This window comes from Spea bombifrons, chromosome 6 (genome assembly GCF_027358695.1).
Source record: "Spea bombifrons isolate aSpeBom1 chromosome 6, aSpeBom1.2.pri, whole genome shotgun sequence".
Lineage (NCBI taxonomy): Eukaryota > Metazoa > Chordata > Amphibia > Anura > Pelobatidae > Spea > Spea bombifrons.
In genome coordinates, this window is record NC_071092.1 from 42,882,345 (window position 1) to 42,947,346 (window position 65,002).

General features: G+C 40.1%; 2 protein-coding genes across 2 annotated transcripts; both read left to right on the forward strand.

Moving 5' to 3' along the window:
- Positions 1–8,780: 8,780 nt before the first annotated feature.
- On the forward strand, positions 8,781–11,041 carry KLF18 (KLF transcription factor 18). Its single transcript, XM_053469914.1, has 3 exons — positions 8,781–8,938; positions 9,444–10,437; positions 10,812–11,041. Exons 1-3 carry the CDS (start codon positions 8,879–8,881, stop codon positions 10,985–10,987), a joined length of 1,230 nt encoding a protein of 409 aa, XP_053325889.1. The 5' UTR covers positions 8,781–8,878; the 3' UTR covers positions 10,988–11,041.
- A 21,492-nt stretch (positions 11,042–32,533) lies between these two features.
- DMAP1 (DNA methyltransferase 1 associated protein 1) lies at positions 32,534–60,652 on the forward strand. Its single transcript, XM_053469366.1, has 12 exons — positions 32,534–32,671; positions 33,214–33,268; positions 34,100–34,209; positions 34,389–34,480; positions 35,052–35,247; positions 37,687–37,845; positions 38,245–38,412; positions 40,185–40,370; positions 43,140–43,211; positions 52,350–52,422; positions 53,354–53,640; positions 60,063–60,652. The coding sequence occupies exons 3-12, from the start codon at positions 34,108–34,110 to the stop codon at positions 60,120–60,122; spliced, it is 1,395 nt and encodes a 464-aa protein (XP_053325341.1). The 5' UTR covers positions 32,534–32,671; positions 33,214–33,268; positions 34,100–34,107; the 3' UTR covers positions 60,123–60,652.
- The last annotated feature ends 4,350 nt before the right edge of the window (positions 60,653–65,002 follow it).

Genomic DNA, 65,002 nt, shown 5'->3' on the forward strand with positions numbered 1-65,002 from the left:
AGTTGGTTGTCCTTAAACCCATTAAAAACAATGCATTGTGAGCCCGTACATGTACGGGCTTTGTCATGAAGGGGTTAAAGTGGGTCTGTACAGTTTACCATACTATATAAACCTGACAAGTGCTGCTTTTCTAAGTGTTTACTCCGCTTTGGTGGAAGATGCCTTTGCAGGGATGCAGTGAGCAGCGAGGAAATTATATGAAAACAGGGAACGAATTAATGTAATGTAAACGTTGCTGTCTTTTCCACGGATCTCCGCCTGTCTGAAGACACCAACTATCTCCAAAATAATTGTGCTCATTCACAAAAACAAAACCCACACGTTTTAGCAAATGAACTTAATTCTTCGGCTCCCCCGTCGCAGTAACAGGTCAGTGGAACCAGTCTCGGGGTGATTCCAGAAAGTCACCGTTGATAATAACCAGAGGATTACTAAATTGGTGGTTGTTGGGACTGGTTGTATTTTCAGATCTTAAGGGGAAGAAATGGAACGCTCGATAAACCAAGGAGTTCTTAAACAATGACTTCGCATCAACCCTGGAGGTCCTTTTTATGAGGACACTAAACATCTTCTGGTCTCCTTTATACGTACTGAGTAAGCTATTCCATTTTCATAGTGTTGAATATCCAAGTGGCTACAGGGGGCATGGATGAGGCTACCACCTCATGACAACCTAACATCAAATGACCCACATAAAGGTAATAATATTATGGAGGAGGGCATCCTATAGGTGATAGACTAAAAAGTCTATTATAAAACAGTGTATGGAATGTAAAGCTGGGGAAATGTCCCCAACTCATCTTCTGCATGGACCAGGAAGGCCCGTGTCTGTAAGGCTGGAGTAAAAAAAGGTGAGAGATGATCGTCTGTGAGCTGCTTCCAATACATGAATATATACTGTACTTACTTTCTTTGAAAGATAACAAGCTGTGCCATATATATTCATATACATTTAGTCCATGTCTGCCTGGTGTTAGTAGGACCTACAGGCCTCTCTTTTGCTCTGCTGTGATCCAAAGTACGGATTCCCCATCTCAACTGCCCTTTCTATCCAACCCTTCATGTCTTGAATCAAGGTCAGTATAACTCCTGATGCAGATGACCTGGTAAATTTCAATCTACTCCTTCTACTCCTTCCACTTATACCGCCATTCTCAGGCCATTGAATAAGCACAATCAGCGTGCGTTGTGCGTGACAATGGCGGCTGTACGTCTTTTTTTTATTTTTATTCTAACAAAAGAATTGAAACCCACCATCTAATCAGTGATGTTTCTCCAAGACCACGTTTAATTGCGTGTCAAAAGTGATAAATGTTTCGGACAGCGGCCAGCAGTTTGGACTCCAAGAGACGCAGCGCATTAAAGCAGCCAATTTCACTACATCTGCTAATCTGTGTTTTCCTGTAGCAGTGAAAGTTGGAGGAAACGAGAAAAAAAAAAAAAAAAGATTGTGCTAGCGAGATTCAAAGGAAGAAAAGCCAACGGGCCCAAAGGTTTGTTTTATGTTCTTTTTTTTTTTTTTTTTTTTTGTCTTGTTCAGGAAATTTACCCCATCTCCTTTTCCCGTTTGGCTGGGCCGCTTGTTCACTCCGGATCTGGATTTGCGTAGGCAACGTTAAATATAGCAGGGGTATATAAAGAGAGCTAGAGAGTTCCGCGGACCATAACAGTGTGAAAGGCTACCAGATAACACAGAAATACTTCAACACCGTTCAGTCTAAACACAGACGAGAAACACGGCTACTTAATGGCCGTAGGGTTAATACAGAGCGTTGCGGGATTCTCATATGGAGCGGTCGCCGTCGACAACAAGATGCTTATACTATAAATTAAAAAGAAACAAGATTCTAATTGGAACTAATAGTGATTTACGTTAAAAAAAAGACCTAAGTCCATCAAGTTCAATCATTCTGCCTATTCTTTCTCATTTTAATCCAAAAAAAAGGCAAAAACCCCCTATGGATTGTGACCCCCCAGGCCATTGGCAGGGCTCAGATTGGGACCCCTCCATGACAGCACATAATTCAAAGAGGGTCCGACGGAGGGGTAAGGGGGGCAGCTGCTTCATGGGATTCTCCAATATGAATAATTCACGTTTCCGGCTTATTGCGTGTTTTACTTACACTTCCACATATTTGTCATCCTAAGATACCCGCAGAGGCCCTTAAATATCTTAAACCGACATCTTTGTGTTTAACTCAAGTTTCGCTAATCAAGTCAAAAGAATTATTCAATGATGTAAAAATTAAATTTGCAGAAATCGCCGGATTTAGTAAGTAATTAGTAAAGTAGTCATTTTTATTACCCCCACGCCATGCCCGCCAGATTGTTGGTTTACAATGGAAATGCCCCAAAATTCGACGCTTCCGCCTGTGTATGAGTTATACACGCTGCCTGTCTTCTTATTTCCAATTTTTATTTTTGTGTGTGGTGTCTACATACAAAGACACCACGTCGGACGGGAACCTCCGCTGTGGCCGAGAGGCAACCCTGCCGCAGGATACAAACTCTGTTAGGAAACCCTCGGCTCTTCCTTCCTCTGCTGTTTGAAACCTTTGCTCCAGGTTCCACCAAAGTCAAGTTTCTTAGGTGCCCTGATAAGATACCTTATCTGCTCTTTCTACAAACCATATGTACTTACAGCGGAGAAATGAGGCTTCCCCTGGATTTTACTGCCTGGAATAGGAAGGTAATCAGTCCCTGAAAACCACAAGACCAGCCGGGATCCGCGCTCTCGGGCACTCCAGCTGTTGTGGACTACAACTCTCAGCCATGGCTGACCCGGGGTGATGGGGGATGGGGCACAACCGGAATGCCAGGAGACGGAAAAAAAAAAAAAGACGTCACAGAAATAAGAACCAAAATTGGAGAAATTATGAGATAAATGTAGTAGAAAAAATGGAGCTTGATTCCATTTGTAGAAGAGACCTCCGAGGTCCTGAAACCTAATGCCACTTTGTATCTTTTCCTACATTGGGCCAATAAAAGTCATCAACTTTGACTTACGACCCATTTTCTTTTGGGTAATATAGCAGGGGGGGGTCATGCTTACAATAATACATACAAGTACAATGACCATGACTTGAGATGTAGCAGACGTGGTGCCACCAGGAAGTGGTGGTTCGTTTAGTTGGGTTTAGTAACATGTATATGTAATACGTGCCACATTTTGATTTAAACGTTGCAAATTGTTTTATAAATTGGCAAAATATTAAGACTTTTCTATATTTCTGTCAAATGCTCTATTTTCCCCCCCCAGGCGTGTTGAAGTTCTGCCATGAGAAATGGGATCCAGAAGTCACGAGGCTGCCTAATTCTAATTCTTACCGGTGTGTGATTGTGTTGTCTGGATCCTTTTAAACAACACAATATCCCTAAAAATGGTTAATTAATTGAATTCTGACACTTTCTATAAAGCATTACGTATGCGTACGCGGGGATATAGTGTGCATAGGAAGAGCTCACAGAACGGCTAGAAAGTGCTAGAGCCAAACTCATTAAGTATTCAAATATAATACAATACATTGATGAAATAAACATCTCTTAACCGTACCCGGCAGGGGGTCTGACGGAAACAAAACAAATCGCACAAGAAATGGAGGAGACAAGCAGACCACAGATGCCTAAAACCTTGTTTGGGACATAATGATTTATACATATATATAGATAGATAGATAGATAGATAGATAGATAGATAGATAGATAGATAGATAGATAGATAGATAGATAGATAGATATACCGTATATATATATATATATAAAGTGGTAACAGTCGTATGGATGACTTAGGATGTGGCCGTTCATTATCTGGCAGATAAAAAGCCAAATATCTATACATAATATCCGATTTTGGCACGATTTTCTATCTTTTTATTCACAGACCTAATATATGAGGCACGTTTAGCAGACAAGACAATTCTGTCACAAAGTGCTCTATAAAATGTCACAAAATATTGGCAGTTTTCCATAATTTTGTGATTGCGGCACCTGTATACATTATCGCACGCTGATGGATAGATGGATAGATAGATAGATGGATAGATAGATAGATGATAGATAGATAGATGGATAGATAGATAGATAGATAGATAGATAGATAGATAGATAGATAGATAGATAGATAGATAGATAGATAGATAGATAGATAGATAGATAGATAGATAGATAGATGGATAGATAGATAGATGGATAGATGGATAGATAGATGGATAGATGGATAGATAGATAGATGGATGGATGGATGGATAGATGGATAGATGGATGGATGGATAGATAGAGGACACATTGTAGTCTATAAATGTCAAAACAAGGCAATTCTGTAGCGATCTGGTTCCCAACAGTTAAGTCAATTAATTAGGACGTCATTTCATTAAACAGCCTTTCTTTCATTTACTAATCACCCTTTGGTGCCGTGTAAACAATAGGCAGCGTATTCCTGGCTGATCTCTGTACACAAGGTGCCAACTTCCACATTGTTGTGTGTTAGACGTTGTCACCTGTGCCCAGGTGTCGTCCTGCGCAGACAGCAGGAAGTTTCTGTAAATCCTTGTTGGCTTTATGGTTTCATCAGCATCCCCCCTCCCTGTTAATTGCAACATACGTGTGTTCATTATTTATCCTCTTAAAGTTATTATGGAATGAAATCAGCCAATCCACCACCATATTTATTATTATTATTATTATTAATTATTATTATATAACCTGACTGCAGATCACACCTTATTAGTCCATCCCAGACCTTAATCAGTCGTTGGTCTCGTCTAAGATTCAGGATAACTTTATGCCTATCCCATGCAGGTTTAAATTCACGTTCTTTGTTAACCTCTACCACTTCTGTTGGGCGGCTTTTCCATTTATCTACCACCCTCTCAGTAAAGTAAAAGTTCCTTGCATTTCATCTAAGCCTCTGACCCTGAAGTTTTAGATCATGGCCTCTTGTTCTTACATTTCTCCTCCTCTGAAGTAAACTTCCCTTCTTTGTTAAATCCCTTTAAATATTTAAATGTCTCTATCACCCCCTCCCCCCATTGATTTATAGCGCCACCATATTCCGCAAAGCTGTACAATGGGTAAGCAGGGCATAACAGTGCATCATATATATCCAATTGGATTTACAGAAACAAAAGGTAAGGTGGGCCCTGCTCAAAGGAGCTTACAATCTAGAAAATGTTTTAATTGTATTTATGTATTTTTGTCTTTTTTTATGATTGTAACAGATTACTGGAAACTTTAATAAACTTTTAGAAGCCAGATCACAGAAGGCTCAATAATGAGACCAATATCAGAGATAATCCCAATTAAGTCAGTAAACAAACCTTATATATTTACCTCTGGATAACAATCATGATGACAAAAGATACTTGTTACTGATTAACTTTTACTAAGCCTCCACACCTCATTAATCTGGGCCCCTGGACCCTACTGTTTGGCTGTCAGAGTGATTGCTGTCTGATGCCCAGTAAATGCTCCTGGATGGAGGGTAATTTAGTGACCCAGGCGACAGAGACCTGCCCAAACGTGGGATTTTTTTTTTGTTTGTTTGTTTGTTTTTTTGTTAATGCTTATTGGGTTGTTTTCTTTTTATTTGTGCATTTATTGATTTTGTGCATATAAAACTATGGTATAAAAGCATCAAAAAGGTTAAAAAACTTCACACCCTCTAAGAATGCGGTGGGGGGGGGGTTAACCCCTTCGCTGCCATTGAAATAAACAATAATTGTGGTTCTTGGATGGAGGGGGAAAACAGTCTATGGTTCAATTACTTCTAGGTTCTGCATTTAAAAAAAAACGAAATACTTTCTGGCACGCAGTGGGTTAACTGCCTTCAGATTTGTTAGTGATTTGGGGGCATTTATTTTTCTGAGAAAACCTAAAAAAAAGGTCATATAAAAAAATGGCAGAGACAATTAATTGCAGAAACAAAATAAGAAAAGTGTAATTGCAAACCCTCTGTGAAAATATAATTTATGTGCTGATCAGAATAATTCCCAAATATTGATTTGGGTTTATAAATCGAGATATCACGAGGTAACCAGTTGCATGCCCTGCTGTGGGCAACAGTCCTAGCCAGGTACCTTGACTCACCTGTTTAACCCTTCCAAGCCTACACTCCTACCAAGGTACATAGACTCCATGTTTAACTCTTTCCAGTCTGCACTCCTAGCCAGGTACCTTGACTCACTGTTTAACCCTTTCCAGTCTACACTCCCAGACAGGTACATAAACTCTGTTTAACTCTTTCCAATCTACACTCCTAGCCAAGTACCTTGACTCCCCGTTTAACCTTTTCCAATCTACACTTCTATCAAGGTACATTGACCATCTGTTTAACCCTTTCCAGTCTACACTCCTAGCCAGGTGCTTTAACCCTTTTCCAGGCTGCTATTAGTATTCACCCCTTTTGAAAATAATAATAACAACAACAACACAAAGTAAACCTGGAACCTCAAAATCCTCTTGGAATACAGAATCATAGAAAAAATATTTATCCTACTTAATTCGACCATCATTGAAACGTAAACTTTCCAGCAATAATGTAATTAGTGGAAAATAAGTGCTATTTGCAGAGAGAAAAAAAACATAACTTATACAGTTTGCCACCTGATCTATATTTTCCATTGCAATGACAGGGGGGCTTACAGACCAAGAATGCAAGATAAGCAGTCAAAACAAAATGATGGGGACAATATTTTCGGATCACACCACAGATGCACTGTGCATACCCTTTAATCTGCGATGGAAAGTATAGGATACAGAATTCACAGTATCCACTGAAACTTTCCACTTCCCAAACGGATACTTACAACCGATTAACCCTTCACACACCCCTGGGACTTTACAGAGCTGATCACAGGAGTGAATAAACCTATACACACAGAGAATCTATGGCAGGACATACTGTAGGTTATAGCAGAGAGGTTATGGAGGGATATTTTTGTTTTATTTGGTGGGGAGATAATAAAAAAAAAAAAATATGTGAGACAGCTCTTCTTAGAAGTAGTTGAGTAAGGAGCAGACAGGATAAGGCTTATCTTCCCTTCACAAACTGAACGGTCAAAATGAAATGGCATTCTCAGTATCAGTTGTCACGGAGCCAAATTAATTTTGACCCCAGGGGTTTGTATGGAATTTTTTTTTATTTTTTTGCTTTTTAAAGGTTACAAATAACCTTATGACAGCCAGATGTTTGTACAACGAACTCCTCCAGCACCGAAAAGGTTAATCCATGCCATACGATTTGTGTGCAGCGCCTTGTCTCCCCGCGACGGCAGGGAAGGGGTTAATTCGTAAATAGAACCATTTTTTTGTTGTTGTTGTTGTCGTTTGTTTAATTGATAATCTTGACGAGCTTGTTAACATTTGTATGGGGGATTTTGTTGTGGTAGGAAAGCCCCAGAAATTATATATTGAATTCAGAACAGCCTGGAGGGAGCTATTAACACCTTGCGTGCCAGGAGGAGTTGCAAGAGTCAGCGTTTTCAGGTCCAAAAATCGAACTCCTTTTATTAAATAAAGACGAAATGGTTGTTTGCGAATGTTCAAGAAAAATGCAACAAACGTCGGTTTTGTTATAATGTTTTAGCTCCATGCATATACCCCTTGCAGCATAAATATCGCCTTCACAAACCGTAGAGCAGCATGACTGTGTACATTGACAATAATAACCAATCCTATACGTTAAAAGCAAAAAAATGTTTATCCGATCACTAAAAGACCCCCTAAACCCATATATCCACCAGTATCCCATAACCCATAACTAGTGCATTAGTAATATACACTTAATTTAACGAAATTCGTGATTCAACAAATGGAGTTTTTAAGCGCAACTTTTAGCTTCGCAAACATTTCTCCGGCATATGGATGGTTAATTCCTGATCGAACGTACATCGAGATAGTAATGTAAGGATTCCTTCCTGCACCCCTAGATTTTTATTGTGGTCGCCAATGTGTATGCCAAACGAATTACATTAACATAGGTAATGCTGGGAAAGGGTTAACGCCCATACCTGATTACTACTTTTGGGTGATCTGGTTTGGAGAAGACATAAATTAATACATAAACATATAGACATAAAACATTCCTCCCACACTGAGAACTTGCTCTCCACCCCCTCTATCCAGACCAGGGAGCGCTAACTCCGCATTGTAGCTGTGACAAATCCAGTCTAATTGTTTGTTTTGGAATTTTTTTTTTTAAATTGCATTTTTTTAAAAAAAAAAATACTTTTAATCATGTTTCTTAATCCATACAGATCTATAATGCACTCCTTGATGAGATCACCATTAAAACAAAATGAAACAATTGTCTCAAAATATTGCCAGATTTATAAAAAAAACTATCCGCATTTGGTTTAAGGAATTTTATTTTATGCACATATACTCTCTAAAATTCGGGGAAAAAATAATAGCTATCGAATTTTTAATGAATTTATTTAAAAAAAAATACCCATAGGAGCTTTTTCTTTAAATTACTGCTTTTCTTATTTGCTGTAACAGAAAACACATCTTTTTTTATTTTTTTCATTCATGGATATACACACAAGGTCACGACAACGTGTATTAAGTAGCTATCCCCTGTTTACCCAGGTAGGCACTAGCTTTACATGTAAAACATTACATGTGTGTGCTAACAGCAACCAGCTTGACATGTAAGCCTGGGGCTGTGGGCGTGGCTTCAATAAAATACTGCTCACTGTGTGTACAAATCAACAGCCAATCAACAGCAGGTAACTTTCAGCCAATCAAATCAAGGCAGGGACCTTAACAAGGCTGCCAGAAGCCGACTTTCAGATTAGTTGTCTGAGAAAGTTTGTGGAGTTCTCATCTGCTTGGCTTTAACTCTCTGATCTCCTGCAAGCCTGGTGGCTTCTGTGCCAGGATGAGTGTGGCTTTTGAAAATCTACAGTCACTGGAAGACAAGCAGCTTGGGATGGTTTCGGTAAGTTTCATTTATTTCCAACTCAAGATTTGGGGGAAGAAAAAAAAAAAAACTAAAAAAACTTATTTTGCTGAAATTTGGAACTTTAATGTTTTTTTTTCCCTCCCTTTATTTATTTTTTTAAAATTTATTTGTAGATTTATCCTGAATTGAATCAGCTGTGGTTACATTTTGTCTTGACTGATTCCCAAGTTGTACTCGCACTGTAGAAAAGTTATAGAAGTAAAGTAAGAAAAACAAAAAGTCCCAGAGAGGATTTAGAGCTATTTGAACAGCAGACATTCTGTTTATTATATGCTTCAATCCATGACTATTGGTCTGAAGGAGAGTAACTAGTTTAACTGGTTCCTCCATAAGGCATATTCTCCCAGTGAGTTGTTTGGTTGCAATTAGACAGCTTTGGAAGGGATCACTTGGTGCCTCTGCTCGGATGCTTGTCTGTTTGGGGATTTCAGGAGTCCTCGGATCTAATAACTAATTTTCTTTTCTCTTGGTGGTTCTGCAGGAGATGACTATGGAGGACCTGAGACCTCTGCCTGATATGGGATATCCCATGACTGAGGCTTGTATCAAGAAGGAGGATGATGATCTGGGTAAATTTGTGGACTTGGACTTTATTTTGGCTCATACCACCAGCTCTCAGAATGGGGGTGCTTCAACCCAGGGCACCGCTTATCCTCTGCCTGAGACTCCTGAGAGTTGTAGTACCACTTACGACAGCGATGGATCCTACACTGCCAACCATAAATACGGAGGGGGGAACTTTGCTGGAAGCCCCCACCACAGCTATGTGGCAGAGCTGCTCACACCTGATGTTCCTTGTCTGGATATGTCTCCTGAATATGGACTTAAAACTGCCATGCACAACAGAAAGTACACTGAGCTTAGAGTATCTAGCATGGATGCCCCAGTTCACCTTTCAGTGGATCACCTGCAACACCTAGGACACAAGATCAAGAAGGAGCACCCTGAGCAGTCCTGCATGCTAAGCACACCATCTCCCACTTCTCCAAACTGCATGACTCCCGTGTTGGACCAGAAGATGGGTATGGTGCATGTGCAAATGCAAGGACATGCCTTCCCTCAGCATAGGTTGAGCCCTCCAGTACCCACTGAGGACATGCCACTCAATGACTGCCATATGATGACTGACATGCACTGCCTCTCAATCATGCCTATGGGCCAACACTACCAGATTGCATCCCCATACCCACCTCACTTTCCCAACCAGCCCCATGCACAGTTTCATGGACAGTTTGGGGTGTACAGAGACCCCATGAAGGTTCACCAAGCAATGCATGGGATGATTGTCACACCACCCTCTTCCCCTTTGTTAGAGTACTACCCTCCCATGAATCCGTCAGAAGACTGCAAACCAAAAAGGGGTCGTAGGTCTTGGGCCAGGAAGAGAACAGCCACTCACAACTGCGAGTACCCTGGATGTGGCAAGACCTACACAAAAAGCTCACACCTCAAAGCTCACATGCGCACCCATACAGGTAAGACAATCTCTAGTGTTCAGTACATTAAATGGGATCGAACGGTTAGGAATGGAACCCCGAGGATTAATTTAGTGCCTCATGGGTTGAGTAAAAGTAGATAAAAAAAAAAAAAAAAAAAAACTACTAAATTGAGTTAGAAGACGATGCTATTCTGTCCATGCCTGGTTCACAGGTGCAATATCGGATCAACTGTAATAGACAAACTAGTTATGTATAAGAGAAGAGTTTATATGCAACTTTAACCTGTTGATATGATTATGTATTGGTGGAAATACATGTTACAAACTGAATACACCTATTAGAATAGGTTAGAGTTCTTGTTTTGTGTTAATCCATATAATTTATATATATTTTTTTTCTATTCCCTCCAGGTGAAAAGCCATACCACTGTAACTGGGAAGGCTGCGGATGGAAATTCGCAAGGTCTGATGAACTCACTCGTCACTTTCGCAAACACACTGGCCATAGGCCTTTCCAGTGCCACCTGTGTGAGCGGGCGTTCTCCAGGTCTGATCATCTGGCCCTTCACATGAAGAGACACATGTAAAAGAAATGGCAACAAGAGACATGAAGGACAACTGTACATATCTACACACACTAATATATTGGAAAAAAACTAGAGACTATTTATAGAGATGTTAATATTTTTTTTCTTATGGGAAATCTGTAAATAGAGTCTGTAAATTTTTAGTATTTAAGAAAAATAACACTTGACAAGTCAGGTTTATCTGCCACAAAAACAAATGTTATTTAAAAAGAGCTATGCTACATATACCCAGGGAATTTGTATTCTCTGCATTTGTACAACATTTGTAAATTTTAGCTTCTTGCATTTTTGTAAGGTGAATTGAAGTTGCTGGATAATCTGGAAGGTTACAGCTTTTTAATACACTCTAAAGTGCTTAATTTTTATTTTTTTTTGTTTTATTTCCCCAGTGCTCTTATAATAAGTGCAATTTACTGTCCATTCAGTGCATGTCACGCTTTCTTGCTGAGAAATGGCGACGCCTAGTGGATATTTCGTGCACTGCAATGTAAAGCATTTAAAGTGGCCATTTTGCAAGTTTTTTTTTTTTATTTTATACACAAATTTGTATTTTCTTTTATCTGCCAGGATTATACTTTTTTCCCTTTGGAAGGGACATTATGCTAGGTACTTTTGCAAATGCCATGTTCAACAAAATGTAAATATTTGTAAATAAAATATTATTTGTGAAACTTCTTGTGTTTTTGTCATTTCAAATTCTGATCATCTTGTAACATTTTGTGTGCTAGGGGTTCATATAGCACCTTCTGGGTGCAATTCACTTAGTTTGACTACAAATGTTACTGTAGTAGATGGTTAGAAACCAATGAATTAAACTCTTGACACTTAAGAACCCACAATATATTCCCCAGTCTGCAAGAGCTTCAAACCAACGAGTGACCCCTATACATTTTTCCGAGCGTCTATTTACTAAAATGTCGCCGGGGGGGATTTTTTTTTTTTTTTTTTTTTTTTCTTATACGCCACCTATGCGAGGGGTAAAATTGTTTGCCAAAATGAGAATGATAGAGGCTTTTACTTTTTTAAATGTGTATCAACTAATTGCATAGAAAATGTAACAAAATATTTCAACATAAATCGGGGGAACAAATGAACCCGTACATTCTAATAGCAGACTGAATGTTCAGAAGATAGTGTGTGTGTGTGTGTGTGTATATATATATATAATTTACGTTGCAAAAGGTCCCCAGTATGTTAGCCAAACAATATAAAAATCCCAAATACAGGACAAACAAAAATGTCACACAATGGAATATACATTTCTTGTGAATGAGTGGCTGATGTTCTCAATAACGTGTAATAAAAGTGGTCTTATCACCGTAGCAACCAAGGAAATCATGAAAACAAGACTGTATTGAATGGTAACGTGTCACCTTTACTGCTACGATATCATCTAGACTGAACCACAGTTTGATTTACTAGACGTTCCCAAAACTCATTCTTTTAATGTATTTTATTTTACTTTACTGAGAGGGTGGTAGACAAGTGGAACAGTTTCCCAGCAGAAGTGGTAGAGGCTAATAAACATTTTATTTTTAGATATGTAATTTCAATTTTAACATATAAATAAATACATATACAATAAATAACATAATAAAAACCAGTCTGTGGTGGTCAATTTCTGATAACGCCTATCCTTCCCCAAATTTTTTTGGATGTCCGTGACATCTAGTTAATCATTTTATTTATTTATTTTTTTATTTTTTTATAACCTTGTCGGCCACCTTTTTTTTTACAGTAATGTTAATTTTTGGATAATATTTTGAGATACTACAAATAACACATTTTGCAAAACTGTAACCAAAGCATATTCTATACATTCATACTATATACTTTCCCTCTCTGTTTTATTTAGCCTTCATTATATGTTAAATCTCAAGAAATATTGGCACGGGCATAAATATGTAAATAAAATACAGTATGAGGATTATATTTACTATTCAACTTTATTGTGAGCAAAAAAAAAAAAGCAAACATCTTCACTAACAGGGTGGTAGGATGTGGAACAACCTTCCAGCAGAAGTGGTAGAGGCTAATACAGCGAGGGGATATAAACATGCATTGGATCGATATACAGCTGTCCTGAACATAAGACAGATAAGGTTTCAGGTTTTGCCAAAACTAGATGTTTCTATGTAAAATAAAGATGTTTTATAAGAGGCAATGGTTATCCATGGGTTTAAAAATATATATATTTTTTTTTTCGATGAATTTATGTCTGAAAAATTATTACAAAAAGAGCTTTTGAAAAGGGCATTTGAGATGTCATTTTTTGTTTCCGCAGCATGTTCCCAACGCGTTTTCCTGCATATTTGCAGCCACATCGAATAACCGCTTGTGATTGAAGTTATCGCTACGGACAGATACACAATGGATCTTTCTTGAGAGGAATTTAGCTTCTGCCAAAAAGATGTTCCTCTCTATCTGTCGGCTTTATTTATTGCTAGCTTGGCAAGTCCTGCAGCTTTTTCCTCTAAGGGAAGGGAGTGACATGAAGAGTAAAATAAAAAAAATGTAAAAAAAAAAATGCAATAACAAACATTCATAAAAAACAAACTAATCCTATGAGTCAGGGTAATTAGTCCGTTTAAGAAGGCTGTTTTTCCACCTGATGCATATTGATGTGTGTTTTTACTTTAAATGGACATCCGGATCCTGAAATCTCAGGTAGGTGGAACCAAAAAAAAAAAAAAAAAAATCATCAATCTTCGGTACGTACAATTAAACTTAATTATCATTTAACCCCTTGGATAGCAGAGGGGTGTGCATGAAGGGTTAGGCAAACAAATGGTTAATAAAATGCAGACCGTATATGTATATATGTATATATTAAATGTTACTTTGCTAAATCCTGCACATTTTTGTGCATCTGTTCCTTATACAACATGATTAAGGATAATGATTATCTCCAAGTTATGGAAAAGGAAAAAAAAATATATATATTATTATTATTATTATTATTATTATTAATAATAATAATACAAATTCAAATAATGCACTATGGCATATGTTAACATTATTTAAGAATACAATTTTTTTTTGCAAAAAGCCCAAAATAAATAAATAAATAAATAAATACATTTGCTGCGTTAAGTGTGAAGTTGCGTGTGATGGTACTCATGAGAAGACAGCGATGTTCTACAATAGTTACCCCTGCACAAAGAATAGAAAATAGAATTTGATGGCAGATAAGATCCATCCGGCCCATCTAGTTTGCGTGTTTGTTCTGCTGTGAAGACCCGAAGCCTTATTCGGCCCCTGTGTTTTGTGGAACTAGGCTCGGAAGCCACCATGTCCCCTTCTACTCCAGCTGCTAAGACATTCAGCCCCTTTATAACCCCTTTCCCCGTTTCGGAAGTTCCTGTTTTTTAACTCATCACTTTCAACAGGAAAGCTAAATTTTGCTACAATCGTAATTTCCGCGTTTTGGGTAAAACCGGTCCGGTATGGTGCATGCGGAATCCCACTGAGATATTACATCTAAATTATAAGGGAGTGGCGCATTTGAGGACAGTGTTCCCCCGGCTGCTCCACCTAACTCCAGTGTCTCAATTAAAGGCTTTTTATTTGCTGCAAAGAAAGCCTCATAAACACATTGCACAGATCTTCTAAAATTGTCACTTCCTGCCTTAAATCACACGCTAAATACCAGCACTCTTGTAAAAGTGCGTTATGTGCAATAATAATCATCTTACGCTGCACGCTTTATGTCATACTAGTCACCTATTAGCGGGGACCCTGCAGGGCAAACCTCCAGGCATCGGCACAGTAGGGGCAGATTAACTAAAAGAGATGGGCTCATGATCACAATTTACAGCTGAAGTGTGACATTTATACGCAGAAGCTCAGGTTGGGCTGTGTGGAGGCAGATAGAAAACACATCGTCTCTTTCTCATATGGAATTGTGTGAAAATCAGGTACATCGCGGGAAAACTGATATTTATTGTAGTATGAATGATCTGGGCAGTCGCTTTAGCAATAGGAAGAAAGGTGGTTCTAAAAATATTAGAGCAAGAAGACAATCTGAAACTAGAGGGTCGGAAGCTTAGATATAATGCAAGGAAGTTTTAGTGAGGGAGTTTAAACATACATGGTATATATATATATATATATATATATATATATATATATATATATATATATATATATATATATATATATATATATATATATATATATATATATATATATATATATATATATATAAAGCCCAATCTCCAGCTTTCTCAATGGAACCAACTAGCAGCGGATCCTGTTGAGTGATGGAGCACACAAGGCACTCTTACTGCTCTGAATCTATACATTATTCAGCTAGTTAGTCAACAAAATGTAGCACTATAGAAATAGCTGAATAGTCTGATCACCCGTTATCAGCTTACTGATGGTATGGTCCATGCTCTAGATTTCCATTATTCCATGAATTGTACACCCCTTCCGCTAACATCTAACCATTCCATTGAGGATACGATGTTTGTGCTAAGCTCTCAGGTAGTTAAGGTGAGTGTAGGAATCCCACATTATTCTGGACTGGTCTGCAGCGTTACGTGTCTCTATTTCTAGGGGCCAAATATGTGGACACCAACTTGACCCATATTCTGAAGACATGACAATGTATTCCCATTCCCAGACTCTCTTCTAAAACTGGACATAAAGGGACTATTAATCAAAGTGCGAGCACCGAGAGGACGCATGTGAGATTGTTTATATATAGCTGTATGTTTATGCGTCTGCTCTTTGTTTGTGCATGCACAATGTGTATCTCTTGCTTCCATGGCACAATGGGCTGTCACGTATCCGGTGGCACTAGAAAAGCTTGCTTTGTGGGGGAGTGCTGACGCAACCACAATCCAGGCCGAGTAATTAACGGCAGTAGCACCGGATTATGAAGAAGATCACAAGCTAGATTCAACTTGTCCTGCACAGACCAGTCCCAATTTCATAACCCAGCTGTCAGTTTGCCGTCTCTCCCAAATCCATCCTGAATTAGAGCACAATCTCTGCAGCGATGGGGCCGGCTGTTAAATAGAATGTTACGTCTGAATGAACCTCCAGATCACCGCTAAAATTATATGTATATATATATATATATATATGTATAATGTAGTAGCCTTAAAAGAAATAGATATTAGGGCAGACATACTGGACTGAAAGACTTTTAAAGCCCACTGTTCCTCGGAATGTTTGCGATATAGCAGAGGTGGACCTTGAATCCCTATCATATTGTAATGCAGGAAACACGTGTTCTTCTAGTGGGGGTTTCTCCATTAAATGGAGAGCTGTGTTTGTACGCCCCTCGCTTCACTACTCACTTTGAATGGCTATAAAGTTTCTTTTAGCAAAAATGGATGAGCTGGCCCTGTATAGTGTATAATTCAATAGAGTCTTCCTATAGCAGGAGCTCACTGGAGGTGGATCATCATAATGGATAGTAAACTGAAGCAGATGACCCACAGCGTTCCAGTTGATTGCACTATTCCATTGGTAACTATGGTGATAAGACCTCACTGGCAATCTTGCACAAGAATCAATTTTTCAACATAACCCCCCATGGTCTGATTCAGTATGGTACTCAGTCATAACATACATAACCAATAACTGATAACAATACATATATAAATACTCCCAAACAATCTATACAGTTCAGATATTGTTTATATAAATTATTTGTAGAATACATTGCCAAAGCCGGTTTTTCTGGCAAAGCAAAAAACACGACAAGCCTGGCTTATTGTTCTTGATATAGAATCATAAAAGAGGAAATCAATATTCTTCTACCAACTAAACGCACATTTCCGCTCTGAAGTACTTCAAAGCGAGATCACAGACAATAACTGCCATCCTTTGTAAATGTGACATCTTAAATACACTTCTTAAATGTGTAAAACGGCAGATGAGGTCAGACATGAAAACACTGTTTATGATGTAATAAACAAGGGAACAGAGTTATTGAATCTTATTATAATTCGCGAGAATGATCATTTTGTTACAAGTATCAGTGAATCAGACTCCTGTTCTTTGAAGAAAAAAATAAATAAAACCTTTACACTTTCTGATGTGTAGATTTATTAGAGAGAGACCGCTAAGTATTTGAAATGAAAAACAATAATTACTTATTTGATGATCATAATCCATGAACACTAACATCTTTGAAAATGCTCAGCAGTGAACCGATTTATAAATGTATCGGTTTGTCTTAGTCTGTCAATTCTTGTCTTGTCATAGCCCTTGAATGTATGTATTGTATTAAGCTGCGTAAACTGTTGGCGCTATATAAATAAAAGATAATAATAATAATAATAATTTATACCCCAGCAATATGGCACCATGTAAAGACTTTGGGCCGGTTACAAAGACGTGAGAAAGAGGTCAGAAAGAGGTGTGAGATATTTAATTTGGGGACATTCAGTATAATTTGTCCATTATCCTCAGCTCTGAGACTTTCTATGATAGAATACAGTACTGCGCTCTATCCACCCATACATTTACAATACACTTCTCACTTGATTGCGGCTACATATTACGTACACTTTGAGCTTTTGGATCCTAAGGAGAATTCTTCCAAGATATCCAGGTATTAAACGCACCACCTTATGCAACGCTAGCATAGCAGGCTACCAAAGCTCGCAAAGAGCTCATAAAGAGAACAAGACAAGGCTGCCCACTGCTATCTCTTCACTTTTACATCATTCTGTTTAAATAATGTCCAACCCGGAGCTAAAAGCAAGTAACAGACTACAAACTACAAACTTGGTTAAAAGCTATATTCCCCCATACTAGTAAAACATTTTACAGTGTTCTCCATTCATTTCGTAATACTTCTCAATTTCAGAAGTCAAAATTCCGAGCACAGACTACAAAATATCATGTTGCCCTGCAATCATCTGCTGAAATAACACTGGATAATTCACTCTCGTCCTTCTGTATCTCCTCATTGGCAAGATAATTATTTTGAAAAAAAACCCCTGAATTTTAAGACAAATGAGATCTCTTGCATTAGGACCAAAGCTCACGAAACATTTTAAGTGAAGGTTAGTGCATTAACACTTGTGGCCACTAGGTGGTGCCACAAATCCCTTCTGATAGAAGCTGTTTTTTATATGTTTTGAATAAATCCAAATTATTATTTATTGATTGATATAGAGCCATCATATTCCCGCAGTGCTGCATAATGGGTTAACAGGACACAAGTAGTACATAACATAACATTTTTGACTTATGAAAACAAAAGGTAAGGAGGGTCCTAGGTTTACAACCTTGAGAATGGCAGGTTAATATGCATATATATGTACAGTATTTATGTGCTTGGGCTATATTATTCTGTTAACAGTGTATATAACCTGTGTTTTAGTGAATGTTTTGTGTGTGTTTGTATAATGTATGTTTTAGTATTTGATCAATCATATGATGCATTTGCAGCATGTACGGTATCAGGGCCGGCCCTATAATGGAGCCGACTGGGGCAATTGCCCCAGGCGGCACTTTTGAAGGGGCGGCACTTTGCCGCCCCAAGCGTCGGGGGGGGCGGCATTTTAAACTTCGCCCCAGGCGGCATTAAGTCTTGGGCCGGCCCTGTACGGTATATAGAAGTCAGATGGAAGGAGTAGAGGTAGGCAAATACTTTTGCATGTTTTCTAAAACTGGTGCAAAATCGCATTTTATATCTAGCAGAGATATTGGTTTCAACCCAAACTTTCTTTGGCCGGTTATACCACATGGCATTGCCGAAACAACATGCGCATCACTTTAGGAAACAGTCTTTCCATGTGTTGTGACATCAGAAGATATTTGTTAGTATATAAATATTAATTCCTGCATTTTTTCTAACGTCGGAAGTATTAGCATGAAAATGAGTGAGATTATCAGTTATTGACTGGAACAAAATGTAACTTTTTTGCCCAGCTATGGGACGGAGGACCCAAACCCATAAGGGTTCAGCGCTGCGGAAGCGGCCGGCGCTTTATAAATAAATGTAATGTAATAAGGTGAAACCTGTTTTACTCAGCTCAGCTCCAGCTCAAGCAATGGGTTGAGCGTGAATGAACCCAGTTTGAGTCCAGCACTACTCAACCAACTCTGGATTTCACATGGACAGAGATACATTAGTCTAACAGCCTTACTGAAGACCCACTCTGTTAGGGGCATTTGAGGACTAACTTGGCGCAATAACACATTTCTGTTCTATAATGCAAAGCAATCACATCACGAACGGCAGGCACTTTCCCATATTTCGGCTCTCAAGGTTTTTGTCATTCACACCCTGCTCATTACACACAGCGAGTTCCAGCTGTGTGCACCAAGTTGTGGTTTTATAAGCCTCCTATTAATACCACTTATCGGCTGTTAAACAGTGACTGTGTTTGCGTTTGTTCTCTGCTAGAGCTGATGTGTAAGAGACTTGGACCCGTCCCAGTACCTTTCTTGCGACTGTGGATGTTTAAGTATCTGGACCTTAACACCCACATTCCTCTGTTTACTGGGAACATGTACTGCGTTAATATTATTGGCGTTCTGAAGAACGCATTAATTACCAGCACCCCTGGTGGAGAAAGGGGGACCCATGGACCAAATTACATCTTGTTATCTATTGTGTGTATTTCTACAAATAACTACCTACAGAATTAATGTTCTTTTAAATATAAATGCAACATTTATCATTAAACCTAAAGGATGTAATATGTATGTGAAAGATCATACTAAACAGATTATAGGGATCTAAAAAATCCCTTACAATGTATATAAACAGAAAGTCCATCACGTACTACCTTGGGGCAGTCAGCTTTTGGGCCCAGTTAACAGTCACTATATTATGGAGGCGATAGTAAAGATACTTAAGTATTTATAGGATTCTTAAGTCTAATTACAATTAGGGATGAGCTGAACACTTTTGAGACATTGAAGTTGACCCCTGCAGTCTCTGTATGGCCCTTTACACCTTATAGTTTAATTTGACACTGTAAATATATATATATATATATATATATATATATATACATACACACACACACACAATATATAGGCATATATATATATATATATATATACACACACACACAGAATACATATATATTCACTTCATAGGGATAATGGGTAATTTTCCTTAATAGGTTATGAGGATTTACCAATGACAATACAATTTTTTTTTATTTCCTGCTGGAAACTTCCAGCATTTTGATCACAATCATTCTACAGCCAGTCACACATCCAGAACTATGCCAGATCGGTGTCATGGAATAATTAGCAACCTCGGAGCCATGACCTTTTGTCCCATTCACTCAGGGTTTCCTGCCACCTGCAGTCCTGGTGACTAAGGGCTACATCCGATGAACAGTGGGTCGCAACTCTTTCCAGAGCCAGCCGTGACGACATACCGTTAATTTAGCTTTCCTAGTAGGTCCATATAGTTTTTGCCGCCTGCGCAGACACTCAGCAATGCTGCCTGATGTGAGGAGGAACGCAAACGAGCAATATTTCTAAGTGAAACAATGCTCGGCTGGCTTTACTGATCCCTGAAAAGAAGCGGCCATCTGGCAAATGGGGATAATGCTAGGTGGGCCACTGGTCCATGGCATGTGGCCAGCAAGTGCTGCAGCGTGTGGCCAGCAGGTCGTGAGCATAACAAATGGAACGTGCCGTCAGTCGCTGTTTCGACATTAGGTGGCGGCTGTCCTTAAAGTGCCAGGTCTGTCTCTTCATCGCCAGACCAACCCTGCTAAAAAGAATAGGGATTGTTTTAAACTTTTCAATACCTTTATGTTCCCAACATTTGAAAAGTAATATTATGGACATTTTACATAGAGGTCACCGCTCTTACCCATAAGCAGGCATGTTTAGTATTGTGCAGCCAACAGAAAATTAATTCTAGAGTGTACTTGTGTAAAAAGGCAAACATCGTAACATGAAGACACCACTTAAAAAAAACCATGTACCACTACAGCAAATACTAATAAAACAAATACAGGGAAGTAAGCATTATATAAATATTAATATATCTGGATGATTTGTATCGTTATTACACACAGAAGTAAGGATATCCTGTTGCATATATTGGGGGAAAACATTTAACTTTAAGAACAAGCAGATATTTCAATCCTGGGACATTGGGTCGAACTAGGAACTACCTCTGGAAATACTAGACAGTTACTGATGATTACACCTAAGTACGGGATGGAGAAGAAATCACCGACCAGAAAAGCATTTAAAATTAGCTTTAAAGTTGGATAAACCTCTAATTTTTTAGGGAAACGATTAACCTGTCTGCCATTGGCGACAAACTGGAGGTTGGCTGTGTTGGATGTAGCCTTTAATTCGAAGACTTTTATATGGTCCTCATCCTGTTATTAGTTTTATGGCGTTATTCACTGAAACGTAGGAGAAGTAGCACAGGAGCAATTAATCACTTAGTCAATCCAAAGACTTTGGCACTGCCAACACTCTGATGTTTATAGTAGATATATTTTAATCTGTACAATTTAGGATTAGTTCCACACTTATCTCCCAATATTTGATGTACTAACTTTGACAATATTTGTTTAAGACTTGCTTTGCCAAAGAGATCTCCACCTATTTCTGAAAAAGGTTGTTCTGTGAAAGTTCAGGTTTAGGATTACAATACATCCCCGGCGGGCTGTGCCACTCGCAGTAAGGGTGAGAGATAGATTATAAAGAAGTGTGATGGTTACAGCCCCGATGGCTTCGTGCTTAAACCTAAAGCCAGAGACATCACCTGAACTTTGGCAAGTTTGAAGCCATCCACTCATTGGCAGACATATAACTCAAGTATTAAAGGCCACAATACCAGGAAGGAAAACTTGTACAAGAACAGACAAAACATGTCTAAACTGTATATATTAATGTAAATATATTATTATTGAGCTATTCATTCAGTCTTTCACTCATGTCCCTTGGAAGTTGTAGTAGATGACTATTCTAACCGGGCAAATCATATTGTGATGTATTTGCCCAGTTTGTTAGCAGCTGGAGATAGTCTCTGTTGCTCACACTTCTTTTCCATCATGACTGTGCCTCAAAGTAAGATCCGTAAAGACGCGGTTTGATGAGTTTGGCGTGGAGGAACTCGAGTGGCCGCACAAAGCTCTGACCTAAACGCCATTGAACACCTTTGGGATGAATTAGAATGACGATTGCGAGCCAGACCTCCAACATATGCTTTTTGGCTGAATGGGTACCAATTACCACAGACACACTGCAAGATCTTGTGGGAAGCTACTCTTGAAGACTGGAGTTCCGGGTTGGCCACAAACAGGCCCTACCAATGCCATGGTTTTGGAATGGGGTGTCCAACAAGTTGATTTCTAACGCACGCTCTGGGTATCAACCTAATTGGCAGCAGAATAATAGATATTGCTATTACCCAATCGAAAGTACTAATTTTATCGACCTCAGAAAGAAGAAGGGCTGAACCTGCCGGAATTTTAACCTGTGACCCTATGGTTTGAACAGGCTCTGCATTCAGAGCGTTTACCAACTGGCTTTTATATAGATGTGATACATATAGTTTATATGCAGAGAATATATGTATATAAGCGATGTGTAAATTGTTGACGCTATATAAATAAAAGGTAATAATAATAATAATAATGTACATACCTTACAAACATATACAAGCAAAAAGAACACGTACTCTGTCTCTTGTCAGATAATATTTAACAGAATTTACTCAGTTTCAAAAATAGCTGCATAGTATGTTATTCTTCCCATACAATAATGCAAATACCGCTATGTACAATATATACCATACCAATATATAGAATCCAGTATCATTTTTTTCTTTGAGAATTTACAGTCATTTTTTTTAACGTGTCCACAGTTCTATTACGTATAAACATGTAACATTCTCTATAATACTGAATCAACAGTGAAATGTCATGGAACAAGATATCCCAAACGGTATCCAGATCAACCAGGAAGGAACCGCCAAATGCAGCTTCGTCATGCACACATAGGAACATTTTCATCTACGAGCGCAGTAAAGAGTTAGGCTGCCTGTGTATAAGCCTCAGTTTACCGGCGTGATAAGATTCGGTAGCAATGGAATCTCTGCTATCATTACAAAGTGATTGCTACCACCTCACCCTCTGCAAACGTTTGTTTTACACACCTGAGTCCACTCACATTGCGTGCAATAATCATTTCCAAACTCTCCGCTCTTACCTCTCGGTATTACGCATTCATTAGTCACTTACTGGGATGAAGCCATCACTGATGGTCCTGTGTGCGCCAGCGCATGTTAAAATGTATCTGTCACTACATTGTGGAGTTTAAAGGTGCTGTTCCACTTCCTTTCTAATATGCTGAGCCTATAAACCTTAGCGTATTTGTAATTGTGTTTTATAAACACAGAGGCTGTCAGCAATCTTGCAGAGCCTCCATTTGTGTCAAATGACCATTCATTTATAACGGCAAAAAAGAAGAATGATGTAAAAACTTGACGATTATTCATGGACATTTGCCAGCACTAAAAATTACATTTCTAATACTGCGTTTACTTATCTATTTAAAGGTGTATACAGATAAAAACAATATGTACGGATTAGAATCCCACTTTATCTGTATACATTTTGGAACAGCCTTCTTAACTGCCAGTTGTCGGGATTATATGATAATCCCCCCCTCATTAAATTATTCCTCCATATTTGCTACATTGCTGTCCCTCTTTTGGTGGTGGCTAACCTGTTGTAAATGTTAGATGAGAAACAAAATAACTCTCAGACCTAAGATTATTAATATGTTTGTTCCTCCAGATTTTAGGGTTTGTATATTTTTTAGGTAAAATAGTCCCTTACTTTTAAACCAAAGGAGTCACATTTCTGCGGGTAATAATTGAATAGAACGGAATGTTTCTTTACTGTATACATTGTGCAAAGTTTAAAGTGTTTTTTTCCACCATTGCAACCGATGGCATATTCCTATAATTGGACCTCTGCATTGGTCATCATGGTTATAAAACTGTTTTTTTTTTTTAATATTGCACCAGAACTAATGGCAATACATAACCCACGATGTGTATGAATTAGATATTATACAGAAGGTTCAGGCAAGGTATGACATGAACACCGGCCATAAGCTAAACAGAAAGGTTTAAAACTTTAAGATTAGATTAAAGTTCTGTAAATATTAGGGATTTAGATCTTTTACATTTTGTTTATCTCCTGCATTATTGCCTTAATATTCAATTTAATTCTTTGCTTTTGAGTTTTCTGTTTTAGAGATTATTGTCTTTTTATTAATATTTTTGTTAGTAACTTTACTAACACAAACTATCAATTCTATCTTGATTTTTTTATATTCTTTTGGTTACATACATTTTTATTATTTTGCACATACAAATATTATTTTGTATTTCATTCCATTTAATATAATAATAATAATCAGAATAATATAATGATACCTGTTTTTTCCATTGTGTTGTATGATGGAGCTACCTACTTGACGCTACACCATATCTTTAGTGCGCAGTCAACTAAAACAACACAGAATAGAAATGGGTAGAATTCCAATGGAATCTTCACTGGAGGATCATAGAAAACCAGTAAAGTTTTTAATGAAATGTCCTGCTATGAATACATAAAGATGGAGAATTAACAAAGTAAATTTAGAGTAGATATAAACCATTGTTATATGAAGCTGCTTCCAGTACCTGTCTTCCTATTTATTCCCCGTATAATCCATTCATTCATCCCAATATTTACCGTTGGATCAATGTGCGTCCTTCTGTAAAGTATTCGTCTGTTTTATCTTTATTATTTGTCTTTAATGCAGAATTCTCCAGCTTAAATCCCCATTATACTAACCGAAAGGTCAGGGGAGATGCCTAAGGTTACAATCATCAGTCTTCTATTCATGAGCCGAGGACACTTCCCAGGCTGGTACCCCAAACAAGGATAACGCTACTCCTTTATCAAACATGTAAAAGATGCCAAGAAAAACAATGATAAAGAAAACAAGCACATGTGCAGGTTATGTAAGTTTGAGTTGTGAGTGTGGGAGATCGGGATTTTTGTATAAAATTGGCTCAGCATTCTCTTGCTTTTCTACTAATATACTCAACATGGGTGGATTAAAACATAATTATCTACTTCAGATTTTTAGTTTATGTATTTAGTATATACTGGCTACAGAAGTTCTTAGTTTAAAAACACTAAAATCAAATTTTTCGTTTTGTTTTTGGTCTATTTGTTTTCGGACAAGGAATTTCGTTCCCTGTACTTTCTATTTGGATGAAATTCCGGGGGGCTTTTTCCATTACAAAATGAAATTAGTTGTCACTCTCATTCAGAAAATGAGTGGCAAGAAAATGCTAACGCTACTGAATCGAAAAAAAAAAAAAATAATTTAAATAATTTTACTAAACCACACAAGCCAATTTCATCTCTATGCATTAAAGTAACTGAGGCTGGAAAGATTACTGGTTATTCAAAGGAATTAAATCTTACTTGTTTTGGGGGTACAATATTATTTTCAATGAACATCTTTCTGGAGTGTGGGAATGGGGTCATGTTTTGTTCACCTGGGACACACCGCAGGCGGCAAATAGAGAAAAGCTCTCTATTAAAACGAGTGACACTCAGTATCATTTATCAATGATCAGGTCAGTAACATGATCTTTCATTGTATTCACTCAATGGAACTTCTTTACTATAAGTTCAGGCAATGCACACAGTTTCTCTATACGACTAATACACGATCCAGTTCTTCACGCTCACATTACACTGATATTCTGGTGTGAAAGGTTATTCCATGAAAACGCAATGGAGAAAAAGATTCTGGCAAAAGAAAGTATTTTGGATACAATATTTACCATTTTAAGTGCTGGAGAAGATCTATGTATAATAAAGAATTCTTACAATGATATGATATAGGAGTTAACTGTAAGCTAGACCCATATGCTAGCTTTGGGGCTAAAGCCCACAGCAAGCATTAACGGAATAATACGGACTCTTAATGAGGATCACCCACCAACATTTTTAATGCTAGTACCAGATAAAACATATATTGTGTTTCGTTTTGGAGTTTTTGCATAGTATAATGTTTCAGGCAGTTTTATGTTGGCCATTTGCTGTTCTCTGAGCCAATCTAAAAGTCAAACACTTCGTATCATACTGCATTGTGGTAAATAATAGAATGGCTCAGTCTCAATTACCCAGTCACACTGACTAATGAAAGTCTATGGAGGAAAGAATGTCATTGTACAAGCAGTATCTGCATTACCATAAACAACCTGCTTAGTGCGATGGACCAGAAAAGGTAATCCAAAATATATCACTGACAACAAAGGCGGCCTCCTGGTCTGCATATAAAAGTCGTTTATTGGAACAGGTTAGAAAGTTTACATCCTGACTAGTGATTTTTGTCCAGTTACTTGGTGGGCACTAGGGGCTGTGGACCAACGCAGAACGCACATTGTAATGAAAATATTGCATAATCCTATACAGAAAATCTTTTTTTTTATGAATGCAGGCATGTTTCTTGACTGCATATAATCCATCCATTATTAAGCATAGCCTATTACGCAGTTGAGAGATGAGATATATCAAATTGTAATAAATGCTTCCATAATTACATGTTACCAGTCATAGTAATTTGTTATATTGGGTACAAGTCTGCGTAAGCTTTTGATTCCAGGAAAGTATAAAGTAGATCTTGTAAAGGACCTAATATTCCAATTCTTACAACCACCAGATGAACTTCCCAGGGTTGGCTTTTGGGGATGTGGCTTCATCCTGGTGGCAGGGTTACTTCCATGTAGGCGCAGGGCTAGCCCCAGCTAGGCATTAATAGGCAGTAAGTAGGCAGCGAGCAGACACTGTGTAAGAAATGGGTGAGACCATGCATTGCTCCTCTTCCCAGTAATTGAAGAAACTGACCAAGAGAACGTAGGTAAAACCCAACAAGTTCACGGGTATGCAGATAACCCTGTTTATAGTAGATAGTCATAAGAGCTATTTCCACAAATACTCTAAGGGGTAGGTAAGCTATCACAATACAACAGTAGTTTTGGAATTCAGGAGCAATGGTACATTCTCTGAATCACATTGCCCATGACTCCCATCATTGCACACCTTACAAACTAATTTAGTAGTTACACTGTCAAGTTCCTAATGTGGAAAACCAGGGGGTCTCCCTACTTCCTCACGCAATGACCTACAAGGTACATTATGACACCTACAACCCATACTGTTGTGCCAGTCAATATACATTACTGTACAAATATTTTAGGCAGGAAGAAACAATACTGTAAAGCAAGACTGTGGTCAAAAGTAGACATGTTAATAGTTTGTTTTTATCATTTAATAAAGTGGAAAGTGAGTGAACAGAAGAAAAATCTAAACCAAATCAATATGTGGTGTTGCACCCTTTCCCTTAAAACAGCATCAATTCTTCTAGGTACGCTTACAAAATTCAGGAGTTTTGTAGGTATATAGTGCATGATTAGTAATTATACCCAACAGGTGATAATGATCATCAATTTAATATACAGGTTGAGACACAATCATTAACTGGAACAGAAACAGCTGTGTGGGAGGAATAAAACTGGGTGAGGAAAAGCCAAACTCCCTAACAAAGTCAGGTTGCTGAAGACAGTTTAATGTCAAAAGTCAAAAATCATGGTAAGACTGAGCACAGCAACAAGGCACGAGGTAGTTATACTGCATCAGCAAGGCCTCTCCCAGGCAGAAACTTCAATGCAGACAGGCGCTTCTAGATGCTCTATCCAAGATCTCTGGAAGAAGCACAAAGAAACGGGCAATGTCGATTACCGTAGACACAGTGGTCAGCCAAGGAAATGTAGTGCAGTAAAAGAAACACACATGGTGCTTACTTCCCTTTGAAATCAGAAGATGTCCAGCAGCGCCATCAGCTCAACAGTGGCAAAAACAGTGGGACCCTGGTCCACCCATCAACTGTCCGGAGGAGTTGTGCCAGAAGTGGTCTTGTGACCAAGAAACAAGGCCAAGTTTGCATGTATCTCTTAAACCCATTGCGCTACGTTTGTCTCTTTGGAAATCACCCTCTGTACTTACAATATAATAAAATACTTCTCCAAAAAAAAAGAAACAAGGCCAAGTGACAAAAATGGCAGCAGGTGCTCTGAACGGATGAGTCTGATTGTTCACTGAAGGGCTGGAGAGCGGTACACGATTCATTGTTTGCAGGTAACAGTGACGTGTGGTAGAAGTTCCTTGCGGGTTTGGGGCTGTATTTCTGCAGATGGAGTTGGTGATTTGGTCAGAATTGTCTCCTCAATGCTGAGAATTACAGGCCCATACTTATCCATCATGCAATTCCATCAGGGAGACATCTGAATGGCCCCAAATATATTATTCTACAGCATGGCAATCATCCCAAACATATAGCCAAAGTCATTAAGAGCTATCTTTAGCCTAAAGAAGAACAAGGAGTCCTGAAGGTGATGGTATGACCCCACAGATCTGAACATCATCGAGTTACATGAGGAGAGAGAAGCTCTGAAAGCATTTATTTCACACCTGTCTAAAACTGAACAGCTTGTGAGGAAAACTATTTGACCGAATTTTGGGGTATATCACCAAGCCAGGGATTTTAGCCTAGGCTGAACCTTTGATTCACTGATATTAGCCCCTTGAAATCATTTGGCGAGTGTTTTGTATAATGAATACAGACGCTGTATTGTATTGTAAAGGTTAGAAGCCGTCACATCGACAAACAAAATTTCATGAAGGCAACATACACATCATGTTGAAACCTGAGTGACAATGTTGAGATAAATAACATATGGATAAAACAAGATGTCACTTGAACTAACTCGCTACTGCTTATAACCCAGAGCTATTTGCTTCAATATATGGAACTCAACTGGCAGATATATTTTTGGAAAACGTTCTGTCTACTTGCCAAGTGACCCAATTACAAAACCTCGTTATGAAGATTCCAGATTGTACAGCAGATTCAAAACAAATATTTAGGAGTGTTTGCCCTATACTCTTAGCCACATGTACGTCCTAAAGAATTCCCATTGGTTATTATTACTTTTTAAGCGGAAAGTAAATGTTTTGCCGATTACTTACTTTCCAAAACTGATCTGTTGCAACTCCTCCCTTCCGTTGAAGTTACTTTCACAGTTACTATATTAATGTCCCCCTTTAAAGAAAACATAATGCGTATGCATACACATAAACCACAAGTGTTTTTGTGTGGCTATTGCAGATTTAACCGGGGTAGGAGGTTCCCATGACATCGCAAACTGGATGAACTATGTAAACAAATTTAAATATCTACACAAATCAGAGAATTTATGGGAATGGAGTGTAAAGCAGATTAATAGTATTTGGCATATATGAAGGTATTGCAATGATTTACAAAACATCACAATAATGCACAATATGTGCTTAAAATGAGTATATGCAAATAAAGCATGTTCTGCTGTAGAACACACGTAGATGTCTCCACAAAAAATAAACACATACTTCATTATCGGATTACCGATGGATCCACATGCCAGCTTCTTCCTTGATGCCTACTAATTATAGCCATCAACATTTGCTTGAAGAAAATTTAAAAGGACCAAACAGTTATCATAAGAATTAAACTGCATATGACCGCGGGCCGCTTTAATCAGATTATACCCCCTGTTGCTGTGCTGTACACACTAAATGGGGTGTAATGCCATAATTCAACCAAAACAATTAAGGAATAAAGGTACACATTTCAACCAGAATTTTACGATTTTCACACCTATGCCTCAGGAATCTTTTTTTGTTTTAAACTGCGAGGGAACCTTCGGTCACTAAACGATCAGTAGTATTCTCCCCTTCTGAAGTGGATGCGGAACAGCAGTCCCACCACAGAAAGAGGTTTCAGGAGCAGGACAGGTCAGATACCAGAATAGGTAGTCCAGATAGAGCCAGACAAAATCAGTGTAGCTTAAGCAGGCCAAAGTCATAGACGGTAGGTCAATCGGGCAAAAATGGTTAGGGTGGCACAAGCTACAAGGATACAGGGGGTCAAGGACCAGGACATAGGAAACAAACAACCGAGTTACATAAGAGTTAAATGATGTGGCTCCTTTACAGCTTTACAGTGTATCGCTCATTCACGCAGGTAATGTTTATTACAAATGGAGAGATGCCAGTCACCAAGAGACTGCTGCCTGCCGTCTAGGAACCCCCTTGACAGACCGTCTACTACTAGGAAGCAGAGGTTCTCCGCAAACTGGCTGCAAAGGTAGGTACTGATAGATGCGTAGTTGGCCTGGGTCAAGCTGGCGAACTGCATTTCCATGACATAGTTGGTACCCAAATGGTTAATTAACGTGATTTTCTCATAAAATGTTCTCTTTAAAATGCATAGGTTGTGAGGTTGTGTAATTCTAAACCCCACGGATAAACTCGGAAGCTTAAAGAACAGGAGGGGGGGGATCCTGATCACAGACACACATTCAAGCAAACTCGATAGAAGCATTTCCCTACTATGTGTCAGGGATTCCAAACACATTTGATCTTCAGTTATTTAAGTGTTTTCAGTGTCCTGGCTTTACTGTCTTTAAATTTATGAGCAAACTGAATTCTTGTGTCGTGGACGGAATGTGATTCGTATACAAATACGCTTTCTACCTCTTTCTTTGCCAACCTAAGGATTAACACAGATCAGAACCCTACAGTTCAGATCTGAACACAGAAGCAGTATCATCCGTATTGCTCTCACAAGAGCGACAGTGGCTGGATGTCAATTATTTGGCATTTTTCAATGGCACACGATGCCAAAATCATGGTTTAGCCACTGCCCAGAGCGGCTACGGGGTTATATCTGGGAAATCGTACAGGAGGTTGTCAATACCAGTCCCAGCATGCTTTGGCACATTGAGCAGGAGATTGCTGGCTGTTTTATGTTGGCACTGGTCCCTTGATCTTGCCTAGAAGGTATTATTAACATTATTGCACATAATATAATAATAATAATCAAGCTGTACAAAAAAAACAAGTCAGCTGGACCACACTCCGGTCTGTACCAGACTGGCTGACATAACACAGATAGGATTAAACATAATTTTTTGATACCTCAAAGCCTCAACGGGCTACCTCTAGCCATAAACTTTAGGTCTATGACACAGGTTTAAATTGGAAAAAAGAAAAAGCAATAATACTGGCAAATTAGATAAATTATATACCTATATAACTATCATACCTTCCAAACCTGTTTGATGAGAAACCCTGTTTGTTTCCTTTGCTAACAGCTGTTGATTGGCAACATGGCATGATGCCACATAAACATGTTACAGCGTTATAACTCGGCTGCCGTCAGGGGAGATCCTCTGATCTTCCTAACCATCCCATGATCACCACTGGGAAAAAAAACCAGACATTATTGGTAATACTGCCATTGCGATTCAGGATCTAGACGTCTTTTAGCTGCTATTGATCCCTGTGCGTCAACTTTAGTAAACCATATACTTTTGTAGAATCAATTACGGTATATAAAGTATACTATGATTTCAATGTGATCTCCCTTTATTATTAAAACATTTGAATTTGTTACATTAAAAAAGAAAATGACGCCCCCTTGTGTATGAAGTGTGGATCAGATATAGAGGGTTCAACGTGTGACCTAATAGCCCACGAGTCATAGCTGCAACTAAGAGGTAGGACGTCAACAAATCAGGTAAACTAACAAAAAATTTACGAAACCCCCTTCAGCATGAGATAAAGTATCTGTATTAACAGCCGAGAGTATAACCTTATATCAATAAGAAATTAGCACGTATCCTAGTGGGAGCAGCAAAGGAAAAGGATCCACTACTAGAATATGGACCTTTTTATAATGCAGCACTGATGATGATCGGTGAGTGTTTGAGGTTCTTTCAAACAGGTTTTCTGGAGAAAACGTTCAGCAGTTAACGCTGGAGGACGTAGTACTACGTCCTATTGCTTTAAGAAACAGTGGGGCGAAATCCCTGCTGGTGCATGGGAGATCAGCATGTCCACCAAACTTTACTTTGCTTAGCAAGGAATCTCTTATTCCTCTCACCGTAGAGTGTGACCCTGTTAAAATATAAAAACATAGAATAAAATTCCAAACAAATATCTCGGTGCGCACTCATAGCACTGCACTCAGGGGAGAGCTGGCAGCTTTTTGCCCAAGTGCCCCCCAATGTGCATACACTCACTCACCTGGAGCCTGTCCCAGGTGTGAGTGGTCTTGACACTGTTGCAGGGTTAGGTAGCGTTACTTTATGTGACCCCCATTGTGTTTTCTCCCCTGTACCATAATGGACCTGACCCCCAGTTTGCACTAAGGGGGCAGAACTGCACGACACAGCCTGTGCGGAGAACACTACACCCGAGTCACAGTTCTGCAAGGCACGGTACAGCAAAGTACAGTCTATTGTGAAGTCTCCTCGTCATTATATTATAAGGGTAACGGGTTCCATAGCCATTGCACAGCTCAGAAACCCCTACCTTCCCCGCCGAGCCGGCTACTCAGTTGCCATGGAACCAGCCGCCACCCGGATATCCCTTGGTGCACTGGAGAAAAGCTTCCGCTTTTGGAACGCTAGTATCGCGCGTACCGGAAGTGTGTCGGCGGATGTTTACAGTGCCGGACCGTACGGTGTAAGAGCGGCTGGATGTTTTGGGAAACGAATCTCCGAGGGAGTCTTAGCGAGTTAACCCTTCACAGTGCTCGGCTGAGGTGAGTGCTAGCGGGTACCGGGGGGTTGTTCATATGGGCCGGAAATTGCGAGGAGACTGGAGGCCATTGAGATGCCGTCTCTTCACGGCGATGGATGGAAGGGGGTCTCCTATGACAAAACATCCAGGTAGCGTAGAAACGTAGAGTTTATCACCCAAATGTATGAATGAAAACAGCAAAAGCAAGAAGATGGGTATTAGAAGACTAATGACGTAGTGAGACAGTAAAGGCTTTTCTTAGTTTGTGGCAGGGGGTAGGAGATGACAGGGTGATGTGGAGAGAAGGTGAGAGGGTTACAAATACTTGAGGTAGAGTGATTGAATGACATCATATTTTACATATAGAGAGTGCCGGCAGGTTCTATGACGCTGCTATAGTAGCCGAGAATCCAAAATTAAAAAAAAACAACCAATATACAAACTTAATAGTAATGGAAAACACTCAAGACAAACTGGTAGAGAAGGGGAAGAGGGCCCTGCCCCCGTGAGCGCGCGCTCTTTTTACGTAGATGTCAAATAATTCCTTCACTATTTATTTTGCAGGCAACAAACCAGAGTAAGAATACTATATCGGCGTAACCCGGAGCACACAGCTGAGGTAAGCATATTAATCTGTATTTTTAGTAATTACATAGGGATTGTTGAAGACGACGAAGACAACAAGTTGAATTTTCTCATATATATATATATATATATATATATATATATATTATATATTCAATTATGTGTATATAAAGTTATTCAGATCATGCTCTAAATTGTTCTTACATGTATTGGCAACTTGTAGCTAGGCGAGATGTAAATATAAAACGAAGATCTTTTTGTTACTGTGATATAAAAATTCATCATTCATCATTTATCATTAATCATTTATATCTACGGCAAAGAATTTACCGGCCAGTAAAGTACAATAGGATACAATTTGACCAATTGAAAAAAAGATGTATCGTTTCAACCATTCCACAAACCCGTATTAGTTGGTTCAGAAGAAGGCAAAAAATAAAACCCCATGGAGACAGTAATGTCACCTAAAAGGGGAAAAAATCCCTCTTGACTCCGAGGCAGTTGGAAGCACCCTGGATCAACATTACCTTTTTATTTTTACACCTGATAAACCTGTGTGCAAATGTTTTTTTAATATATTAATCGAATTGACCAGAACAACTTCACATGGCAGTCTATTCCATAGTTTAACTGCCCTAACAGTAAAGAAACCTTCTCTGTGCTTAAGACGAAAGCTCCTTTCTTCCAATCTTAAGATATGTCAACAATTTAACACCTGGGATGTATTTTCTTTTAACACAATGAGGGAATTTAAGAATGGACGCAATAGTTATAAGGCTATCCTGAACATAAGTGGGCAGAAAGAGTGGCTTGGTTGGAGCCAAATATCACATGTTTGCTGACAAATTCTAATTTTGATTTACAGGCGTAGCCATGACTACCGGAGCAGATGTTCGTGATATTTTGGAGCTGGGGGGAGGTGATTCGGAGAGCACTGGAATCATCAGTAAAAAAGACATCATAAATGCAGATAAGGTGAAGTTCCTGGAATTGTCATCATTTGTTACCGTATTTGATCAACCACTCAAGTATCCGTTATTGAAATATTACAATGCCACCTAGTATACTGTTTCTTTTTTGTCTCTAGTAGTATAAGGTATGATGGAAAGTATTAGTTATCACCATTACTTTAAACAAACTTGTTTACCTTGCAGAAAAAATCTAAGAAATCATCCGAAACTCTGACTTTTAAAAGACCAGAAGGGATGCATCGAGAAGTGTACGCTCTCCTCTACTCAGACAAAAAGTAAGCGGAGATCACTGTGGCAGGCGGTAAAATTTCTTTGTTCCTTGCATACCAACAACTGAGAAATTGATTCTGATATTTACGGGGTCATGTAATATCATGCGTGACCCCACCGTACTAGCATTGAAGACAGCCTGAGGCCTCACAAGATAAGTGAGTTGTGTGTATCTAAGTATTTTAGGGTGTGTTAGTGTGTGTGACGGCATGTCTTTGTCAGAACTATACTATTTCCCTGTGTCCAGCGAGTTTTTAACATTTCCCTATTGGTCGTTCTCACCGGAGCTGCAAGACTGGATATTTAAATTATTGACAAAGTATGCTTTCTTTTTGTGTTCTTTTTAATGGGTGTAGGTCTTAGAATTTATTTGGTAGTCTTCATGCATCTATATATATATATATAGGGACAGTGTTATTTTGTTTATATTGTCTGATTGTATGGGGCTTTCACATGAATAGTATAGCTGTGTTTGGAAACTTTAATATAACAATTCAGGTGCAGTACATGCAGGATATCTCTGACTTTTCACCTACTGGTCTGTGTTCAGCGTACGTTCTTTGTGTCTTTCTGCAGAGATGCTCCCCCTCTACTGCCAAGCGACACGACCCAAGGTTACCGCACAGTGAAGGCAAAGCTGGGCTGTAAGAAAGTGCGTCCCTGGAAGTGGATGCCTTTCACTAACCCTGCTAGAAAGGACGGTGCCATATTCTATCACTGGCGGCGGGCATCGGAGGAGGGAAAAGATTATCCATTTGCCAGGTTTAACAAGGTAATTTTAGTCCATCCTAATTCTCTGTTATAATTTTTACCTTGGAATGGATTAACACAATTAAGTCTGAGACCTGTCACTCCAGTGTAATTTTCTGTTATGGGGAATACATGCTTAAACTTTTGATAATTTATTATGTTTCATGAGGCATGATTTCTGTGTTTCTCCAACAATACAATGACATCTAGTATATAATGCACAGGCAGTGTTTAAAAGATACTAGAAAAAAAAGCTGTGTGTTTTAGTTTTTGTACATAACCTTTATATGGGTATCTATCAGCTAAGGTCGTGACTATTTTTGTTACCCCCCTCGAATAGAAGGCTGGTCCTGGACAGAAAGATCTTAATGGGTGAAAGTAATCGTGAAGATCTTGTGACAAGATGGTTGTTTTCATTTTCTTACAGATACATTTCACAGCGATTTGTTCTACTGTTTATGCACATATACAAAACTAAAAAAAATTACAGATCCATTCTCGTAGTTGCTCCTGGTACATGCTATAATTTACACGGCACCTGATTGAGTACATGGGGGTATGAAAGCCATAAAATCTTTATATTTCTACATTTGATCATTGGAAATAGTTTTCGTGATCCACAAAAGAACATTGCATCGTGTATATCCAGACAGTTAATCAGATTTATGGTTTTAGTCTTGTCAAGTTGCAGGTAGTATACTTCTTGATCAGTGGTAGGGGGACTTTATGCCCAGGTTGGATGAGAAAAGAAATGGTGGGATACGGTGGTCTCATGCTTGGTGGGTCAAACAAAAATATACTGTATGCAAATCCGTTTAATAGGGACATACCCACCATCATATCCATTACGTCATATTCCTATACATTTATTATTCATAAGGCGCCAGCAAATTCCATAAAGCTGTTACAATAGACGGCAGTGAAAATAGTGAACGTAAAGTAAAAACCCATTTAATTATGCTGGTAAAGAAGGAGAAGATGGCCCTGCTCGTGTGAACTTTCAATCTGTTTGGTGGTTGAGGGGAAAGTGGGACAGTAGGAGAGGACTGTGGATGAGGGTGAGCTGACTGTAGCGAGGGCGATATGGAGAACTCTGTGTTGAAGTTGCAGGTGGGTAAGGTGGGTGGCTTCTGTAGGTTCCTACTTGAGGGTATTTGGGGGGGGGGGTTGTAAGCTCAACACAACTTCTGCTGCCTGTGACCACGTGATATACTCAACACAAGTCAGATTTAGAATTAACAAGACCCCCTATGTACCCAACCAGAAACTACTCCAATTAATTCCAGTGGGAACTCTTCCTTGCCGCTGATCATTGGCGATACAAAGGGACCACAGAGGGCAAAGAAAATCTAGATTATTACTTTATTTACTTTATGTCCCTTTAAAAAAAAATGTTTTCATCCAGCGGTTAAGCCGATGCATTTAGTACTCCGGCTGCCTTCCACTCACAAACTTTCTGACAGGTGCTATCCATAGTCAGCCAAATATCTGAAACCCCCCACTAGCTACCCTCCCTTCTTCCAGGATTCTAATCTTGCACCCCCTCCAGGGGATGAAATGAAACATATCCACACATGTGACAGTTCAGGGCTCCGAGGAGTCTTGCTGCAGTTCTTAAGCTGTGAGTGGAACAAACACAGATGCTTGCACTGAATATGTATGTTCTGTGGGCTCACGGGGGGTGGGAGATGTTTGCTGTGAGAGGTATAGTTTTTACTTCCTAATCAATTAATTTTTTTTTCTTTCAATGGTAGCGACTGAGAATCAGGCAAGGTCACAGAGTCTGTGTACATCACACAGAGACATAGCTGTTTGATGAGATTTGCCATCTGAAAACATTCTTTAACCATTAATGAAATAACCTTCTATCCTTAACACGCGTTAAGGACAACTTGCTATTCTTATATGAGGATGCGATGCTTTGACTATAATGGGTAAAAGTCCCGTGTACATTGAAGAATCAACTATAGCGCCGTATGCAGTAAAGTAGTTTAGTGGTGAAGAGCTGATTCTGTTTCATTAAGTTTCAACGAACCCCCCTAATCAGCCGATCGGGAGGCGGCCATTGTAGTCAGCCGTGTGATATTTTGGGTGATTTTCCCCGCTCAAATACCACCCTGAACTGATTTTTAATGGCACTGCGCATGAAGTCTGTTCCACTATAGGCTTTCATTAGTCAGGGTGTCTTGCTCGATGATTAGGACTGAACCATTCTATTGTTTATCACAAGGCAGTGTGATATCACAGGGAGTCCGGATGTATGTCTAGTATAATGAGCTAAGTTTAACAGACCTGGAATTAGGCAGCTGTCTGAATATATTATATATTATCTACAAACTATAACTATCTTAAAACAAAAAAAAAAAACAATACACTAATTTCGATTACAGAACATATGTAATTCTGCCTTCAAAGTTCTTTTTTTTCTTTTTTCACCATTCTCTTACCCTTTCACTAATAGACAGTACAGGTCCCGGTATATTCAGAACAGGAGTATCAAATGTACTTACATGACGACGGTTGGACTAAAGCTGAGACAGACCATCTATTTGACCTTTGTCGGCGTTTTGACCTTCGCTTCATTGTCATCCATGATCGGTATGATCACCAACAGTTCAAGGTCAGACATTCAACATCAAGTTATTCACTCTTAAAAGTATACTATGTATTAAAAAGGTAATGCATTGTAACAGTTTATTTACAGACACAAAAAATGTCCTATTATACACAAGAGATGCAAGATCTACAATGTAAACAAAGTAAAAATCATGCAAAAGTGGGAAAAACCAAAATGTTTTGTTTAACAAATTTGTAACAAGGCTTAATTGAACAACAAAGGATTTTGTTACCCTGTTGTGTGTGTCTGTGTATATATATATATATATATATATATATATATATATATATATATATCTCCTACTAAATATATTAGGGCATTGTCAAGTGATTGGACACAAATTACATGTTCAGCAGGGCTTTATTGCCCAAGTTGCTCAATGAGGTTTGTTTTATTTTACAGAAAAGATCGGCAGAAGATCTGAAAGACCGTTACTATAGCATATATGCCAAGCTGGCAAATATTCGAGCTACTCCAGGGACTGATCTTAAAATACCTGTGTTTGATGCTGGACACGAGAGGAGGAGGAAGGAGCAGCTGGAGAGATTATACAGCAGGACACCTGAACAGGTGTGTTCTATGCCTATGTTAAAATTTGTCTTTACCGAGATAATTATTCACTAAGCCCTGATTTGTTTTTAGGATCTGTGTCAGGTGTTTAAAAGTGTGGTAAATTCTTGAAACTTTGGAGAATACACACACACGCACACACACTTTACTGTGTTGAGTCGCAAATAACGTCATAGATAACCTGTCTCAGGAGCTGTGCTTTTAATGCTCAATTGAAATACTTGGGAGGTTGAGATGTGCCAAGTGGCCCTGCGCTATTAGGTATTTGTAATAAATACCTAATTTGGTGTTTATCAGATTTCCCCCATTACAAGTTGGGCTGACACAGAGTTTAATGAATAAACAACTGTGTATCTTTTAGCCACTTGCAGTACTAGGTATGAAAAGGAGAATGATGGAGAAACATTATGCTAAATAAAGGTAACCGTTAAGTGGATTTTGTGCATAGAAGAAGTTTACTTTGAGTGTAGAGTAGAAACTTCACGTCCTGCAGGAAATTATAAATTCTATAAAAATCATTGCTACGACTAAGAAAGTTCTCTGATGACTAAAAGAACTTGAAACGCATCGTAGTCCTGTGTCACATACCCCTTGTGTTATAGAATTCTGTTTCTGATCTCAGTAATTATCTGACCAGTGGCTAAAGTGTCAACATGTAAATAAATCCTTACAATGTGCGAACCAAAAGACATTCCAGCTCGCGTTATCTGCAAAGCTTAATATCATTTGGCTATTCTTACCACCGACAAACTGGTGAATAACTCTTTCACGGTGTAGGAAGAAGATAGATTGGAACGCTTCTTGTTTTCACAAATCTGATAGAACGAGAGAACCCCGGATACTGAAAGATTCCCAAGCTTTCTGTTCCTTTTTAAGTAGATGTTATAAGTGTTTTCCACTTGCTCACCGTGCCTTATGACCCCGCTTCTACGATTCCACTTAGAAAACTGAAGTTCAAAGTTATGTGAACTCTCCTAGGTTTGAAGTTTTTTTTCACTGCTTTTCTTACTGGTGCCGTTCCTGATCTCACGCTGTAAAGCAAGAAGGAGTATACAGATCAGGAAGGTGATCTCACTATTCTATACCCATCATACCTCACGGTCTTCTTTAAAGGCTACGTGTTATGCCCCCAGAGCTCCTTTACCTCTGTGAAATTGGTTCCTAAGCTGGTTTTCACACCGGGGGCCTAACCACGTTTAGCCAAATATTCCGCCTCCTATTCAGACCACTTTCTCACTTAATATACGGCCTGGGCACTAATTCATTATATGTAATATAACGGGACAGTTGTTGGTATACGCATACATGCCATACAGCTGCTGAATTTTTTTCTTTTGTTTAATAGGCTGCCTTTTTTATCAAAGGAAATTTTGTCGCAAGCTACCAATTACCATCTTCTATAGACCCCCCCACTGATTCCATTATTAAATTTAATTGTATCTGTCCGATTTGATGACGTCATTGCTGTGCAATAAATGTCGTTGTTTTTTGTTTGTTTTTTTACGATAAATTTACATTAAAGTCGAATAACCTGCGGCACTAACCGTTTGGTTAAAGTTCCTTTTAATGTTTAGTAATATTAAAGGAATGGAGTTGGAACCAAGAAACTTATTAGAGTTTCAGAATGTGAAAGCTCCCATACAAAAATGAGACGCTGAATTTGTAGGGAAGGGGGTAAGAATAAAGTGCTGTTTCGTGTCCACTAGATGGAAGCATTAGCATGCTCTGGCCATCCAGTTTGTTTCTCTGGATAATTCTCTTTCCGCCTGCAGGTGTCAGAAGAGGAGTATCTCATCCAGGAACTGCGGAAAATCGAGAGCAGAAAGAAGGAACGGGAAAAGAAAGCCCAGGACCTGCAGAAACTCATCACCGCGGCCGATACCACCACGGAGCTCCGCCGAGCAGAACGTAAAGCCACCAAAAAGAAGTTGCCGCAGAAAAAGGAAACGGAGAAACCTGTAAGTGCAACCCTCGAGATAAAGTTACGCATACGGCTTCTGGGAGTTTACACACAATGCCGTTGTATACTTCATGAGCACGTCGAAAATGTTAGTAGCCAGTTTCTGAATAAAAGACCCACGATTTCATGAGTATCCACAGGGACAGTGTAAGCTCTAGACAGTATCGTTACTAAAGTCCTTGTGTGATATTTCTTTCTACTATCGGGGTCACAACCCAAAAAAAAATTTTACTAAGAATCTGACACAATTTGACAAAATATAAGGGAAACAATGCTGGGCATTCTGAAATTATCAGGATTTCACAAATGTACAATTCAAAGCAATTTGTAAAGGAGAATCTTCACATTCAAGATAAAACTGTAACTGAACCCAGGACTAAAACATATTTCACGTGTCTTAATATTATCTTTATCTAAATATTCATGTAAAAGGTATTGTCAGGGTATTTCATGAAAATGTCCCTGTATTACCCATGATCCCTCAGTGAAGACGACTGCATAGGAATCCTGCTATCCGCTTAAGGAGAAAGCTGCCCGTTGTCCCCTATTTTCTATCCAAAATAACAAAATTCACAAGATTTATCTAATACTAGCATCTGCAATCACAAACATCCTTAGGACAGCGCTGCTTTATAAAACACGATGGCTCCTAAGTACAGGACAATAGAAAAATTAAAATGGTGATGAAATTAGAAAACAATATGAATAATATGGTGTAAAAATTAGGTTTATGAAAAATAATCAGTTCCTTTTAAATCGTATTTAAGACTTTTTAAGTCTTCTTTGTGAAATTGTAAACCGATATATTCGGATAACAAGAAAATAAAAATCCTTTTCTTTTCAAGTGACAACCATGGTGTTTGTAGGAGAAAATGTAAATTGTGTTTGTGCCCCTGCCATCTAACCACGTTTTAATTGTATTTGTTTGTTTTTTGCAATTAACTAGCGTTAACACCTCCTAGGTATATAGATACGCTTTCATGCTGATGGGTCCTGCGTAAAACCAATGACAGGTGTCAGCCCACCCTTGTGTCGGCTGCATGCAAAGTTACCTTCTCATCGGTCTGTTTACGCTCAGGGGGTCATCGGGAAACCTTGAATCAATAGCAAGGACGCTGCGTCTCCCCAGAGCTGCTTTTCTTGGTGTTTAATAGTCGTGATCAAACAGCCATCGAGCTGAGTAACAATAGGCTGCTTAGAGACAGAACTTTGCGAGACGTTTCCCGAGTTATAGGACATCAAGCTGTCCTAGGAAAGCACGAAATATGAATATAGCGCTACTCGGATATTTACTGTTGTAATGGGACTCGACTCCTCAGAAGAACAAGCATTGGGGTTGCAAAGAAATGTAGAGATAAAACCAACCCCCAATATATGCAGATCGTACCCTTAACAAGAGAATCGGGGATCTGAACGTTTTCTAGGTAATAGAATGCAAAAGGCAAAACAGTGTAGCCATCAAACCCTTTTTTTCTCTTTTCTATTATATTTTTTCCTATTTTTATCTATATTTTAAGCTTCCTGCTGTCTCATTTACACGCAGTCTCTTATTCTACCCTATTATCATGATGCTATTAAGCAAGAGCATCCAACACATTCAGAAACTTTATTTCATGATCTGTCATGCCTACAACCGTCTCTCCCTTTCTCCTCTCTTATACATAACGTGTTTACATCGTTACTTGTGTGTAATTAGTGATGATTGTTCATGTGCTTTTCACGGCATAATCCGCACAATCATCCTATACGTTTTCACAAAATCATTTCACCCTTTTGTTCCTAAAATTAGCGCTTCTCGCAGCGATCCGTAGTTCTCGCTCCGGCTGGAAGGGTGGCGTTTTGCCAATTAAGACGTACCTTTTCCCCATACTGCTTTAAAGGCATGTTCATAACACGCTACGCCATTGCAGTAATATATAATGTCATGACATGCTGATTTCCACGGGAACATGGGATTATGATTTGCCGGAGAATGCGATACTCCAAGTGATGTTTGACAACCTTGGTTCATTACAGCGTGTAAAGCCGTGCGAGAGTGATACTTTGTCATGAGTGCAATAGAGTCGGAGTGTCACCTAGTACTGTTTCAAGGTAGGGAGTTGAAACTTGTTGAGGAATCGGAGATATATATATATATTTTTAATTTCCCAATAATGACACTTGTTACTGTCAAGATTTGTTCTCCACGCCAATCCAAGACGTGTGCGTTACTTGGCATAGAAAAATCATCGCCAACCTGCAAATTGTGATTACTCCAGACTTAAAACTCTGATGTTTTTATGCGGGGCTTGTGTTCGGATTAAATAAATTAGGCTCCATGGACTCGTATTGAGATTTAAGTCCCCCCCCCCATCACTCAGGAGAGCCTCCAATTTGGCCCAGGGCTGTAAGGGACCGGTCACGATGGAAGTTCATCAGCGAACAAACACATTGACGTTTCAAAACGTGATACAAGGGTAATATTTAGTGTGTTTTACCACTGCCCGATTGGACTTTGTCTGATAAGTTTGTAATTAGCCTATTTTGTGTGTTCCTGATCAATCTGTTGGTTACCAGTTTTAAGTCAAAAGATTAAGGGCTATTATTATTATTATTATTATAACATTGTAGAATGTGATGGCATAAATTGTTGGCCTATTGTGAAAGCTCACATGTTTCGTTTTTATCTCACTCTCAAACAATTGAAATTCCTTTGGTGTCCTTTTTTTTTTTTTTTACTTTTGGTTTATTAACTGTGTTGTTTTTTGTTTTGTTATATATTTTCCAGGCCGTACCAGAGACCGCTGGGATACGGTTTCCCGATTTCAAGTCTGCGGGTGTAACGCTGCGCAGTCAAAGGGTAAGTCGTGTTCATGGCATGCTTTTTGAATTTTTGTGCCCATCCTAATGCTCTGGTTTGCGATGGCGAGGTTTCGAGATCTCCCAGTCTGTTTTCTTTCCCATGTAACAACAAAGCAGTTCACAACAGGCACCCTTTTTTATATCTGTAACTCATTATTGGAGTAGCGTTGTGGCATTTTTATGTCGATGCAGAGCCTCTTGCTCTAGTGAGTTATTATACAATGACATAGATTCTCTGTTGGATTACAGCTCCCACCATGCTCAGCCAGTGTTGGTGTCCCATGTCATGGACTTCTCTGTTGCTTCTGGGGATGGTGGTTGTCACGTCATCCAGTGAACTAGAACCTCTTTACCTGCTGGGTTACATTAACAGCTCATTTAACAGCTGAGAGTTTTTCATGTCGGGATTAACCCTTACATTTGCCGTTCAAATGGATAAATGGTCAGAAGTAACCAGGTGTCAGCCAGAAGGGGAAAGCTTCTCGGATTGCAGCGTTAGAGATCCGTGCATAGCTGGTAAGCAGGGCACTGATCACTGATAATTCCTGGTCTCAGTCCTGTGGAAATACATAAATGACTTGGCCCCGCTGCTTGGACGCAGAAATTTAAAGGGACCGTTACTCTATCATGTGCATTAAAGTGCATTTGTTGGCTGGGGTGTCTCTTTAAGTCTCTTCGCTGTACGACAGCTAACAGAACGGCAGAACTGAGGCCTGGTGTAATGAAGTAGGTAGAACAGGAGAATAGTTAGATCTAGTTCAGTAGCTCAAAATTACATCCATTCACAAGAATACGAGATGATTTGTATCTTTCTGACAAAGACAGGCATAGTTGGTGAATTCTGGGAAGGTGAAAGTATTTTTAAGAGAGACGGTGTTAGACCGGTAGTTGTTAATTTATTTATTTTTGGACTGACATTGCCTAATTAATGCTGAACACCGCTAGATGCGTGCGAGATAATGGGTGCCGCTTGGCCATATCCTCCTGCTTTCTGTGAGTAAAGAGTCTGGTAATGAGGGGATCTGAGTTTGATACAATGTTGGTGTCCTGATGTTAGCAATTTAGGGACTGTTTGGGATTTACTGATAATTCTTACTTGTGCAGTCATCAGGGATTGCATGAGTAGAGCCCCTTCGCCTTCGCATCACGTTATTCCACAAAGGAACAGTTTTGATCTTGAAAGATGACAGTTTCATCGACTAACTGAGGGAGGGATGATCTTAGTTATTGATTTATGTGCTGAAATCTAGTGTTTTATAGAAGCTATAAACATTAGTACCTGGTATGAACCTTGGTTAATATTTCTCACTAACCCTAATTGTAGCGTTAAGGTCTTTCAGTTTTTTTTGTGTTTGGCATTCTGCATTAAAGGGCAAAAAACTACAAAGCCCACCATTCCCAACCAGAGAGTTTTAAGAACCCTTGACATTTAATTGTTGTGCCTGTAAAATCCACCATGTGTGACCTTACCGCGTTTGAGCGCCTCTGCGTTGCCGCCTCCCTTCCTGCTCATGGCGTCTCCCTTCTTTATGGCTTCCTTCTGTCAGCCTTGTACCCCGCTCCTCCCTCTTTTATGGGCAAATGGGAGTCTTCTCTGAGTATGGTCTTCTCGGTGGCTCAGTGGGAGAAGATGTGTGTCCTTGCACACCGTTGCTCCATCAGCAATAGGGACCAGGAAATGTCCTATAAGCTCCTTGCACAGTGGTACCGCTCTCCTGCTTCCACTGCACGCTATAATCCTGCTGTGTCTGACGCGTGTTGGAGGTGCGGCTTTTCCCCTTGTTCTATCCTTCACCTTTGGTGGGACTGTCCTAACATACGCCCTTTCTGGACGACTGTGCACTCGTATTTGAGCTCCCTTTCGGACGATAATATCCCCTTTACCCCAGAGTTTTTGCTCCTCCATCACATGCCTTACCCGATTTCTTGGTATAAAGCCTCTGTGATTCGCCACTTAGTGACTGCAGCGAAAGCCCTGATCCCCTTACACTGGGGTGATCCTGCCCCCCCCACGATACGGGAGTGGTTTCAGCGCGTTGAGAGGGCGCGGACCCTTGACGAGCTGATGTGTTCCGCCTCGGATGCGACAGCTAAGCACCTGCGCACCTGGTTCTATTGGATGCGGCTCCTTTCTGATTCTCCGGTCAGCTCCTTATTTGAAGAGCCTCCTGTGTGACCGTCGCACATTCGTACTGGGCCTTCCCACCCCCCCCACCCCCGTTTATTTTTTTTTTTTTTTTTTTTTTTTCCCTCCCTTTCCTCCTCCATCCTTCCACGTCCCTCCTCCCTCCTTCCGCATTCCTCATACCCCCCCTCCTTCCTCCTTACTCCTCCCCCTTTCCCCCTCCTTTTGGGAGTTCCTGCACCTGGCCGTGTTCTGTATTCTCCTATGTGATCTGCTGGTATACCTTGTCCTATTTGTTTCGTGGGGATGTCGCCTCATCACGTTCCCTGTCGGTTTTCACTAGTGTGCTCCTAAAACTTGTTTTTCTGTCGTCGCGCGTTCTATGCTGTGCTGATGTACTGCTGCTACCTGCCTACTGCGTAGGTTGGGACGCCGTGACTCTGCTCGTATGGAATGCTGTGGCTGTGCCTCGCATTCTTGTTGATTTCCCGAGTTATTGTGCTACTGTATGCCGACTGCTGTAACCTCTTGACTGCGGTATTGGTGCCTGTGTTCCCTAATTTCCCTTCCCCGATTTTTCCTTTCTGTATCCCTGCAACCTTGAAAACTTGAAAATTTCAATAAATATTGATTTACCCTAAAATCCACCATGTGTATACGGTAACTAGATTAGATTATTTTTAAAATAGGCACCTTTATTTACATGATGATTTTAATGAAAGTCAGATACCAAGTAAGCTATATGGAGAAAAGTATTGGGACACCTGATCATTACACCATTTTTTATAACATTGCATTCTAAATACAGACATTAATATGTAGTTGGGCCCCCATTTGCAACTAATAACAGCTTTCACTCTCCTGGGAAGGATATCCCCTTCACCATGCCAACAATGCTCTGCTTCCAACACGGTTGGACGAGTCTGATGTGGAGGAACTTGATCGGCCGCACAGAGCCCTGACCTTAACCCCATCGAACGCCTTTGGAATAAACTGGAACAGAGATTGCGTGCCGGGTGTCTCGCCCAACATCAGTGCCCGACGACTGGGTCAGAGCATCTCCAAAACTGCAGCTCTTGTTCCCAGTCTGCAGTGGTCAGTACCCATCAAAAGTGGTGCAAGGAAGGAAAAGCGGTGAATCAGAGACATGATCATGGGTGGCCAAGGCTCATTGATGCACGTGCTGAGGGGGCGAAGGCCGGCCTGTATGTTCACATCCAACAGACGAGCTGCTGTAGCTCAAATTGATAAAAAAGGTTACTGCTGGTTTTGATAGAGAGGGGTCAGAACACGCAGAGCATCGCAGTTTGTTGCGTATGTGACCTCGTAGCCGCAGTTCAGTCAGGGAGCCCGCACTGACCCCTGTCCATTGCCAAGAGGCACCTACAATGGGCACGTGAGCATAAGAACTGGACCACGGAGCAATGGAAGAAGGTGGCCGGTCTGATGAATCACGCTTTCTTTTACATCACGTGGATGGCCGGGTGCGTCACTTTCCTGGAGAACACGCGGCACCCGGATGTACTACGGGAAGAAGCCGGTGGAGGCAGTGTGATGCTTTGTGCGATGTTCTTCTGGGAAACCTTGGGTCCTGCCATTCATGTGGATGTTACTTTGATACGTACCACCTACCCAAACGTTGTTGCAGACCATGTACACCCTTTCATGGACACGGTATTCCCTGATGGCCTCTTTCAGCAGGATAATGCTCCCTGCCACAAAGCAAAAATGGTTCAGGAATGGTTTGAGGAACACGATGAGTTCAAGGTGTTGACTTGGCCTCCGAATTCCCCGGATCCGTGCTGGACAAACAAGTCCGATCCGTGGAGTCCTCATCTCGCAACTTACAGGACTAGAAGGAGCTGCTGCTAACGTCTTGGTGTCAGATACAACAGCGCACCTTCAGAGGACTAGCAGAGTCCATGCCTCGAAGGTCAGGGCTGTTTTAGCAATATTAGGCAGGTGGTCGTAATGTTATGGCTGATCGGTGTATATAAATGGTATTTTGATACACTTTTTCCTTTTTGTTTGCGTTACTGTCCGTTCTCCTCATGCTCTTAACAAAGTAACTATTCTCCCCTTTACTAATCAATACTGCGTTCTGTTTACTTTGTTAGCAGACACAATTTTCCTTTTTAAACCACAACATATCTCTGATATTTTTAGCATGATAGATGCAATTACTTGGTGAGATAAGTAATCTTTTTTTTTCTTTCTTTCTTTATTGATTGCACTGTGGGCATCTGTGAGAGATAAACTGATATAAATCTTTGTTCGCTTATTAATGCCCAAACGTGGTGGCGGTAACATTCCGATAGAATACAAATTGTTAGTATTTGCAGGTCCTGAACAAACCTTAGGGTTGAGCAACCTTACCTGCCTTATGGTGTCCAGAGGGGGCTTTAAATTGCTTGAGAGTCTCATTTGGGTTAAAATGCAAAGCAGTCCCACTGAGTCAGCTCCTTGGCAAGCAATAAAAATGAGATAACTCACCAATCTTGGGGTACTTGGACATAGTGGCCGGCTAAGCTATATAGTGCCATATAGTGTGATGGATCCCTAATATTTATGCCCCAGATAGGGGGATCTGGTGTGCTGGGGAAGGAGTGTATGTTCTCCACTTGCGCAGCTCACAGCATCACACGAGAGAAGCAGAAGAGGAGACAGGGAAAGGCTCTACGGACTGCAGGAGAGATCAGACACTTTCTTTCCTGCCCCCCCGGCATGAATATCCGTTATATGGGGGGGGGCCATATTTCGTATAAGGGATACTCAACCTGTATTACTTTTGGTGGAGATGAGGCTTCACAAATATCCCAGCTTAGGGCCCACAAAAAATCTCCTGATCTTCTCCCACCAAAGGCTTAACATTCTTTGTACTTCGGGTTAACCTTAAACTTACTCTTTAATTATATGTAATCCGATGTGTGTGTAAAATGTCACTTTTGGGGAAACCTAGAAAGTGATGGCAGATGAGAACCATTCCGCCCAACAAAAATGGGCAAAATGTTGCTAATTTTGTTCCTGGACAAAGGACGTCGCCCTATTAGGCAGTCCGCAGTAGATTTATGTTTAAGTGGTCGTTGGTGAACACCACAACCCAAAAACCAGCGGATGCTACCCTTTCTGGGCTCGCGTTAAATACACCCAACATCGCCAGCAACTTTTTATCTTATTCAACTAATTATTTCCGCGCACCTCTGTTGTTAATATCAATGTTGAGGAATCCATCCCCCCCCTCTTAATTAAGCAACGTCTTCGCGTGTTCCAATGTCTCCCATGTGTGCGCAGTTCATGCAGTTTAAGGAGTTGTTTATTGCAAGGCCAGGGGAACCGTAGTCCCTAAATCAAAAGAGACGTCTGTGTAATTATGCGTGTGAGTTAGACTCCCCTAGAGGACTGTGGGGAAAAGATGGCAAGGGTTGGATGCCGTCCAAAATATATTAACCTTAAAAAAAAAATCAAGTACAAGGGGGGGGGGAAATGCCAGCTAATCAATTTCTGTAGCAAAAGTTACGGTTTACCAGCTCCATGGCAAGGAACGTCCCTAAAAATATAGCGAAAGTACAGGTGATGGAATTATTATAGTTGGCGGAGCTGTCTTTGGTCAATTAAGAAGCCCACAGAGACTTGTCAGGATATCTTCTGCCAGAGGATCACCAGCCAAGAAGAGACGCGTATAACGGCTTCCTAGAGACAAGACGCGGTCGTAGACGGCTACAGTGACGCCTGTGTAAAATGCTTACGCTCTTATTTTTTGGAGGAGCCGTGTCTGAAGATCACACGTTACTACTCATCAAACTATACGCCAAGGCCAAAAAAAAAAGCACATGACACAAGGAGATTAATCGAACGGAACGCATAAAGACGGCTCTTTAATAAAAATCTTGCTGAAACAAATTTGGCTAAAACCCCGTTCATTTTGTAGAGTACAAATATACATATTTCAGATTGCTTTGGGGGGAGGGGGTTATTCGGCACAAATATGCACAAAATTAAAGTAAAGGTTTGGGCATTTTTGGTCCATTTTGAAAGTAAGGAATTTTCACTTATTTTAGTCCTTTTAGTTTGCGTAGCAGGGCCTGTCCGTAAATCTCAGGACGGGTATGACAAGCGCAGGCGAGGTTATCTCTAAAATACCTGGGAACGTCACATTCAAAGTAATGCTCACCAGTTATTGAGTGCGGCTTTTTAATATCTGTTCAGAAATTATTTGTGTACGCAACCCAATAAAGTAATCTTTTTACTAAACATTTTGGAAAATGTGGATGTGTGGATGTTTTATTTCTAAATTACTATTTTTTTTCACTCGAAATTACATATAAATATATATATAATGTGTGTGTGTGTGATTTCAAGTGAAAAAAATAGTAATTTAAAAATATAACATCCAAAGACTAGTGGGTATATCCCTAGTTTGAACATTCCATCTCACGTGCCATTGGGAGTGATACAGGAGTGATGGGAGTGATACAGGAGTGATGGGAGTGATACAGGAGTGATGGGAGTGATAAATGGCCTCTGTAAGCCTATGAAGAGATTCCATAAAAAATCAGCCCTTTCCAGCTACAATAATCATTTAGAACATTAACCCTGTCTGCTGTATTTCGCATCCATTTCATGTTATTTTAATGTGCAACATTTGACCCCAAACTTTTGAATGGTAGCATAAATAAACCACACGATTTCTTACGTGTACATAGTTTGTTGCTTTTAAATTTAGGTAATAAAAGTGTTTTTTTTTTATATTGTTGATTTTGGTGCAGAGGTGCGGTGTTTTCGCGGCATTCTCTAGGCTTGGGGGTCTCGGTTGATGTTACAGGACCCGAGGAGTTAATCATTCCCTCCTACCACCACCCCGCTGGCCACCTCGGTCCGCCGTCCTGTAACGACACTTCTAAATGTGTTTAGCTAACGGAGCTTACCTAACAGATTATGAGCGCTCTGTGAGTAATAGACTCCTCATTTACTTTTAATACATTTTGCATGGAGAGCAATCAACCTTCATCACTCTTTAAGATGAATCGCCATCCCCGGCTAAATTTTAAAGATATTAGTCCGACAGCAGCCACATAAATCATAACATTTTTCTTAATGATGGTAAAATTAAAATATACTCTGCTTCCCGGGACCCAATGAAGTCTTTCCGCGCGGAAGAGAGGGCAGTGTGCAAAAAAAGAAGAAAAATTAGTGGAAAGATTAATTGATTATATTTACGGGGCAGAGAGCGAAACCCACTAGAAACGTGATTAGGGTGTTTTTTTTCCACTTCTTTGAGAATAATCTGTGTTTTACGTCGAAGTATCCACTTGATCTACACATAGCTGGTTCTCCAGAGTATCGCTGTTGACATAAATATGATTGCTAAGGACCAAATCAATTGAAATCATATCCGAGCCCCCGGGGGTATTATTCTGGTGGCTGTAATTCTCGCTGGATTACCTGTTACCTCCACGTGGGGAGGAATGACAAGGGGTGGGGGCAATTGCCGTCTTGGGACGCTCTGCCTTTACAACGTTGTTTGTTTTGTTGCAGTTCCTTACATAGCCACCAGGGTGACCGCATTACTTTGCCTTTCTACCCCAACTAGATCCTTTCTGTGATCCTTTCATGCACTGTGTGTGTGTGTGTATTGCCTACCAAAAATGTTTGTAGCCGCTTGGCTGTCCCAGGATGAATGTTGCCAGCATTTCACATGTTTTTTAGCGGGATTTTCTTTATACGAAGGCTCCCTCAGACCTCCACGAGGATTTGGTGCTTTCTGGCGGTAACGGAGCCAACCGTATTTTTTATTTTTATTTTTTTTTGTATAGTTTTAGAGTCGGGGTTTTACAGGCGCGTCTCTCGTGTAGATTTAAACCTTTGCGATACTCGGTGCTCTACATTCTCCACCTTGTAGCACGAGTTCCGCTTCCTATTGAACGCCTCAAGTGAAATATAAACCCACGAGTATTAAAAATAAAAAAAGAATCCCCATGACCTACCGCCCGGTTAGTGGCCGCTTACGTTCCTCGCACGGGCTCCTGATAATTATTCGCACGGAGTTAGTCCGCTGAATTTCGTTTTAAATCAAAAGGCCAGTAAGTCGCTGCGAAAAGGCGAGGAAGCTGAATCCGCGGCTCGGTCGACCGCCGTCTTGTGATGATGTGAAAATTTAAGCTGCGCCGTTACCTGTGATCTTTGCGATGAAATTCAATAGGTAACAAGTCCCCGTTAAACGATGCTGGGGTTTTTTTTCTTCTCTCTTATTCTTTCTAAAGTCTTATTTTTTTTTTTTTTAATGAGTACTCGTAATTCGCTTCGCCCCACTTTCCTCGCCTGGCTCCTGCTGCTTTCTGCTCTGCCGGCTAACTCCTTGGTCCTTTCTTTTGTGGGTTTTCGGCCACACTTCTGTGCGCCGACTTACTTCTCGGCTCTTTGTTATATCGCCCGCTAAATGAATCCCTACTGCTCTGGGGCTCCTCCGGTTAAAAAGAAGAAGGAGAGAAAAAAAAAAACAATAGAAGCGAAGAACATTTTGGCCCAGAAGGATTTAAAAACCTAGCTAAATAGGAACAAGAAATCAAACGGGGCATTTCACGTTACATGCTATAGCTTAAACCTTTTCATCTTCCTCCCTCCGCAGGAAGTTGTTTTATGAAAACAGAAAAGGTGAACTTTATCCTTCTCCTCTTTGTTAGTCGTTTGGTTACAGCGGAGAGCTGCAAAACCGAATGGATTGCAGCATCTTTTCAATGAGATCGGCACAAACCCTTCCCGATAAAATACGAGCCCCTGGCGTCGGCAACTTTTTTTTTTTTTTTTTTTTTTTTTTCTCTTTTCTCCTTTTTTCCCCCCCATCTCTTTTTTTCCTTTTTATATTTCTCCATTATTTTTTTTTTACTCTACGGTTCCCCTTTCTGTACAATGTAACAAAAAAAAATAGAGATCTGTCTACCTTTTGAACTGTGAATCTGTGAGCGAAGGCTAACCGAGAGCTGTGTGGCTCTCTTTTTACCTTTGTGTTTGCAGATGAAACTGCCGAGCTCAGTTGGACAGAAGAAGATTAAAGCCCTGGATCAGATGCTAACGGAACTGGGAGTAGGTGAGTATGGAAAAAAAAAAAAAAAGGGGGCACCTGAAGTGGGGAAGGGGGACGAGAAGGAGGAAAATGCACACAGAGAGCTCTTTTGTAGTCCCGACGGGCTCTATATTTTTTATTCTTCCACTAATACAGAGGATTTTGAGATAACGGTTGTATGTAGAGATTTTAAAATAACATCTTTGTGTTTAAAAAAAAAAAAAAAAAAAAAACGGTTCTTGAACGCATATAAAAGATGCATAGGGCTTTTTTAACCTAATTCAGGCAGGAAAAGCTAATGTTTAAAGGAGTATTTATGAATAAAAGAACTACCGTGCAATACGCCTGCGTTGCCCTTTTTGGTTGATTAAATTGGTATTTTTTGGAGAAAATATGCACTATTTTTGGCCTTTTTTGTGCTCCATCCATCCTAATTGAGTCCTTGAGTAAACAGGACAGCTGGGCGAAGGTCGTTCAGGTTCTTCTGCTTAGTCCCTTCTAATTAATTATTGCCCAGCTGTTAGAAACGGTATCGCACATCGAGGGTGCGAATGAAATGAAGTATTTCTGGTGCTTTCTCATAAACCTTTCTCTTATAACCTGCGGAGAAAGTGACTGATGTCTCGCCGGTTCTGTTCTCGCCACGCTGAGGTTAATATTCGTGTTTGTCCGAGGGATGATTCACTAATCATTTACTGATAACCATCTGATAATCCTCCACCAGACAGATTTGCCAAAGAAGCCATATGCACTGGAGGATCATGGGAGTTGTAGTTCATCCACAGCAGCAGTTTCACACCTTCTGATTTCTATATAAAACAAACCTCTCAAGCTTTTTAAGAGTAGCTTAAGACTTTAGTTTAAATACGGTCCGCTATCTGTGAGTTCCGTTAGAAATCAGAGGTAATTAGGCACGTCTAATCCACGATTCCTTCTCGTTCTTTCCCTCCCATAGATTTGAACCCGATGCCGACAGAAGAGATTGTACAGATGTTTAACGAGCTGAGGAGTGATCTGGTGCTGTTGTACGAGCTGAAGCAGGCTTTCTCCAACTGCGAATACGAACTTCAAATGCTGCGCCATCGCTTTGAAGCGCTGTCCAAAACCGGTAGCACCGGCACGGCCGCCAGTGTGGACGGGTCTGTGGGCGACAGCCAGACCGTCCTCGGTACGGAAGAGATTAAAACAGAAGCAAAAGATCCCATCATAGACGTCGTTGGAGCTCCATTGACGCCTAATTCGGTGAGTCGATGAGTGATCGGTTTAAGAAACAATACACAGAAGAAGAAGAAAAACCTAGTAACCAAATTGTGGTTTTTTTTTTTTTATTTTATTGTTTTATAAGGAAAATTGTAGTTCATTGTACAAATATTGCTACTTACAGTTACATTGTAGAGAAATGAAGGTGTTTTGGAAATATAGGATAAAGAGAGAGCCATGCTCAGCTATTTTCACCCGATCAGTAAAAATAAAAAAAAATGATATTTACATCATGGAGAAACTCCGCAGGAAACCTTCCGTGACATCAGTCAGACAAGAGCGTCAAATGACTGCGTATGTACAAATGTATGTACAGAGCGTAAAGGCAAAAAGATGTTTAGGCCACAAATGATATAATATGATTTCTAATTGAAACCCCATACTTTGTTACTAGGAAGGGAAGCGGGGATATCAGAAACATTGAATTCATTAGTTATAAATTCATTGACTATTCCCATTTAAAAAAAAAAAAACACAAACCTGTACATTGTTTTTGTTTCCTTATTTTTGGTCACTGCGGTTATTTTATTTATTTATTATATTAGCATACATTGAAATAGTACAGACCCCTTGTAGTGATTCCAAAGACCGTGTTCTGCCTTTGGTCACCTGCAACCTTAGCACAGGAACCTCTAACTCATAGACCACACGTTATACCCCGGTAACACATTGTGATACCCCGGTAACACATTGTGATACCCCGGTAACACATTGTGATACCCCGGTAACACATTGTGATACCCCGGTAACACATTGTGATACCCCGGTAACACATTGTGATACCCCGGTAACACATTGTGATACCCCGGTAACACATTGTGATACCCCGGTAACACATTGTGATACCCCGGTAACACGTTATATCCCGGTCATCTGACCTCCCTGCCAATAATGCCATTTAAAAAAATAATCCGCAGCTTGCTAGCATCTGACTGAGCCGCTTCCCGTATTTAGATACGCGATACCCGTACGTCTACTCTGGTGTAGAAGCTCGATGATGTTCTTCTTACTTTAAAAAGAAACGCAGAATGTGCTGCGATTTAGCCGGAGATTGAAAGCACCTTATCTGTCAGCCGCAGAGGGACAGGCGTTAATCTGGACTTGTGGGGTTGGTCATCGTTGGCTTGGCTTTAAGGAGCCCCTTGAAAGAAAAGGAAAAAATATTCACTGCATTTTTTTTCCATACAATTCTTACAAAAATGGGTTTAGTTACGCCGGGATAACTACAAATGAACTTACTACAAGATCCTTGTTCCCCGCTCTTGACGCGAGAACCTGGTATTTCTGTTGTGCAAGTCTGGGGAAGGAGTTTTATTTTAGTACGGGGCGAATGGGCGCTCACCCCGTATTGACCGTGGCAAAGGTTTACGCCGGAAACGTTTGTCCCGTGACTCCGGCGACCCGTCACGCACCATGTGATCGATGCAAGGATTTCTCTGTAGCAGAGCTGAATCCATTTGCATGTTAATTCCTGAAGCCTTGTACATCATCGCTTTATTTCTGCAAAATATCGATGACAACCGATGACATCATTTTGTAATTTATTTCCCACTGTAATCTGTTTAATCTTTAAAATCTCCCTGATCGGGGGGAATCATTATTATTTTCCGGTCCCTTTTAAAGTTTGATGTTGTGCTTCGAGCCTCTGTAACGAGGACCTTGATCATAGAGAGGGTAAAATTGGGAAACCGCCACTTACAGTGGAGTCCGAATTAGCTTGTGGATGGGTTTTAAATGGTTGATAAGAACTTGCGGAATGAATAACGCCATCGTAGGTGCGCTGTTATTATTATTATTTATCCCAGACTGCCCCAGCGTGTAAAAACATCACACGAGTTTCCATTACAACAAGAATAGCTCCGTGGTGGGTATGTTCTATCTGCCCAATGTTAAAATATCAAGGCCCCTGCACTGTTGGACCTTTTGGCTGAGGCACAGGGGCTCATAGTGATTTAATACAGAAGAATTGGGGGGCATGCAGGCTGCACCCCAAGCCCTCAAAGGCTAATGCTTCGGCTTCACGCAGGTTCTATATGTTGCCCTTTGCCAACATTGTGCCAATACCACCCCTACTGGGAGGCCCATCTTCGAAACAATGATATTTAAGTATATTTTCCCAGATCTGGTCACTGTGGATAGCCCGTGACTCCGGTTGTCTTCCCTGTGATTAGGTTTGGGAGATATAACCTAAGCGATGCGGGGAATCAGGAGTGCGATACAGGCGTGAAGCAGCGCGGCGCTCTCATGGTTAACATGACCTGGTCTTTGACATATTTCAAAGAAGTATAATCAAGTTAATTTACTGCAAGGCAAATTCATTACCTAAAGGAGGACCCATGTTAAATACAGCGCTGACCTTTACCGGCTGATTACACAAAGACGACACAATTAGATTAGTTCAAGACAAAAGGTCAGGCGCATTCACACTGTGACCATTTTACACTACCTTGGAAGAGAAATCGCACACATGGCCGGAGGGACGCTGGCATCTCGCTCTCCGCTTGTCCTTTTTTTCCTTCTACCGCTGCTTGGGGTTCTTCTGAAGCCAAACAGGCCGGCATTAGTTTGGGGGCTTCACATGCGCTCGTAGCAAGTTGGATTTTTTTACCGATATAATGTTAAGTCTGCGCCGCCATGGACTTTTGTTCTTTTGTGTGACTTTTTCACGTCTGTGACTCCCGTTGCATTATAGTTACTGTTCTTGAGGTTGTATTCACTAAGCTGTGTGTTTCTGGGCTGTTACGGCAAATCGAAACCAACTCTCTGACTTCACCGTTCATTATAAAAAGGTAAACAGCAGCGAGCTCCCGCAAGAAGGGCCAAGCCGGCCCTATGTAATACCTTAGATAAATCAATGGGATCTCTTCCAAGGAGTCTCCCCGCATAGGGCAGGGCAAGGGTACCAAACTCCGGGCCTCGAGGGCCATAACAATTCTGCATATGCCGGCATGAGCGGCTCAAACAAAGTCATAGGAATAGATTGGACCTCTTTAGCTAAATCCAGGCCTGGCTTTGGACTCCCGGGCCGCATCGTGGCTGATGTAGGGCCAACTCGACACTTCTTGGCGAAGATACTTGCCAGGATGGGCCCTTGAAAGCGCGCAGTGAAGTCGATGAGCCCAAATGGTTGCCGATAAACTTGTGATTTTTGTAAGCAAAACAATTAGTCTGTGGTGGCTATCTGTGTAATGATTAACTGGCCCTGAATAGTGAATGGCATTGATTCTTGATACACTCGCACCATTGTTTGAGTCCGTTCTTCTTTGAGCCCACCGCTGGGAGCCTTTGTGCACTCTACATAATGGTAAATTTTGGTTGAAATTTTAATAGAAGCTGATTTAACGGGTCACACTGAGACTTTCTGGCTCATTAGCGGTTTCCTATCCCCAGTTATGGATGCCTGTGGCTCCTGTCTTTGTGCCATTTATTCTATGGATCCCATTGCCTTTTAACTCAATAACCTAATCTCTCCTTTGTTACACGGGGTGTTATTTGGGGGTAAAATGTAAAATATGTACCTGTTGCCACCGCCTCAGCTCCAACTAAATTCCCCTGAGCCCGAGTGACCCCATGAGGGAGACTTAAGGTCTTGCAGAGACGAAGCCCAACTTGGAGCAAATTAGTTCCATGCCGAAGTTCGGCCAGCTACTCCAGAATAGAACGGCTTTTGATTCCCTAAACTCATACTGCAGTCATCCATCTCTAATGAGTTGGCTGTCCCAGAATGCCTCACACCACAGGCCTTTGTTCCGTTCTCAGAAGTCAGCCCACTAATGGGCAAAAGAAAGAGACCTCCAGTCTATGAAGTCTGAGGCTCCGAGTCAGAATTAGATGACTTTTAAGCTTTCTTCGGCTGCACTCCCGCTGACTCCCTGCTTTCTGAGCTGATTTGAAACCTACAAGTTACATTGTTAACATCAAATGGGGGGAAAAATCTTTCTTTTCCGAAAGGAGTAAGATTGTATGAATAAAGAGACAAAATGTGTGTATAGATATAATCATTTTACCGTGATTTTGTGTGTGTATAATATATATATATATATATATATATATATATATATATATATATAAAAGAAAAATATATATATATATATATATAAAAGAAAAATATATATATATATATATAACAGACAGTACAAGGGCCTTGTTTAATAATAAAAATAAAAAAAAAATCACATTTAATGTTTATAATATTTTTTTACGTTGAACATTGTTGAATGATTCTCGCTATGACATAGGCCCAACTCCTCCAATCTCCTGGCAGGTGACGGGTTAAAAAGTCATGTAAACGTCTTGCCGGGGGGGCTCTCGCGAAGTCGCAGGCCCCGGCGATATATAAATTTGATCATCTGACACATTTGAAAAATGAACCATATCCTTTAATGTCTTCCGTCTTATGAATATTAGCCAACACTTGAGTCTCGTTCATGCTGTGACGCGCGATTCCTTTGTTTTAGCCGCTTAATGAGTGGAAGGCAATGAAGAATGGCCGTTTATACACATAATTAAAGACAGTGATCCATTACGTTCTCCTCCCGGCTCCTGCCTGTTAGCCGCCTTCCTTTGTATGAGAAAACGGTTCCTGTTTAGGAATTTAAATGTCAATGACAGCTGTCAGTGTAGTCTGCGCTGCGCATGGCTCGCCTGCTGATGCCCAAAGGGTTAATCGAATAATACCAATTCCCAGCTACGAGGTTTTATTTCCGCGCGATGCTGGGAATATATTTGTCATGTAAATAAGTGCTGGAAGTTTGAGAGGAAAGGCCGCCCCGGTAAGCTGTTTGAATCTTTTCCGTTTGCTGGTGATGATTCTCTGCGGCGGGGGGGCTGCCCGGCTTCTGTAACGAAAAGATTTTAGGGAGCGTAGACGAGGTGCAGTTAACGTCATTGCGGCGGGAGGAAGGACATGCTTTACCGGCTGTGCTTTCTTGTAACGGGGGGGCTGCAGAGACCGCGTTCGGCTTTCATGAGGACGCTCTGCCGAGAGACCGACCGTCCCAGTGGCCGTAATTGCCGTCTTATAAAGAAACGCGTTCTCTTCTGAGTTTTGAGATGAGACCACAATCAAGCATTTGGAGTATTATTACGAAAGCATTTATATTGTAATAAACCTACAAAACCGCCATCATCTCTTACCTTTACAGTGTGTGTTGGAATATATGCACAAAGTTTGGGGTCACTCATGAAAACAAAGACATTTCTAGCTGTAACATAATTGCAAGAAGGGTTTCTAACGATCAATTAGCCTTTTAAATGTAAACTTTGATTAGCGAACACAACCTGCCATTGGAACACAGGAGTGATAAAGGAGTGATGGGAGTGATAAAGGGCCTCTGTACGCCTATGAAGAGATTCCACTAAAAATCATGTGTTTTCAGCTACAATAGTCACTTATTTAGTCAAAATTAACACTGATTTTCTGATCCATTTCATGTCATTTTAATGGACAAAATTAGCATTTTTTTCAAAAAGAACATTTGTAAGTGACCCCAAACTATTATACGTTAGTGTGTGTATATGTTGAGTATCCACCATAAAAGCTATATAGAAACAAGCCGAGGGGGTGCGCTGCCGCTTGCCTCTAGCAGGGATGGTGTTGGGGAATGATGACCTTCTCCCACGTGTCTGCCGGTGGCAGCTGCATCACCTCTGCACGTCAGACACTCTGATCAGCAGACTTAATTAATGAAAGGGGTTATTGCTATTGTAATAAAAATATTAATTGAGCAGCAAACGTGAATCCCGAATACTTTATAAGTAAACTTCTTTGATTAGTTGAGTAAACAGAATTCCAGGTATAAACAGAAAAGTTTTGAAGGTTCGCCCGTTCGCATGCAAATGCCGTCATCTTATTATGCAAATGAGACCCATGCGATCCACCAGAAGGAAATTAATGCCGCGCTGCTTGTCGCTAAAAAGCTTTAAAGAAAACCCTTGCTGTTTCAGAGGTTTTAAGCAGGGATTTGTAACCAGTATGTCTAAATATATACTGCTCTTTAAGGTGGGGTTGGGGGGCAGGTGCCATTTGATGTACTTTGTTACCAGGGTAAAAAAAGAACATTATAACAATAACTAGTTTGATATCTAAACGCTGTAATGGGATAAAAATGTATGGAAAATGTTGCATGTCACAACATAAAGTGAAGCCACGGGAATTATATATGCAGACCTTTTATTTTTTTGTCCTATACCATGGAATTCTTTATTCTTGCTTAAGAAAGGTGTAGTTCAAACAATTTATTTTTAGAATATTGTTACATTTTTTGGCCCTTTTGCCGATGAACATAATGCGCTTTTGATATTATTTTGGATGTAGCAAACATTTCCGCCGACTCCTCTTGATTTCTGTGATCATTTGTATAAATCCATAACATTTTCTTTTTACCTTATTTCGCTCTCTACAGAGGAAACGCAGGGAATCGGCTTCCAGTTCCTCGTCCGTGAAGAAGATGAAGAAGCCTTGAGTTTCTCCAGTGTCTGCGAGATTGTGAGAAAAGTTGGATCGGCTTCACAGACAATCCAGTTGTTGGATTCAAACCAGAAAGGCCTGGGGTTGTTTGTGACATTCTAGATGATGTGTTCTAGATTTGTGTTTTGTTTCTGGTTTTTTTTTGTTTTTGTTTTTTTTTTATTATATATAATTGTGCTTTGACATTAAGGTTACTGTGAAAATACAAAAAAAAAACATTATTTGTGGTGTGGCTCCTGTGACGGACTGATGAATATCCTACATACCTACATACAGAACCAAAGGCCGTTTTGGACTTTCTTCTGAAGGACGCTGTGTTTTTCTACATAAAACATCATATTGAGGATCAGAGGAATAATATTCTGAAATCCAAAATCAATCTAGTAATACGGTTTGTCGTTCTATGGGCTTCTCGTCGGTATTGAGCTCCAGTGAGAGCCCCTGAATAAGCAATGCCATCATCTGTAAAGTGTTTTGTGATCTCACTGGTTAAAGTGAAATATTTTTATAAATCATCTTAACCTATTTATCGCTTTCTGAGATAGGTGTAAGGTCCACAAGGAATTCTGGTCAGATTATCTAAAGTAACCAAGCAGTTGTGAGGAATGAGGTTGACGGCTGATGTTCAGGGCTACCCTTCGTGAATGTTTGCAGAAGACGCGTGAATGAAAGCGACTGTTCACTGTGTAGCTGGTGGTATAGGCTGCTTGTAGAGGTTTTAGATGACAAATGCACATTTCTGGGTAAAATATGGAATAGCAGGAAATGCACAGAAGTGACAAACACACCAACTCCATAGAAGACACAGAGCTTTGTAGATCCTCGGCGTCGCAGTACTGTATGAACAGAAGGACGTCGATACGGTGGAGCTTCTACCGACCTGAGACAGCTGGCCAAAAAAAAGTAAATAGCAGAGCCTCTGGCTGCTGAACCAACAAGGAGACAGCAGAGACCATCTTTATCTGCATGTTCGTGAAGGAGCTTAATGTCTATTTCTAAAACTACACTGTTGTACAGGGTGATTTTTTTTTCTTCCTTTAATAAGTTATTGGAAAAAGAAATCCCTGCTACAAATTATAGCCATATTTTATTGTGTAGTTTTATTATTTGAAAGATAATTGTTTAGTTGATAAATCTCATAATGGAAATTCATTGGATACTATTTTTAAAAAAAAAATATCTAAATATTGGGGATTCCATCACAATAAATAGCCATAAACTGCTTTGCCGGCCATTACGTCAAACTGCCCAAGTTTAGTGAGCCCTAATTATTCACGGCTATAATGCTTACCAAGGAGCTGAATCAGTGGGACTGCAGTTTAACTCACTGAGACTCTCAAGCAATTTAAAGCCTTTTCTGGACACCATTAATGAGGCTCCCGTGTGGAAGGTGAGATGCTTAACCACTCAGAACCTGCATCAGGGACAAGCACTCTGAATAAGCAGAGACATGTTTGTGAGTGCCCGCTCCCCTACATATTACACCATCTAAAACTCCCTTTATCTGGAGGCTGCCATTTGTACCATGTGATATTTTGGGCGACTTTCCTGCCCAAAACACCACACTGCGCTGATTCTTTGACACTTCTAATGGTCACCATAGGTAACAATCCTAGGTTTAGTTGAAGAACCCGATTTTTTTCCTCCATCAGAAAGAGTTAATACCCCCATGGATATGAGTTAGTTTCCCTCCTCATAAATAGGATGAGAAAGCATCTCAAAGTAAACAGCTGTGATGAGATTGCTGTTGAAATGATTTACATGCATGCACACACACAGCATTCATACACTCTCCAGCTCATTAGCACTCAATCTTACAGGCATAACTGGTCATCAATACATTGTGACACCTCCTATGATTTATGCACCTGACCTGGCTGCTAAAGGTCAGCGGACATGTTGCTTTTTTTGTTACTTAATTACATCTCAACATGAAGCATGAAAACTAATCCGACCTTTTGATCCATAATGAGCAAACATCTCTGATTCCTGAAGGAATGACAGAATTTACACAGTATGTAGACCAGGTTACATGGAAGGGTAATCAGTACTGGGATGTGCATTTCAGGAAGGGGAGGTTTGTGAAACACTTTTAAAGTGTAAATTTATACCATCGAGTGCAATATTTTTTTAACCTAATCATGCTAGTTAAAGAGAAACTTCAGCCATCAGAAGCTCACCCTTTATAATGCAGAGCGGCGTGGACAACTCAACCAAGAACAGGCAGCAACTTAATAGCCACCCCACTGGGTAGCATCTAACATTTTCCTCACTTGGGCAAGAGAAAAAAAATCTCCATCAACGTATCAGTCTGACAGCGCTACGGAGTTTGATGGCGCTATATAAAACAATAAATAATAATAATCCCACTCCAGGTGTATGTTTCAGCGTTCATGAGCCTCATTACTGGGGTATAAATGGTATCCCTATAGCCACAAATCAGCAAGCACTTTTATACTTGAGGTGAACCCCAAGAGATCCCCGAAGGGAGAAAGTGAATGCAAAGAAGTATGAGAATGAGTTAAATCTGAATTTACTGGGTGCCGATAATTCACATAAAGAAGCCAGTTATATGGGAAACAAACATCTTACATATGCCTAATAATTATTATACAATTAATTAGCAGCATACATCATTAGTAACAGCATCGAGGGATTCATGTATGCACAAAGAAGCATTTGGCGGGGCGATAGGACCCCTTCTGCACTGCAGGGGATTCAGGGGCCCGTGTTACACAAGCCATGCAACTAACGGCACAAAAACCTGTCTCTTTGGTAAGTATGGTAAGTATAGTTTAGCTTCTATAATTACGAGTCCCAGTTCCCATATTTTTACAAACATGACACCTCTGCGCAGAAATCAAATTATTGATGGCATTGTTGTGTTGAATCAGATGGGTTTTGCGGAGGAAATATTCTGTTATTGGCGTAAGAATCCTTGTAATTGCCAGACATTCCGTGGCTGTATCTTCTAACTTGTAGCCAGTTCTGTTCTTCACTTTATCAGTAGCTGCCCACAGCGGCCGCCGCTTCTGCTCCGACACAATCAATACCGTGTACAAATGGCCGTGCAGAATGTCACTCGGCCTGGATTATATTTCCACACACTTCACCTGCTTGACAAAGTAAAAGACGCGGCTTTTGTTCCCCCGCTGAAATCCAGAAACACTCCACAACACACGTCAGGCCTGTCGTGTTTTCTCCTTGACATGTCTACCGGCTTGTTAACAATTTGAAAGGCAGAAATGGAAACAGAGAATGAGAGAAAGGGGAGCGCTTGGAAGACTCTGCCAAAGAAGACGTGGCTTTTCTGGAGCTGGAGGCTTTGTGATAATACAAGTCCCCTGTGTAATAGCGTCACAGCACTGGATGTCCCGTTCTTGGTCAATGATAAAGCGCAGGGGGTCAGCGTTTAAACTACTGCATTTTGTAAGTTGGCACATTTCAATCTGCTGTTCCACAATTCCCAAACCTTTCCGATCAATAATACTCAAAACATGTTAAATTGTGTCTCGTTCGTAATATTTGCAGGGAGTTGGCTTTATGTGGTTAAACATCGAGAGGAAAATAATATAACAAATTTGCTCAGTTTTATACGGGTGCAATAGTTGTGTGTCATAGTTGCAAAGTGGAACAGCACCTTTAATGTTGCTTACAGCAATGAATTCATTGTTAATCAGAAGAAGACATAATCTTTCATACTAACCAGAGAAACAGATGGTGTAACACAGGAAAACTTATTCAACTTCTATAGCTAGTTCGACTTTCTCAAAATTTTTTATTATCTATACTGGTTAAAAAAAAAAAAAAAAAAAAAGTTGAGGAATATGTGCCTGCGCGGTCAGCATCTCTAGAAAACTAAGCCTGGTCTAGAAAGCTTGGGGCAGATTTTGGAATCTTGTAAACTCTTAAGACTGAGGCGTAAACGTCTGCATTTCATGTTACCGGACCCCGATGAGAAAAAGAACAAAACTGTTTCCAAAATTATACGAGTTGTTAGTTTTTAAAGGTTAGAAATAAAAAAAAACAGCACAAGTCGGTAACACCGGGAGCCGGAGAAGCACGCCGACTCCAGGGCTGCCAAATTAAATTTGGTATGTCCCATATTTCAGGAAGGCAAACGGTTATCAAAGGATTTGCTGTATTGATTTGATGCTTCAGCTAAAAAGCTCTTTTTTCCTGTAGCACAAATTGTCTCTGAGAAGCAGGTGTCATAAATGGCAAAACCAGGAGAGAATTATTAAAGCCCCAGCAGAGAAGGCAGGTCCGCGCTCAAGAGAAAAAGTCAGAAATGTAACGTCTACATTTCTAGACTACATTGTATCAACTCATACAAAGTCCCACAAAACCATGAAGTATGACAGCGACAATACCAAGGGCCAAGTTAAGCGCTAGGCATACCTAGGCGGCTGCCAGGGGCACCATTATCAGGGGGGGCTGGGCAGTGGGGCATACTTTGGAGGCAGATCCAAAGTGGCGTCAGCTTTACAGTAGGCAGATCGCCCCTCTTTCCTCTGCTGACGTCCCTCTTTCCCCTGCTGATTTTTAGAAGTTTTGATTGTCGGGCTCTACAGCCCTAAAAGTAACAATAATGTTTAGATGAAACTGCAAGGTAAAGAAGAAAGTATAAACTAAACAGTGTAAATGTACAATAATTGTGTAAAACTGTAATGCTCTCTTAAATGGAAGGCAAACACTTGAGGTGGGGGCGATGTCAAGTGAATATTCTTACCTGGGGGTCCATAAATAATTAGCGTCTACAAATATATTTAGAAGATATATAAAAGGACATTTTGAGGACTGCATTATAACTGATCCATATAGTAGTTAGTAAATATGTGTATGAACGCCTGGAACACATGCTACGTTCCTGCT

What these genes read in the sequence shown, in the direction of transcription:
- KLF18 (XM_053469914.1), top strand. Translation starts at nt 8,879, where the DNA reads ATGAGTGTGGCTTTTGAAAATCTACAGTCACTGGAAGACAAGCAGCTT. An exon ending in AGCAGCTTGGGATGGTTTCG is followed by an intron (nt 8,939 to 9,443) that starts GTAAGTTTCATT and finishes GTGGTTCTGCAG; the next exon opens with GAGATGACTATGGAGGACCT. An exon ending in TCACATGCGCACCCATACAG is followed by an intron (nt 10,438 to 10,811) that starts GTAAGACAATCT and finishes TATTCCCTCCAG; the next exon opens with GTGAAAAGCCATACCACTGT.
- DMAP1 (XM_053469366.1), top strand. Translation starts at nt 34,108, where the DNA reads ATGACTACCGGAGCAGATGTTCGTGATATTTTGGAGCTGGGGGGAGGT. An exon ending in CTCCTCTACTCAGACAAAAA is followed by an intron (nt 34,481 to 35,051) that starts GTAAGCGGAGAT and finishes GTCTTTCTGCAG; the next exon opens with AGATGCTCCCCCTCTACTGC. An exon ending in AAAAGGAAACGGAGAAACCT is followed by an intron (nt 40,371 to 43,139) that starts GTAAGTGCAACC and finishes TATATTTTCCAG; the next exon opens with GCCGTACCAGAGACCGCTGG.